Source organism: Nicotiana tabacum, chromosome 13, assembly GCF_000715075.1.
Source record: "Nicotiana tabacum cultivar K326 chromosome 13, ASM71507v2, whole genome shotgun sequence".
In the NCBI taxonomy this organism is placed as follows: Eukaryota; Viridiplantae; Streptophyta; class Magnoliopsida; order Solanales; family Solanaceae; genus Nicotiana; species Nicotiana tabacum.
In genome coordinates, this window is record NC_134092.1 from 115791589 (window position 1) to 115863677 (window position 72089).

At 37.6% G+C, this 72089-nt stretch overlaps 3 protein-coding genes across 3 annotated transcripts; all 3 read right to left on the bottom strand.

Annotated features, from left to right (window-relative positions):
- Window positions 1–8873: 8873 nt before the first annotated feature.
- LOC107786582 (receptor protein kinase TMK1-like) lies at window positions 8874–13191 on the bottom strand. Its single transcript, XM_016608089.2, has 2 exons — window positions 10572–13191; window positions 8874–9802 (listed from the first exon to the last, which is right to left on the bottom strand). Exons 1-2 carry the CDS (start codon window positions 12868–12870, stop codon window positions 9270–9272), a joined length of 2832 nt encoding a protein of 943 aa, XP_016463575.1. The 5' UTR covers window positions 12871–13191; the 3' UTR covers window positions 8874–9269.
- A 25340-nt stretch (window positions 13192–38531) lies between these two features.
- Window positions 38532–38855, bottom strand: LOC142168313 (uncharacterized). The gene has a single exon (XM_075228976.1). The coding sequence runs from the start codon at window positions 38853–38855 to the stop codon at window positions 38532–38534; it is 324 nt and encodes a 107-aa protein (XP_075085077.1).
- A 23156-nt stretch (window positions 38856–62011) lies between these two features.
- LOC107786551 (ethylene-response factor C3-like) lies at window positions 62012–63062 on the bottom strand. The gene has a single exon (XM_016608040.2). The coding sequence runs from the start codon at window positions 62888–62890 to the stop codon at window positions 62315–62317; it is 576 nt and encodes a 191-aa protein (XP_016463526.1). The 5' UTR covers window positions 62891–63062; the 3' UTR covers window positions 62012–62314.
- Window positions 63063–72089: the final 9027 nt, after the last annotated feature.

Sequence of the window (72089 nt, forward strand, 5' to 3'; positions counted from 1 at the left end):
TTTTGGGTCATCACAAGGTTGGCGCCAAGCGCCAAGCGAGACGACTAAGGGCAGATTTCATCCTAATTCGGCTAGGACTTGGTAGTTTCGACCCTTCATGCCCCAACATGTATAAAAGGGGTTCTAAACCTATTTCTTAAGGGGGAGACATTATTGGAGAGGTAAGAAGGCTACGAGGACACTTGGAAGCAACAAATCACAAGAGTTTTCTCTTCCGTTCGTCCTTAATCTATATTTTAATGCTTTCAATTATTATCATAATTGTTAGTATGGTTATGAGTATCTAAAATTTCTAATCTAGGGTTTGATAGAACCTATTGGAGAATGATTTCTACTGCGTTTAATATAGATTTGCCTTTAATTTTTCTCTACTTGTTCATCTATATTTTTGTTGTTGTTGATTGAAGATCTCTCAATTAACTATGCCTTTTTAGTGTGTATGCTGCTCAAGAGAGTACACATTTAGGTAGTTGTTGAACAAAACCACTCCTAACGTATTTGATAAATCAATATAGAGGGTTTAAAGATGGGATTAGAGATAACAAAATCTTGGTGCGATCATAGTGAGCGGTGAATTAGTGTCAGCTGGTGTAGTTCGAGAGAATATGTCTAGTAAATTGTGGTAGTTGCTCGAGAGAGAGCTACGATACCCAAAGTGCTCACTATGGGTAGAGAATACTTAGGCGAATTTATAGGAAACGTAGAGGGGGGAGATTCCGATAATAGGGAAAATCATAACTCTAGACCTCTCCTTAATCTTTTCTCCAAACCTTAGTATCTCTAGGTTATAATTTACTACTTTAATTAGTTAGTTAATTAGTTAGAAATAAAATCTCAATCTTTATAATTTCATAATTTGTTCAAACTTGTCTTCTTAGTGATAGTAAACGGTTGTAGCAAAACCTTAGTTCTCTGTGGGATTCGACTCCGGGCTTTTAAACCAGATTATATTTGCAATGACCACTTAGTCCTTTTTATAAGGCATTATCTTCGTAGTTGGAGAGAATATGTCTAGTAAATTGCGGTAGTTTCTCAAGAGAGGTCTACAACACCTAAAGTACTCACGATCGGTAAAGAATACTTAGGCGAAATTATAAAAGACATAGGGAGAAGGATTCCGACAATTGGGGAAATCATAACTCTATACCTCTCCTTAATCATTTCTCCACCCCCTAGTATCTTTTTTTTTGGTCCACCCCCCTTAGTATCTTTAGTTGTAAACCTACTCCTTTAATTTGTTTGTTAATTAGATATAAAAATCTTAATATTTATAACGTAGGAATTGTTCGAGCTTGTCTTCTCAGTGATAGTGAACAGTCGTAGCTAAACCTTAGTTCTCTGTGGGATTCGACTCCGGACTATTAGATCGGATATTATATTTGCAACAAACTCTTATCCTTTTTAGGAGTAGATTTGGGTGTGATCAAATTTTGGCGCCGTTTCCAGGGAATTAACGATGTAGCTGTAGCTGTAAATATTGCTTGTTGTCAAGTTTGAACTTTTATTTTATTTTATTTTTATGTTTTTATTTGAGAGACATGGCATCTTGGAACTATGAGAGTTTTGATGTTGGTAATTCTACTTTTGATCTTCCTTATGCATATTGTGGAGGAAACCACTTGTGCCAAAATTATCAATATATTCCCGAGAGCGAGTTATGTGCACCAACTCAATCTCATGTGTAGAATGTGTGTGATATGTGTGGTGGTCAATATGGTTACTTTTATAGTTGTGCTTATATTTCTTATCCTCCCCACACCCCTTGTTATGATAGTTTTACTTTTACTTGTGAAGTTACTAGGAACAAAGAACATGGGGATGCTGATTTAAAGGAGATCAAGGATATGTTAATGTGCCCTGTGGAATAAAATAATAAGACACAATTACAGATAAAAAGGCAAGAGAAAACTATTCATAACTTGAAGGCTCAAGTGAGTCAAGTGGTCGAAACTTTGAATGTTCGATAAGTCAATATGGTGGATAGTAGCCAAAAATAATGTGAATTGGAGTCAGTAGTTGACACTATGATGAAAGAGGTCAGAGTAGAACACCAACAACCTAGCCAACTAGAATTTGAGGATACCAATGTTGAAGGCGTGATACTAGAGTCAATTGAGGACATTGAGGATAAATATTCAGTTGACTTTACTGGCACTGGTGCAGAGGATGTTGAACATCTCGAAGTTCATGTATTTGAGCACGTTGGACCTCATTCCAAACACTTTTCTACCTTGTGTTATGATTGTGAAATGTGAATGGATCCTTACGAGCATACAAAGGAGTCAACGGAAGAGGTAGATGATCCTTATATTCTGAAATTTTCGAAGCCATCTAGGAAAGATGACACTCCTCAGATGGAAGCCAAAAAGTGCATAAAGAATCATTTAGTTTTTGGCTTACAAGAATTTGACCACCCCAAGAGCATGATCATAGAGTAGAATCAAAACTTGGGGTACAATTCATACGCTCGAAGTGGAGGCAAAAAGTAATTCGCGTCATGTCGTGACGTTAAATTAGGCGCTTGTTGGGAGGCAACTCAACTTTAATGCTTTTTTATTTTGTTATTTTTTTAATTGTGTTATTTTGTAGTATAATTCTTTTATTTTGTAGGAGCATAGAAAGGAAAGTCAATGGAAGGAATCAAAATCAAATCAGATGGTTGAAACTAAGTATGAGGTATCCACATGAAGGACCAGGCTTGGGAGAAGTCTGAGTATCCTATGAGTTGCTAATACTTCGGCCTTTGGCCTACCGGGAAGTTTTTTTCACCCTCTTGTTATTTATGGTGTGTATTGGGGACAATGCACAATTTTAAGTGTGTGGTGAGGAGATTGTTTGGGTGATTTTCTATGATATTTTAGTTGTGTTAGTTTAACTTTTAAAAAATAAATTGGATATTTCCTGACGATGGATCTCTTGAATAACTTTTTTGAGGGATTAAGGTCCAATACAAAAAATTAAAAATATTTTCTTTAGTTTTAGTTAGTTGTAGTTAGATAATAACCCCCCTTGATTTTTCTTTTGGCATCGGTTCTTTTTCAAGGGATGTAACTTGAACCGGGTATTATTTTTAGGAAATCGAGGGAAGAAAACTTGAGTGTTCTATATGTCTTTTGACCTGTTTGATGCTAACATAGTTAGGCCTTGGCATACAAATTATCTTTCTAACATGTTTTGATGAAAATTGATGTCGTGAAAGATTGAATAGCTTGTCTGTGATTCTTTCTCTTATTTACCTGACTCATTGTTCATGTAGTGCTTTATTGCTTAATACTTCTTGATTTTGTGATTACTTGCCTAAACTTGAGAGTTGGAATGGAACCGTCCCGACTAGGGTCATGTGTATTGTGTGATGTGAGGTTTTGATTACATTATGTGTTATCCTGTGTTTGTCTAGAACATGCATTGTGTGTTAGTCGAAGCGAAATAAGTAAGCTTTGTGAGTTTAGGAGATGATGTATGCGTTTCTTTGATTGTCTATTGAGCTATTATGCCACCATAAATAAAATTATCCGTAGATATCCCATTTGTGCCTATAAGTCTTTTCTTTGGCACCCACATTACAAGCCGATTCCCATTTTATTCTTAATTAAATCTTTTCAAACCTTTACCTCTGAAAGCACGTAAGTCGCTAGAAGAGTAAGGTGAGAGTTGGGGTAGCTTTTGAATGGAACCATAGAAAAGGCCAAAAAGGTGCACGTATGTTTGAAAGATCATTAGCCAAGCAACCTAAATTTAGGGAGAGTGTTGGAGAATAAAAAAAAAGAGAAAAAAGAAAAGCAAAAAAAAAACAAAGAAAATACAAAAAAGAGAAAAAAAGTATATAGTAAATACGCCTCCTATTCATCGTGATACGGGCTAGTGAATACAGAGTTGTGCTTAAAGAAAAAGGGCCAAGTTTTATATGGTTTCGTGGCATTTCTTGAATTGGTCATAAATAGTGTGTAGTGTATTAAAGTGTTTAAGAGGGTTAGTTACTATACCCAAAATATATCCTACTCGTCCCTTAGCCTGCATTACAACCAGTAAAGACCTAATTTATCTTAGACTGTGCGAGCTTAGATTAGTGGAGATATACACTACGGGCAAGCCTATGATACAAGCACGGAGTACACATGAATTTCTTTGTGAGAGTGAGTGATTCTTTGTCCATATATGTGATGTTCTTAAATTATATTCGAATGCATATTCGAATATGTGGACACAATACCCTCTTATTCTTTGGTAGGCACATGATTCCATAACGAATAGGTGACGTTATTAAACATCTCTTGTTGGGTGAGTGCACGAGTTGAGAGTGCCTATTGGCAACGAGTCGGTCTTTGAGGTTGGGTGGTTATGGGCAGGTTGTTTGAGTGTTTTTAAGTGGTCACTAATATTCCGGCATGTGAAAGATGGGAAAGGTATAAATGCGTATGCAAGGGATTAATTGTTGATATCAACCATGGTCATAAGTGTAGTATGTTGAATCGCCAAAGGTTCCTCCATTGTATGATGTCTTGCGTGCATTGTTTGTTTAGCAAGGTTTTAGGTTGCTCGAGGACGAGCAAGAGCTTAAGTGTGGGGGTGGTGATATTAGGCTAAAAATCTATGCTTTCGCATGTAATTTGTCTTGCATTATACTTCATATTTGTGACTCGAGCTTAATAATGGTGTTTATATGTGTAGGAGTCAATTTGAAGTGATTTGGCAAGTGTGCATGCAAAGTGAAGTAAAAAACAAATGAATTTGGAGGGAGTATGATTTTGGCGCCCAGGTTGGCGCCAGGCACCAACCAAAATGCCAATGCCAAAATAGCACAGAAGTGGAAAAATTTCGGTGTCCAGTTTAGCGCCAGGCGCCAAACGAGACGGCTAAGGGCGTATTTCGTCCTAATTCGGCTAAGACTTGGTAGTTTCGACCCTACATGCCCCTAACATGTATAAAAGGGGTTCTAAACTTATTTCTTAAGAGGGAGACATTATTGGAGAGGCAAGAAGGCTACAGGGACACTTGGAAGCAACGAATCACAAGAGTTTTCTCTTCCATTCTTCCTTAATCTGTATTTTAATGCTTTCAATTATTACCATGATTGCTAGTATCGTTATGAGTAGCTAAAATTTCTAATCTAGGTTTTGATGGAACCTATTGGAGGATGATTTTCTACTACATTTAATATAGATTTGCCTTTGATTTTTCTCTACTTGTTCATCTATATTTTCGTTGTTGTTGATTGCAGAGCTCTCAATTAACTGTGCCTATTTAGTGTGTATACTGCTCGAGAGAGTACACATTTAGGTAGTTGTTGAACTACACCACTCCTAACGTATTTGAGAGATCAATACAGAGGGTTTAAAGGCAGGATTAGAGATAACGAAACCTTGGTGCCATCATAATGAGCGGTGAATTAGTGTCAGCTAGCGTAGTTCGAGAGAATATGTCTAGTAAATTGTGGCAGGTGTATTTATAAGAAACGTAGTTGGGGGAGATTCCGACAATATGGGAAATCGTAAATCTAGACCTCTCCTTAATCTTTTCTCCAAACCTTAGTATCTCTAGGTTATAATTTACAACTTTAATTAGTTAGAAATAAAATCTCAATCTTTATAATTTCAGAATTTGTTCAAACTTGTCTTCTTAGTGATAGTAAACTGTTGTAGCAAAACCTTAGTTCTCTGTGGGATTCGACTCCGGACTCTTAAACCGGATTATATTTGCAACGACCACTTAGTCCTTTTTATAAGGCATAGTTGGGCATGATCAAATTAGGAAGAGTAACAATTTATGTTTGACTAAATCATTTATGAAAAACTTCTATTAGTATTGAAAAGGAAATTTTACCTCTTATAGCAAACTATTATACCCTATTTATTATAAACCAAAATAATTTTAAAATATTATTACTTATAGCTACCTTTTCTATATTATAGCAAAATAGGTATTTATTTATACCTACCATTTAGGCATGAAATACGCCAATTATGTTCTTTTTATGAAAAACTTCTATTAGTATTGAAAAGGAAATTTTACCTCTTATAGCAAACTATTACACCCTATTTATTATAAACCAAAATAATTTCAAAATATTATTACTTATAGCTACTTTTTCTATATTATAGCAAAATAGGTATTTATTTATGCCTACCATTTAGGCATGAAATACGCCAATTATGTTCTTTCTCTCTCTCTCTCTCTCAGCAAGATTCTCAATCCTCTCTCTTCTCCATCAAATTAGCAGAATCGTCAGCGCTATCATCGTGGTCGTCGTCAGAATCGTCGTCGGTGTCAGAATCGTCGGCATCATCATCCACTATTGGCTCATCCTCTTATGCGAACAAATCTAGCCATGGCTACGCCGGAAAAGATTTGAGGGCCGAGTTTTTGTTCGTCTCCTTTTTTACTTTTAATATAATATATACAGCATTTTGCTTGGTCGGAAAACGCCATCTCCCACAATCTTTCTTCTCTTCTTTTCTATTTAGTCACACATACAATGATACAAATACATTATATTCTGTACAAATACACTCAAATATATTGTATTTTTCTATAAATATATTATTTTTCGCCTGTATTTATGAATTTCGATGATTTGTATTTTTTGAATACAGTCGAATATCACTGTATTTTGTGATTTTTTGTTGTTTGAATGCAATCGAATTGAATACGGTGAATTGAATATAATGTATAATAGTGAATAATGAATATGTGTGAATTGAATATAATGTATACAGTCGAATTGAATAGAACGGTATACATGGAATACAGTCGCGCGAATACATGGAATACAACACAATACCAACAAAATTTATGTAGAGTTGATTTTGTTGAGTTAAATTAGGAGTGATATACGCTAATTGATCATCTTTCCGTTATTAAACAATCGGATTCCCCTATTTGTTTTAGGCGAATCCCGCAATTGTATTCATGAATACAGTAGCGCGAACACAACGAATACAATCGCACGACTGGATTCCCCTATTTTTAGGCGAATTCCGCTATTGTATTCATGAATACAGTAGCACGAATACAACGAATACAGTCGCGTAACAATTAAATAGTAGCTATAGGAAGTAATTATATATATGATAGTTATAGAAAGTTAATAGCCACTCAACAATAGTGGTTTTTGAAAAAATTTCGATTGAAAAAGCAATTTTTGTTTAGTTCCTGGTTTTGCTTTGAAAGAAAAACTATTTCTTTTCTAGAAAAATAATTTTTGCTACTAAACACTTATTTTTTCCCCCAAAATTCTGCCTAAACACCATATAAATCTTCAAGATAAGTTGTACATATTTTTTTAAGAATCCAAAGGTTTGGCCCTTAGGCTATTAGTTTTAGATAATATCCTCAATGATTGACACAGATAAGGATGATATAAGCTTCATCAATTAATTGGTCATGAAGAAAAGAACAGAGACGGAGAAATTTTAAAATTTTTGAGTTAATGGGTTATAATTAATAATTTTGATATATTCGATGAAGTTTTAAAGATAAATACAAAGTTTGAAACAAAGCTACTGAATTCGGCCGACCCATAGACAACATGTTGGCTCCGCCCCTGCATGTGAAGGCTTAGCTGTTGATCCACCAATTTTTTCAGATTCATTTGAATAAGCTAAGTTGAACTTTATTCATTTTGGATTTTAGGACACGATTTCAAATACATATGCAAGATTTGAACCAAAATTACTAAATTCTCCGAACACATATATTATATACTACCTCCAAGCATTAAATGTGTACATGTGACCAGCTCTTTTTCACAGCTAAAAATATTCTGAGGACATCATTTTTCAAATCATATGATGGATAACAATAGAACGTGCTCTTTGTTTCTTTCTGTCCTCTCTTTCTCTTGGAATTATTTGAGTTTATAATATTCCTCTTTTTCTTTTTTGTGTTCACTCATTTTGGTGAAAATGAGTTTCTTATCTTACCAAAACTGGCTATTTGTGGGTGTGTTATTTTTTTGAGAAATAATCAACTTTTTTTTGGGTAACCAGAAATAATCAATTCTAGATATGAGAAAGATGCTTTTAATGTCTGCTAAAAACTTTCATATTTATATAAATAAAAGCAGTATTTGAGTCAGCTTTTACGCAACTCGATTATTTTATTTGATACTTACGATTTCAACATATGTACTAGACAACTCTATTCACCGGGCTTAGGCGGATAAAAAACAATCACCTAGCGTTATTTGACTTTATTAAAAGTTGAACCTTCAACAAATATATCATGCACTTTATTAAACTCTAGACCATGCCATTAAGTGCAGAATTTTGCACCACATTCTCATTTTTTCAGAAAGAAATTTGAGATTGCTTTCTTCTATCATGACAAGGACCACCTCCTTTAGTGGGAGCTCAGACTTTTGGTTACTTGTGCAAGTTTGCCATTGGACATGATTGAAAAATCACATCCACATGGCCTTAAAAATCTAATTGATTCTCTTTTTTAAATTCTCTTTATTCTCGGATTGATGGTATTATTTACTGTTTGATTGCATTTTTCTGTTTTAGTTTTCTTGATACCTTGTTGTTTTCTTGATACTTTTTTGTTGTTACCACCTATTGCCACTAATTTTTTTCATCTTGTCTTTAGCTGAAGGTATATCGGAAACAACTTCTCTGCCCTCTAGGGTAGGTGTAAGGTTTGCGCACACACAACCCTCCTTAGACCCTACTTGTAGGATCCCACTGGTTTTGTTGTTGTTGTACTTTTTTATTATTATAAGGATTTCACCTAAGGTTACTAAATTCTATGGCTAAAGGCACTATGCTGTTGATCTGTGATGGCAAAAGGCAGTCTGCAGTTCAGCTGTAATCATAACAAAAAATTCACAGTTTGCTTGAAAAAGCATCTTTATAAGGAAAAAGCTAACTTAATGATTTGCACACGTCAAAGCCACTTTACATTTCAATACAGCTTGCAACTTCTGCTTTCCTAAAAAAGCAATTCAAGAATACAAAGTACTATGGTCTAGTGGTGAATGATGCTATCCCTTTCATTCCCAAACCAAACCACAATATATCAACATGGAGAGAGAGAGAGAGATATACATTATACAAAAGAGTCAAAAGACAACAAAAATCTTAAGCCAAAAAAACCCTATCCACCAATTTTCCAAAACTACATTGGATCCACACTAGATCAAAGCATCAGAGTTAAAAAGCAGGAAAATAAAACAGAAAAAAAAAATTAAAAAATGTTGCTTGTGACTCGCGACAAGGAGGAAGAAACAGAGAGAATGAACAACCAAACCTAGATAAAAGAATGCCAACTTCTCACCTTCCATCAGCAGATGTGAATGACTCGGCAAATCCGTAGGGGCGAATAGGTATACTAGTTTGAGTGTTATCCAAGCTAGGAAGATAAGAAGAAGAGGATGAATCCATGTGAGTTGAACCTTCATAAGATTGCCATTTCTTAAGAGCCTGAGGCAGTGATATATCAAGATCAATGCCATATATGTCGTCTGAGCTTTGCTCGGATGGTTTCCAGAGCTCCACAAGAGATGAAAGAACATTGACAGCGTGACCCATGTCGGGCCTTTGATATGGTTCCCTTGCACAGCAGTGACCGGCTAGCTCAGCTACGGTGCTGATACTGGCGAGTGTTTCTTGATCACTCAAGTCAATCGCGGGGTCGATTGCTTTTCTGAATGTATCCTTATTCAGATGCATTCTTCGGAACCATGATACAAGATGCATGCTCTCCTCAGGTTGTCTTTCATCAAGAGCCTTTCTTCCTGTGATGAGCTCCATCAAAATCACACCGAAACTGAACACGTCCACCTTGGTTGTAACTCTCCCAGTTACTGGCAAACAAATCAAGAGAATACAAGTTTAGAAAATGATGTATCTACATAACAAGATCTCCTTCTATGCACATATCACAATCAGGAAAGCGAGATGCAAGTAATGAATTTGGTTGGCTATGTTTTTAAGATTCTTGACTTTCACTAAGGGGAAATAAGGAGAAAAAAACAAGAGGATTTTCTGTTATAAGAATAATGACCTTTCAAAGTGTGAGATTATGCTAAAGCAGAAAATGATGGTGCAAAGCAAGCATCAGGAAATAACGTTTCCTGTAGTATGGGTATCAACCTTCAGAAACTAAGTGATCATAACTCTAAAGGGGTTGATAGGATCAAGGAAATTTGATATAATACAGTAATTGTCGTATGTGAATGACAAGTTCTTACCTATGGACTTAACCTTAATTTGACTTGACTAAGAAAGGGAAACATAACAATATACAACAAATAAATTTGCACACATAGGATAGACCAATTATAAAACAGAAAGCCGATCAATGTAAAAGAAGCTGAGTTCTTGAAGTACACTTAATAATCATCCGACTGTTATCGACCTATCACAAAAAAAGGAAAAGAAATCATCTGACTCTTATTGGCCAAATGACTGCTAATTCTCAACAAGCATTCGTGAGATCCATCTCCTAAGCTTCACACAACTAATACTTTAGAGGTTGGACTTAAAACCAAGTTTATTTAGGCACAAATTGCATACAAATATTAAAGCAACAATTAGCATCAAAAGACACAAATCCGTAAGAAAAACGAATACCTGCATATTCTGGTGCCAGATATCCAAATGTCCCAGCAATCCTTGTCTCTATAGAACCTTTCCCTTCAGGAGCAAGTCGCACAAGTCCAAAATCTGCAACTTTAGCCCTCATATCATCCCCTAGTAGAATATTTGAGGGCTTCAAATCCCTATGAATGAAACTCTGGTGGGCTAAACTATGAAGGTACTCTACACCTCTAGCAACATCTAATGCAATGATCAGTCTTTTTGTCCATTCCAGGGGTTTCAGCGCCTCCTCTCTCCAGTTGAAAAGATGACTGCTTAATGTTCCTTGAGGCATGTATTCATAGACTAGAAGCTTTTCGTTCCCATCAAGACAGTACCCAAGTAGTCCAACAAGATGCCTATGCCTGACCTTGGTCAAAACAGCAATCTCGGATTTGAATTCAGTAAGCCCCTTCCCAGCGATGAATCCACATTCCATTCTCTTGACGGCAATCTTCGTTCCATCATGCAACTCTCCTTTGTAGACGGTACCAAAGCCTCCCTGCCCTAGTATGTTCTCTTCGCTAAAATTGTTGGTCACATTCTTCAGTACTTGAATGGATATCACCATATTCCCTGCTTCAACCATTTGAATGTCACCGGTTTCACTAGTAGAAACGGTATGAACTTCACTAACTGCACCAACACTGACAACACTGGATCCGGCAACTGTGATCTTCACGCTATCATTGTCAGAACCAGAATTGCGTGGCTGCATCACCACGGCGTTTGGACTTTGCACTTGGCTAAAACGCTTTTGTTTGCTCCTGTACAGACAGAAAGCTGCTGCTCCGATCAAACAAAGCACAAAGACACCCCCAATTACAGAAAATAACACAATTCCAATCCAGCGATTGGGCTTTTTACGAGATGCTTGTGCATTACCATCAGCACCAGAGCCTGGCGAACCACCTGGAGAAGTACTGCCTTGGGAAGTTACATCACTCTTATCCTTTCCGATATCAGGGTTACCACCAGTTTTCAGAATCATATTATTCCTAAAAGCTGGTACTTTTCCATAAATTTGGTTGTTTGACACATCTAACTCCGCAAGGCCGGTCAACGTGGTCAGCTCCTCTGGAATTGTACCTGTGAGGTTATTATCTGCAAGAACTAATCTTTGCAGTGACTTCAGTGAAGCAAATTCAGGAGCTATTGTCCCTGAAAGCCCCATTTTCTGGAAATTTACGATTGTAATGTTACCATTGGTACAAGTAAGACCAAACCAATCAGCACAGGGATTATTTCCCTTCCAGTTCTCCGCAAACTTCCTTGGATAATCCATCGCTTTTGCAATCGAAAGCAATGTATTTACTCTAGGATCACAATCACCTGGTTGTGGCAAACAAAAGCTGTTTGTATCTTTCGTCAAATCAACCGAGACTGAATCTTTGAACTTAGGCATTGGTCCTTGAAACAAATTATTCGTCAAATTAACAAACTTCAAAGACTCAAGATTCACTAAAGAAGCTGGCAAAGGACCTGTAAAGGAATTATCTCTAAGATTCAATACCTCCAAATCCTTTAATCCTGAAAAATCCGGCAACGGGCCCGAAAATCCATTGGAATGTAACCAAACCTCTTTCAAGAATGTCATGTTTTGTAGAACATCAATTCCTCCACTAAGTTTCTGCCCATTTAACCACAAAGACTCAAGCAACAAACCAGAAAAGCTAGAGGGCAATTCACCCTCCAAATTATTAAGAGCCAAATGCAAATTTACCAATCCAGGAAACTCATCAGGGCTTAAAAAGCTAGGAATTTTCCCACTAACATTAGCTGAATTTGCTGAAAAATTCTTAAGGGAAGAAGCATTTTTAAGGCTCTCAGGTATTTCCCAACCAAGAAAAGGATTATTATCAACTTCCACAGATTGTAATGAAGACATTCCAGCAAAGAAATCAGCAGGAATGAAACTAAACTGATTGTTACTAAGCATTAACACTTGTAATGAACTTAAACCACTTAAACTAGGCAAAGGGCCAGAAATATTGTTCCATTGAAGCTCTAAACGCTCAAGCTCAGTTAGTTTAGAGAGTTCTTGAGGGAGATTACCTTGAAGATTCTTGTGACCAATTTGGATCCGGGTCACCCGTTTATCATCTGAACAACCCACATGGTCCCACTTACATGGATCCGGGTCAAGCCAACCCAGTTCTTGAGGTGAGTTTAAGCTCTTTTTCAAAGCTAACATAACTGAAGCATCATTTTCTTGAGAATTTGCACCAGAAAATAATGCAGAAATCCCAAGAACCAGAAAAGTTACAAGCTTTAACCCAATAAGGGTCTTCATTTTTCTTGTAAAGATTGAAACTTTATGAGATTATAAGGAGAAAAGAAGAAGTTTTTTTTTTCAAACAAGAAACTGAGAGTTGTTTATAGCAAGTTTAGCAGAAAGTTTTTCAAGAAGATTGTTGGAGTTAGGAAGCAAAGCCTTGAGAGTAGAGCAAGAGCACATGGAGGGAAAGGGCCCCACAAAACTAAGGGACCCACAAAAACTGAAAAGCTAAGAATGGGAAGTTGTAATAGCAGCAAAATGAAGTAACTAAAAGCTGGATGATTCTTGAGAACATGGTCCAAAAAAAGGACAAGTTGGCAGTTGATTTTTGTGTTTGTCAATTGCTTCTTTCTTTTTGTTTAAATTCCTAAGTATAAATACATATATCCCTAACTAGTTGTAATCATTTGTATGTTAAGTATATGATTTTGTAATTTATGATTCTTATTATTGTTAACAGGAAATGAAACTGATGTCCTAAAACAGACTAACAAGTGGTTCAACCAATCTATCATAAATCATTATTTAGTTCAATTGTTGGGGGATAAAATGAGCATATAAAGTTTTTTTTCCGCAGTATCTTATTAATAGCAATGTTTGGTCAAGCATCTAAAATCAGCTTAGTTTGATATGTGCTTTCAAAAAAATATTTTCGATGAGAAGCAATTTGTGTTTGACTAAATTAATTTGAAAAACTTTTTTCAGTAGCAATTAGTGTCTGACCAAGCTTTTAAAAGTGCTTCTAAGTATATTTTTGTCCAAAATGCTTTTAAATATGCTTCCGGAATGAAATTATTTTTTTTCTGCTTTCCAAAAAATGGTTATGCTTCGATTCAAAAATATTTATTTTCTTACAAAAGTTTGACCAAACACCTCAACTTTAAAAAAAAGAAAAGCATTTTAAAAAAAGGTGTTTATAGGATTGGAGAAGGTTGGCCAAACTTGCTATAAGACTAAGTAAGTCTAACATTCATGAATACTCAAGGGAATTTAACAGTTAAGATAATAAGATAATTCGATAAACTTATAATAAATCCGAAACAGAACACCTATATCAAATCTCCCAAAATCGATGAAACTGAGTCATAAGCTGTACACGAATATACTATAAAATCTTTAGTACAACACTATCTAGATAAAAAGTAAACAATAGCAACGTAGTCTTATACTGACAAGAGAAACGATGTTTGTAATATGATTTGCTCTCTACACATGCAATCAGCGTAATACGAATTATCTTTTTTGTTCTCTAGAAAAAGGGAAAATTAGAAGGTTTTCTTTATGGGAAAACTAAAATTTAGCACTATAAAGAATAAAACCTCATTTAAATCTTAAGAAGAGTCTCAAGTGGATGGCATACATTTTGCTTATGATGAGTGCATAAACAATTTTTTTTACTACTTTTATAAACAATGGTGATAATATAACATATCATTATCAACGAGTTACAGTACTTTAGTTTAATTGTCAAACGGATAATTTTTATTAGTTTTAGTAAAAGTATTAGTAAGTTGACAAGAAAATCTTGTACAATAATCTTAAATATACTTTTATTTTCTAGAAAATACAATAGAAAAACAAGCTCCAATTGTGAAAAATACTAGTAACATATCTTTCTTTTTTTTCAAACACTTTATTTTTTATGGGACTAAACTTACTACGATCAATTCTTATGGGACTAAATTCAGTAATATATACAAAATCATCGGTTACAAAAGTGTTGCAAGCCTGTATTGATGTATTCGAGAACAGAAAGGTTCAAAGGAAAAACATTAGCCAAATTAACTTATCCAAAAAAGAAATTGATAATCTACAATATCTTATGCTTTTACGCTCAATAATTTGTAAAGGTCAACTAATACTATTTCATATATTTCAGAAGTTATTATAGTTTAGAGGAAAAAAAATCTTAATTGGTTAAGTCTATTAAGCACAAAAGGAATTCGTTGCCTGTTCTTAAGACACTTCCAAAATTAAAACAAGGAATAATACATAAGTTGCATTCCGAACTTATGCTGAAAAAATGAGTTTCCATCCCTATTGGGATTTTAAGCTTGTGTAGATTAAAGAGGGTGAATGAGAAATGGAGGAAAAATGAAATATTTGAGTTTCCCTCCTTGGCAAAGGGGCATTGTCCCATATTGGAGAAAGAAAACGTTTTTGATGGGTATATATATAATTACTCTTCTCCTAACTCTTAAAGAGTTAAGAAGAAGGCAAGCCTCGTGCCGTCGTCGTCGCTATGCTCCGACTCCGACTCCTTTTAATTATTTACATAATTAAATAATTAACGAAAAATTCAATCCGGAATAACCCGCGACCCGGTCAGGCCCGGATTATTTTAAATTCGTTTTTCCGTAATATTTCAAACAACCTGTTCCAACATTTCTGAAAGGTTGCAAACCTTTTCAGAAATAATGCCAGCTACTCTATAAATATACTTTGAATCCCAGAATCTTTCCTTACGAAATTGCAAACCTTTTCAGAAATAATGCCAGCTACTCTATAAATATACTTTGAATCCCAGAATCTTTCCTTACGAAATTTTTTGATCTTCTTCTTCTTTTTCTCCACAAAAATTCCAGTGTGTTTTACAGCTTTCGAGTGGCTCGCTGTTCACCGGCGTTTTTAGTACCAACACTCCGGTGAGTTAAATCGCTCTATCTTAGGAGGATATATTCCAGCACCTTGGGTACTTGAGGGGAATAATTTTCTTAAGGACACACTGTATATTCAGTAGGCTCGATTTATTCCTATAATATTTTTCCAGAATTTATTTCGTTAAACAAGCATTATTAACTTTCTGTTTTGTTTATATATTTCAGAAAGTTTAATGGTTTAATTATTTATTACAGTAATACAGATTTATAATAATCCCAACCTTTACAGGTGTCGTTTTTCCATCCTATACTTATTCATACTGAATTTAATTCCTCCTTAAATGGTGATGTAGTACAGCGAGTGAAGTTAATGCGTAAAATACAAAAAAAAAAAAGCCTTAAAAGTAGCATAATTGTCCAACCTTTCTTGGCTCCACCCTTTCCTTTTTAGCAACTTTTTAGTACTCTTCTTTTACTTTGCTTCTTCTCCAAATTTCTCCTGTCACTCTCTCCGTCATTTCTTCTTCTATCACCAAGTGACTCTCTTTACTGTCTTTTCCATAAAATCAAAAGCTAATCAACTCTATAAAAAATATTTTCTTAATTTATACTGGTACTGAATATTAACTAGAACATGGAGAAAAAAGGAATAAAAATGATTGTTGTTTTGTTGGGTCCTTTTGCTGGATCTATCTATGATGGAAGCTGTGTTTTGTTGGTGGAAAGGAGTTTTGGGGCCTGCTATGGTGGTCCAACAATTTAAGTAACTATACTTCAATTCAAACTCAAATAATAAGTTTTATAGGTTTTTATTCTTCGATTGCCGGAAAAAATGGAGATGGCAGCAACCGCGACTATATGCGTCGTGGGGGGAGGGGGGAGAGAGAAAAATTTGTGTAAAAAAGTAAATAAAAGGGGGGGAGACATTAAAAAGGAAAAATAACTAAAAAAACAAAAAAGCATTTGACTCCGACATAGTTCTATGTGGCTGCTGACGTGGCCGAGCGTGTAAAACACTACTATTCACAAGAATGGTTGTGTATTTTTAAAGAGGAATTAAATTCAATAGGAACAAGTATAGGATGAAAAAATTACACCCGTAAAAGTTGGGATGGAAACTCAGTTTTTCGGCACAAGTTCACGGAGCAAATTATGTATTTTCTAAGACAACCAGAAACTAAAGACGGGATGGGAAAGCTGCAGTTGTAAAGCGCCAAATGGGTCCATGTTGTAGAGTTGTAAAGGGCGGGCCCAAGGCCCATTATGTTGTGCCACTTTCCAGTTCAAAAGAAAATGTGATTTTTTATTGGAAGAGAATTAACCTATATAGGCGTTAACCCAATCACTTAATATATATGTATAATTCATATATAATTAGTATATAATCTATGTATATCTATTAAAAAAAAGTAAACAGTGAATCTCGTTGGCTATTTATATAAAAATTCCTTTTTATTATTGATTTGTCTATATTTTTATTCTTGAGCCGAGGGTAAAGTTTACAGAAAATAGTCTTTCTACCTCACACAAGGGACAGTATACACCTTACTCTCTGATTCAGTTTCCATATGGGGTACTTTAATGTTGTCAAAATTGACAGCTTTATATTAATATGCCTAATGTTCTCCAATTATTCAACCTGACATGTTTCATCATCTATCGCAATGTCAACCTTGCTATGGATAAACAATGTTGAAGAAGTGATTAATTATTTTTATCTTAATATTTTCAAGGAAAGTTTGTTAGAAAACTAATCACTTTGCTAAGAATATTAAATTGTACAAATATTGATTGGTATGTGCTCTGGAATGAAGGCTAGCTGGTTTTAGCATTGATGTAAAGCTCCTTTGCTTCTCTAGTTCACTTTCCCTTACTATACTAAAAATTCTCCTTATGTAATTCATGAAGATGACAAAATATAGTAGTTTGAGTTTTTCCTATTGCTAAACTTTTGATATGACACTAATTTAATGAGGATTTTCTTATCCACATTGTAGTTCTTTTAGTTTCACCTTAATTAATGTATAAGTTGATAACTCCATAGCTTTTGTCAATTATTTACAGCCTTTTTTTTCTTTTTTATGTTGCATTATAGTGCACATAGCCTGATAAATATTCTGGAACACATTAAACTCCTTGTTCTTAAATGCTAATTTCAAATTGATTAGATTAAGAGAAGGCCTATATAAAACTTTTGTAGCATGGGAAATTCTTTTGGCCATAGTTCTCATTCTGTTTTTTCTTTGCATATAGAGAGTTGGATGAAACCTCTACATTTTGCTAGTTGTTCAGCTATCCAAATCAGAATATCACCCATATTTAAAGATTGAAATTCAATCAAACTGTATAATAAATAAATAAATAAAAAAGAAAGCAAAAATATGGTTTTTAGTTTGAAACTTTGATTCTTGGCTGTAAAGTAATTCAATTTTTTTTGCTTTTACTTTTTTCTCTACCTCTTTTATTTATACCATTTTCCTATTTATACAAGAAGAACGAGGTCCAGGAAAGTATACCGGCCCAGTATAATATGGTGGAAGTTCATACACAGGTGCTCAAATCTCCAGTATATTATGCTGGAACTTTCTACGTGTTGGAGTTCCAACATAATATGCTGGAAGTTCATACACAGGTGCACCGAACCCCAGTATATTATGCTGGACCGGTCTCTGTTGCAGTAAAATAGTGGCTATTTTTCAATGACTTGGCAAATACTGACTATTTTTGAATGACCAGTCCGAAAACTGGCTAGCCCGTGCTATTTTTACACAAAGACATTATGCTATTCCGGACCCGTGGATGTAAATAATGTAATTTTGCAATCATAAAATGTAAGCAGTATAAATGTCGCAGGAAGGTAAAGAATGTGTCATTTTGCAAACACACTACATTCGCGAATATATGTTTTGTTAGCTTCTGTACAAATTGGAAGACTTTGCTTCTAAATGCATGTAAATAGTATGAAGTAATTCATATGCAATATCATATATATATATATATATGTATCTGATCCGGTATTACTTACATGCTTCAATATCTTCTTTGTATAATTTTATGTCAAAATAAAGACAAGTATAGATAACTGTTTTAACTTTACAATATTGGGCACGTGTGTGAACCAAAACTCATCTAGTATTATCTAGAATTTTCTTTATCTTCTACATAAAAGGTTTACTCTTTTACGGAGTTAATCAACAAATAGTCATCAAACTTATATTATTTTCCTAAAAAAATCATTAAACTATTTTTTGTCACAGGCACTCAACTTATAGATAATATCTTAAAAATTAACTATCGTCACATCTCATCGGAAAACTACATAAGCAAAGCCGAAAAATCATGTTAGCTCGAATTACCTCAATCCCATTTCTTTTTGTCACAATTTTCATGCAAATCACGCACAAACTTATAATATATATTAAATTATTATCATTCATGCCATTTCAAACAAATCATGGAGAGTCACAACGAGAGCATTCTGAAGCCCCAAACCAATCACCATGTAACTGTGAGATAAAGAGAGATTGCTTTTTCAATTAAGATGATTTTAGAACAGAAGTAATATTTCATATATAGTCGTTGCCAATAGTTGATCTAAAACCAATCTGTTCAAGAAAGGAATCATGACGAATTGAGTTATTTGTTAATACCTTAAATGTAGTAACAAAGTTCTGATTCAAATGTCACAGTATAACTAGTTCTTTTACTCTACAGATTTGGTTTTCCTCTGAATCACGCCACTGCTCTTGCTATGAACACTCTTTTAAACTTTACACTAACACTGATTTCATTCTTATTGAAGATCAACCATTTTCTTGCATTTTTTTTGGGATAGGATTTGGGTGTTGTTTGTCACTTTAATACTTCCTATTTTTCTAGAAATATTTTACATATTTTTAGTTATGAATGTAATTGTATAAAAAGGAAAGGAACTTCACAAAGAGAGCAACAGAAAAATGGAGTTAAAATCATATATTGGAGGTAAAGCGACAATGGTCCTATTTTTATATAGTCCTTCGTTAAGACCAACTGATGCTAAGAACATTTGAGTCGCTTCTTACTTTCTAAACAAAATCTTTTTAGACATTTATGTTTGAGTTATTCATGTATTTATAAAATATATTTCATAAACTATAACTATAAAATATATCTACATTTTGTATAATTTAAAATATATCTATAATAGTCTTAAAGAAAACTACTTCCTTTATTGGGGAAAAGAGTTACATTTCCACTATGCGTGCCTTTTAAGTGCTAAAATTAATTTATTACAATTTGTTACAAAAACACAAAAGATTGATAATGTACAAAGCTCGAAGCTTCCTTCGGTTACGGAATTTCTTCGTAGTGACTCCCTTACATGTCTCATTTCAGAGGGAATTCGAAATTGCTTTCACTAGTAATTTCACGAATAAGTTTTCGGTTCTACACATACTTCCCAAAGGAAAAAAGGGAAATGCTTGGCAACTAGTGTTTAGTACTTAGCATAGTAAGCTCGTTGGAACGACAACAACCCCCCCACAATCCATCATTTTCCTCCTATTTTCTATGTTTTATCACATATTATTTTGATAGCTTATATGAGAAAAAATAAATGACTTAAAGTTTGGAATTTCATGAATAAAAGCAAGTATTCATTTGGGAATTATTTCCTCCGTCCCACTTTATATGACTTTAAACATACAATTTCAAGTTTTTTGAAATAAAATTTATATATTTAGAAATACATAAAAGTACTATATGTTATAATAACTAAAAATTTAAAATATTTACTAAGCATATGAAAAAAATTACGATCAAAGAAAAATTCTTTTGACTCTCCAAATAGTAAATACTCCATCCGTTTCAAAAATATTGTCATTGATTGACTTGACACAAACTTTAATAAAGAAGAGAAGACTTGTGAGATACATGATTTTAAATAAGCCATAGTATTTGTGTGACTATAAATACTTCCTATTAAGAAAATATTTATGAAACGGACTAATAAAAAAATAGTGTCAATTGTTTTTTGAAATGGAAAAAGTATAACATATAAAATAGGACAAAGGGAATAGGTGAGAGTAGTGGTGGAAAAATGGCTGAAAGAAAATATTTATCACCCATATTATTCATTAAAAATGGGTTGGATAATATATTTTTTTTAAAACGGGTCAAATATGAAAAAGAATCATATTGTCCAATTAAAAAATAGATAACTAATGGGTTTAACTTTTACATTTGTGAAGACTCAAATTGGAGATTCTCCAAGTTTAGTATATTAGGAATTCTCCCAAAATAATTATATTCAAGAAGTCACAGATAATATGGATATCCATATTATCCGCCGGTTAATTTATTTTTTATTCGTATTAAATATGAGTTGGGTCGGATAATTTATCCGTTTTTGCATTACCCATTTTCGACCCGGCCATATCCGACACGACCATATTTGTCACCCCTAGGTGAGAGAAGTGAGATAAGGGAAAGAGCGTTATCGGTGGGAACCTTAATCAAAGATGATCTTTGTTCGAATACTAGGAATGAATTTTTTTTCTCTATAGGATACACTTCCCCTTTAACAGCCATTACGAGTAGTGAATTCGGTGGCGGATCTAGAGCATTGTATATGGTTGTCGGGAACCCAGTAACTTTTGCGTAGACCATATATTTTTATTAAGAAATTATTAGTTTGAGTGCCCTTATGGATTACTAAAGAACCTGATTCTTTACCGTGTTCCTTAAGCGTAAAGTAAATAAGCAATAAAATAAACACAACAATTTTACGTGGAAAATCACCCAACTCAAAATGTGCAAAAACCACGACCTATCACATAGGATTTTCAACTCCAACTCCCCTAGAACAATAAGCCAAAATGTATCAATTACAAGACTGTAATTAAATACTCTCCAGTACTCCTACTACTCCTATTTCATTCACAAATTACTCTAACTTGTAAAGCAAAATACTCACTCCAACTCACTTAATTATTTGTGACACTTGATTACAACTCAATTTCCTAAAACACATTCACTAGACTGACTCAGGAAGAATACAAGGCAAGTACTCAACACAAGTAAATGACTTATGACTCTTTAGTTAATGTGTAAAAGGATAGTTCAGAAGTCCAAAATCAATCCTATTTAAAACACAACTTGAGATCTTCTAGGAGTCCTATTCGTAGTCAGCTTCCTCTTTGATATGACTCCTACTGTTCGAAGGATTTCACAAGCTTTAGGACTTTTGTCTCTGACTGAATTATCCATATCTTCTTGAGCAACGTCACTTATCACTTATAGCAGACTTCTTCCACCGAACTCGGACCTGAGTAACTTTAAGATAAAGTTACTATCTTGTACAAACGTATAAGTATCAATCATGAGGAGCTGATTCTTTCTCTTGAGAAGCTGGTTCTTCACAACAATTAAGCAACTACGTTGAGAACCTGGTTCTTTGAGCATTTAGTCACACTTTGTTAATCTTCAAAACTTCAATACTCAATAAATTCTCCCCTTTTGATGATGACAAACTTTGTACATAGCAGAACCAGGTAATCACATCAAAGAACCAGATAATCACAACAAATGACAAAGAACCAGATAATCACAACCCACAACCTTCCAACCTTATCTTCCCTTTTTGGCATCATCGAAAACACAAAAAATGTTAGACATTAAGCATAGATAATGTAAGATTCAAGGCCAAACATGCTACAACATAAGCTTAAGAAAAGGCAAATAGACTAAGTTGATGATCCAATATAGTATAAAGTTGTAAAACAGAGCAATATGAGACACTAAGTAGTACCAAAATAAGCCTAGAGCCTTGTCTTTATCATTAGAACAGAATAAACTAAGCATACTGCAAACTATTCAGACTAAGACAAAAAAAAAAAGATAAGGCATCACTGGAATAGCAAAAGAACTAAGGACACTGGGAAGGAACAAGGTCACGGGTGAGAAACAGGGGGGTCAAAGATTTCACAAGGGTCACAATCTGTTGGGCATGAGCCTCTCTATTTCTTCTAAGTTCTTCCCTGAGTTGCTTTGTTTCCTTTCTCAGCTCATTATTGTCTTCACGAAACTTGGCATTCTCTTCAACAACCAATTCCAACCTCTTACTGAGCTGCGCAACCCTACTGCTCCCAGGTAGAATAGCAGATCCTATGGCTCCTCTATCCTTGATCTCCTCATAGTCACACTGCTTGAGGGTAACAACATCAAAAACATCATTGTGGTTTCCAAACTTAAGCTCGGGTAAGGAAATGCTGAGCTTGTCAAACAACCCAATCAACATAAAACCATAAGGCATAACATGCTTGGGTTTGGAAGTATCTGCAGCTCTTGCCATGTGCTGCATCATCAGGCTAGGAAGATTGATAGGTCTACCAGTGTCAAGCAGCTCCATCACAGCCATGTCCAGTAGAGTAGCTTCATGCCTTCTCTCAGACCTTTAAAGAATGCATGAGTTGACAAAATGAAATAATAATTTGTGGAAGGGAGTCATATCAGTCTTGGACACTTTCTGGGGAGCATCTAGGTCAAACTTTTGGGAGAACTTCCTGGTGACCACAATTCCAGTGTCAACATCATTGTTTATGGCTGGCCACTTCTTCTTCAAGTAATTGTCAAATCCAAAGGAAGAGATATTCAGAAGCATCCCAACTCTTCAGCATCAAACTCCATTTCAAAGCCACATACCTTACTCTTGACTACCTTCCCATAAAATTTTAAGTTTGCATAGAACTCCACCAAAGCAGGAACACATACTGGGGGGAAAGCTTTGACAAACATGTGCTTCCACCCCTATAGCTCAAGTTTTTCAAGCAGTTGAGGCATCCCCTTCTCATCAGTGTTTGCAAGAATCTTCCCATTCAGCACTTTTCTGTTTCTGAACTCTGTGAGTTGATCAACTGCAGCTAGCACAATCTTTCTTGTCTTACCCCTACTGACCCTTGTAGGAGAGGTAGCAGGCCTGGTGACTTTGACACCCTTTCTATTTGGTGTAGCAGACTTAGCTTGCAAGGCAGAGTCAGACTCATTTTCTCCATCCACCTCAACAACAGGTTCCACAATTGAGACCTTCTTCTTTGGCTTCTTTGCACTTCTAGACTCCTTGATGATTTGTGCATCAACAACCTTTCTTTTACTCCTTGTGAGAGGAGTTCTGGCAGGAGGAGCCACTCATTTCTTTGTTGAGACTGCTGACTTCATAGATTTCATAGGGGTCTTCTTAGATTTCTTCCCTACCTCAGATAATGGCACATCATCTTCATCGCTGCTAACTTCCTCATCTCCGGTGAAATGAGTTATCAGAGACCTAGGTTCTTGAGCCCTTGTTTCTTCAGTAGTTTCTTCTGAAGGGGCTATGATAATACTTTCAATTGTCATGGAACCTTCAGATTTCTCACTCACATTCCCTTCTTCTTCCTCACTTTCTTTATCATCCCCTTCACTCCCACTCACCTTTTCTTGATCCTCACCCTCACTTTCAGATACCTCCTCTTCTTTACTATGATTTTCTTCTTATGCAGAATCATTAGCATGTTCACCTATTTTATCATCTGTATCACTCTCCTTCTCATCTCCAGATGCTCCCTCATTCTCACTTTTCTCTTCTTCATTGACTATGTTTTGAGCATCATGCTCCTCATGAATGTTCACAACTTTTACTTCTTTTTCACCCCTATCATCTTTCTCATCCTCGGTCCAACTAAAAGAAAGGCCATAAGAAGCCTCCTTTTGCACATGTTCTTTACTTCCTCCCCCCTTAACCACAGGCTCCACAGCCGTAGCATCTACCTCCTTCCCCAGATCCCCATCATCTTTTTCTACAGTGAATTTCTCCACTTGTGCCTTCTCACTCATGGGTGGGAGAGTATCTAGGGGTGTAGTATCTATAGCAGACACTAAAACATGTAATTTGGAAGAAGGATATTGTACTTGATCAGTAGTAGCTGGCACTGATTTCCCCTGAACCACAGATTCCCTGGCTACAGTGTTACCATACGTAGCAACATCATGCACTTTCTTGACAGATTTTCTTGGAGTAGCTTTGACCTTTGTTGACTTAGAGGTATTTTTCGCAGGAAGCTCAGGTTCATGGGTGGTTGTTTTTGGAGGAGGGGATACAGTGGAGGTGGTAATGATAGGAACAACATGAACAATAGGAATAGGGGATGATGATGTAGGTATAGTGGAGGATATCAAAAGAGAAGGAGCAGGTGTGGGTGTGGGTTCCCTTGATGACTTGGCATTTTTCTTCGATTTGGGCTTCATGATTTTGGGTTTTGCTTCAGCCTTGGTTGGTGATTTGGCTTTAGAGGGTGTTTGATTGGCTTTAGGCATGGTGATCGGATGAGAGACTCGAAGAAGAGAAAGAGAGAATTAGTTCTTGATAATTGCTTTCGATTCTTGCTTAGGGTTTGGGAGAAGCAATAAGGTCTGAGAAGCCGATCATAATAGCCCTTTAATGGCGTAACTCCCGATTTGACTGGAAGAGAGAAGGTGACCGAATTTGAGTTCTAACGGGACTCTTATAATGATTACTTTAACTGTTAGAATTTCAGGAGTAATTGATCTCTAATTACACTAGGATTCCCCCTTACTCTTTGACTAGAAAATGATTGGAAGTGATGCCACCAGAATTAGAAGTCCGAGTATAGCAATAATTTTAGAATATAAAGTCGTAGTGACTTAAGACAGTATGGCACATACCTGAGTCAAAGAACCAACTCCTTAGCAACTCCTTATTTGTTTCTGCAATAAAGTTTCAGCACTTCATATTAGTATCATGCAACACAGTTATCAGCCAGATTTTCCAAGCAAGTGTGTGATCTTAATACAAGCACAAAGCTGAATCAAACACATTGCACTTAATTATTTTCATCTTATTATGCCTTTTCTAGCCAATCATTGGGTTCAATTTAGTGGGAAGAGTTGATTAGACCTAGTTTTAGTCTATTCCTTTCAAAGTAATCCCTACTCAGAGCTTTAGTAAAAAAATCAGCAATTTGATCTTCAGTTTTCCAAAAGTTAATTGAGATATTCCCATTTTCAACATTGTCTCTAAGAAAGTGATGTCTAATAGTAAAGTGCTTGGTTCTCTTGTGCTGACATGGATTTTAAGCAATGTTTATAGCACTGGTGTTATCACAGAAAATGTGAACACAATCAACAAATATACCATAGTCCCTTAGCTATTGTCTTATCCATAACAACTGAGCACAGCAGGAGGTTGTTGCCACATATTCAACCTCAGCTGTAGATAAGGCCAATGAGTTTTGCTTTTTGATTCCCCAAGATACCAGACAAGAACCTAGAAAATGAGCTATTCTTGAAGTTCTTTTCCTGTCAATATGAAAACTTGCATAGTCAGCATCAGCATAACCAACTAGATTAAAGCTATACCCTTTAGGATACAATATAGACAGGGGTTAGGGGTCCCCTTGAGATATCTTAATATTCTTTTGACAACCTTCAGGTGAGATTCCTTGGGATTTGCCTGAAGTCTTACACATAGTCCCACATTAAACACAATATCAGGCCTGCTTGCTGTGAGGTATTGACCCAATCATTCCTCTATATAGTTTCTGTTCCACACTTTTTTCTTCTTCATCAAGGTCCAGCTTTGTTGCAATTGCAATGTGTAACGATCCGACCAGTCATTTTAAGCTCTAGCGTGTTGATCGGCGATTTGGGGACTTGAGTAGCTACACTTCATGTACTTGTACGTGTTGTCAGAATTGAATTTCGGGAAGTTCGGATGAAAAAATCTCAATTCAGAAGCTTTAAGTTGGAAGAGTTGACCAAGGTTTGACTTTTGAGTAAACGACCTCGGAATCGGGATTTAAAGGTTCCAATAGATTTTTATGATGATTTCGGACTTGGGCGTATGTTCAGGTTGAGTATCGGGTCGCTCGGGAGCATTTCAGCGCTAATTATGAAAGGTTGGCATTTTGAAAGTTTTAGAAATTTCCTAAGTTTGAATTGAAGTGGAATTTGGTGTCGTCGATGTCCGTTTGGAGTTTTGAGCCTTGGAGTAGGTTCGTATTGTGATTTGTGACTTTCACGCAAAATTTGGCATCATTCCAGGATGTTTTAGTAGAATTCGGACGTGCTCGACGAATTTTGATTTTTAAAGAAAGGTTTCGATTGTCGATTCGTAGTTTTGATGTTGTAGGGCATGATTTGAGGCTTTGACTAAGTTCGTATCATATTTTGGGATGTATTGGTACATTTGGATGGGGTCCCGAGGGCCTCAGGTTGAAAACGGATTTAAATTTGGATTGAAGAAATGTTGGTTTTGGCCAAGTGCTGGTGCGACCGCACCTGCGGAAATTTGGGCGCTGGTGCGAAGTCGCTGAAGCAAACTTCTCAATGCAGAAGCGGGATAGGGGTGCGTGGGGAAGGTTCGTAGAAAAAATATTTGGACCGCACCTGCGATGGCGCAAATGCGCCTTCTTGGAGCGTAGAAGCGAGGGAGCTTGTCGCACCCGCGATGACGTAGGAGCGGTATAGATTCCGCAGGTGCGAAGGGGTGGGCTCTAATGCTTCTCTGTAGAAGCAGAGTTTTGGTCGCACAAGCGACGCCGTAGGTGCGAAAATGTCGTTGGGCAGAATTGTTTTAAGAACGAGATTTGGCTCTTCTTCTCTCATTTTTCACTTGGATTGGCCGAATTTGGGGAGCTATTTTGAGGGGAGTTTCATCGAGCATCACGAGGTAAGTGATACCCACCTATTACAAGTTAAATACTTGCATTATATATAGATTTTAACATGCAAATTCATGAAAATTAGGGGAATTCAAGAGAAAACATAGAATTTATAATTTTGGATTTTGACCCCGATTTTAGAAGTGGAATTAGGAATAAACTATATATTTGAGTTCGTAATGTTATGGGTAATATTTTTCTTCGATTGTTTTTGAAATCCGGGCACATGGGCCCGAGGGTTGACATTATCGACTTTTCGAGCGGAGTTGAGAATTTTTATAAATTGTTAAATTGTGGGCATTGGAATATATTTTGATTAAATTGCACCTTGTTTGACTAGTTTTGAATTGAGAGGCATCGACTTGAGGTGTTAGAGAGGCATTGGAGCCGGTTGTGGAATTTCGGAGCAAGGTAAGTCTCCCGTCTAACCTTGTGAGGGGGAACTTACCCCGTAGGTGTTATATTCTTATATGTTACATGTTGTGTGAGCTACGCACATATGAGGTGATGAGTGTCCGTGCATATTCTAGAATTCCTGATTATGTCCGCGTAGATTAGGTTCACGCCATGTTTTAATTGTACTATTTGAGTTATTCTTGTGTAATGATCCGGTCGGTCGTTTCGAGAGCTATAGCCCCGTTTCCCCTATTTCTGCTTATTTATGTGTTGTTTAGCTGTGTTGAGTTGTATCAAGTTGGTAGGTTTGGGTTCGGAGTAGTTTTGGAGTGAAATGAGACACTTAGTCTCTTAATTAGAAAGCTAAGTTAGAAAAACGTCAATCAGAAGTTGCTCTATGAGTAAAAAAATTCGGATTTTTATGATTCGGTTAGCTTCGTTGGGTGATTTTAGACTTGGGAGTGTGTCAGAAATGTAATTTGGAGGTCCGTGGTAGAATTAGGCTTGAATTGGCGAAAGTTAGAAATTTGGCGATTTTCGTCGGTAGTGGAAAATTAGGTATCGGGGTCAGAATGGGATTCTGGATGTTGGAGTAGGTTCTTAGTGTCATTTGTGACGTGTGTGCAAAATTTGAGTTAATTCCGAGTTGAATTGATATGTTTCGGCGCGAGTTTTTGGAAGGCAAAAGTTTGAAAGTTCATTTAGTTTGATTTGAGGCGCGTTTCGTCGTTTAAATATTGTTATGCATGATTTGAGGCCTTGAGTTGGTATGCTTTATGTTATGGGATTTGTTAGTATGTTCGTACAGGGTCCCGAGGAGCTCGGGTGAGTTTCAGATAGGTTTGGGTTGCGTTGCGCTCGTTTTTCTTATGTTTCGATGTCGTTTCTTCAAGCATAAATGGTACCACATTAAGAAAATGAGCTCTGATTTTGTTTTGATTGAAGAATTAGATCCGTATCATAATTACAGAGCCATAGCAAAAAGAATCGTCGAATTTGGGCATCGTATGAGGAATATATGGTCATTTTACTAAAGAATTGGGTTGCTAGATTTGTCAGATTAATTACGAAATTGCCACTGCATTCGTATTTAAAAATCTACACGATTAGCAAATATTAAAACCTACATATCTCTTTCATTATAAGGTCAAATTGAGTGATTCAAAAGCCAAACTTGACTAAAATGTTACACTCAATCCATTGGAGGCATAAAAAGCGAGTTTCTGAATCGTTTGGCATGAGAAACGATGCAAAATAGCTGACAGAAAAATATATAAAACGAGGGTTTGTTCATTCGGTCATATTTTGAGTTGGGGAGCTTGGATTTGGGCGATTTTGGGGGCCATTTTCACCATAAGGATTGGGGTAAGTGTTCTCTACTCAGTTTTGATTATATTTTATGAATCCATCTTCATTTTTGGGATTTGATTAATGATTTCAAAGTGAAAATGAGGGAGTTAGGGTTTGAGTTTTGGAGAGTTTAAGTGAGGATTTGAGGGACCAAACGGAGTCCGATTTTGATGAATTTTATATGGTTATACTCGGAAAAGGACGAGATTTATTATTCTGCTATTTTTCACTGATTTCGAGATGTAGGCCCGGGGGGCGGGTTTTGGCCGATCTCGGATTTTTGGCATATTTATGTAGTTTTTATTGTGAAATTCGATTCTTTAGACTATGTTGATAGTAGTATTCTGATTTTTGGTTAGATTCGGAGCTTTATGAGAACGAGTCCAGAGACGAGGGCATCTCGGAATAGGATTTTATGTTGTTATGGTAAGTAACAGTTTTAACTCTGGCTTTGAGGGTATAAACCGGGAGAATTTGATATCGTGTGACTATTTGGAGGTGATACCCACGCTAGGTGACATGCGTGTGGGTGTATACCTTGAGGGATTGAGACTTGGTCTGTCTCGTGAGGCCTCATGGCCATTATATGTGTTTACGTAGTTAATTATTGTTCAACTTGTCTGTTTCATGTTAGAGATCATGCTTAGGCTTTATTCATTCTCACATTATTTGTACTCAGTCATAGAAATTATTGTACATGTTTACCTCAGTCTCTATTATTTGCTAATATGTTGTGATACTTGATGTGGGTTGTGTTCCCTTATTTGTTGATGATGATAAGGCTAGTGAGGTACATGATTGAGTGAGGCGGAGGGCCTGGTTGTGAGGATATTAATACCATAGCGCGTGAGTTGTCCGCGTAGCATGTGAGTTGATCGTGTGGATCCAGGTATTGATATGATGGCACATGAGTTATCCGTGCTTAGCGCTTGGGCTTTGGGATCCCCTCCGGAGTCTGTACACACCCCCAGTGAGCGCAGAGTGTTGAGCGTTGAGTGCTGAGTGCGAGTGCTGAGTGATGGAGTGACATTGCTGTGAGGTTGCATTTACTTTTGTTGTTGCTGCATTTACCTGTTAATTTATCTTGTAGTCTTACTGATTTATGAAATTACCTATCTACTCCTGTTTGTACTTAATTGTGGAAATAATAATTGAATTATTCTGCTTAGCTCGTCACTACTTCTCAGTTCCTTAGTTATTTCTGTTACTACTGAGTCGATTGTACTCAAACTACACCCTGAACTTTATGTGCAGATCCGGGTGAGTTAGAGGGCGGCGATCGTTGAGTTTAGGCCGACTATATTTGGAGACTGCAAGGTAGCTGTTAGCGTCCGCAGGACCTTGTTACTCCTCTTGTCATTTCTTCTTTTGGACACTTAGACAGTTTATATATCTTAGTTCATAGTTTTAGATGCTCATGACTTAGTGGCACCCCGATGTTTGGGGCCCGTTTCTGTATTTTCTATATTATATTTAGAGTTGATTTAGTTTATGAGAAATTCAAAATTTGGTATTGTTTTATTAAATTCTTATAATCAATTTAGTAGTAATGTTTTGGGAAATAGGCTTGCCTTGTAACACGATAGGCGCCATCACGACCATGGTTAGATTTTGGGTCGTGACAAGTTGGTATCAGAGCCTAGGTTACATAGGTATCACGAGTCATGAATGAGTTTAGTAGAGTCTTGCGGATCAGTATAGAGACGTATGTACTTATCTTCGAGAGGCTGCAGAACCTTCAGGAAAATTTCACATTCTTGAATTCTTATCGTGTGGTATTGATTCAGCTTGAAGTGTAACTCTTTGAATTCCTTCCACACATATGTATGCGCACATAAGCGTTCGGTATCAGTTGTGCATCGACGGCTTGTGATTCCCTGGATAAGGTACGAGATATGATTTCTGTGTGTTGATGTTGGGCCAGTCTGAAGGACTCGAGGCCGGGGTTTGACTATAGCTTGAGAATTGAGGTGTTGATTGTGTGAGCGTGTGCTTATGGTACTTTTGGGGATATTTAAGAGAGTATTCAACGGCTTATGAGCCTTAGGGCGGTGTGGTTTTATGCTTGGGTCTCGCGTGGTGAGTCTGGGTTGAGGATTATGGTGTTATGGCGGGGCGAAGTATCAATTTGAAGGTAATTTAGAAGGGACTCGGATAGATAGAACATCTTGGTAGTAGGTTGGATCGGCATGGTAATGGGTATGATTAGATCTTTGGGTGTGTATGAGGTAATTAGTTCTATAGTGTGTAGGTTGCAGGATTCAGATTTTTTATAAGAAATTTCAGATGAGTAAAAAAATTGATTCCAAGGCTCGTAGGTTTGGTTGAATTGAGAAATTTCACTTATGTTGTGTTATCGGACCTACATTGGATAGGGGTGGTATGAGATCACCCCCGGGTATATGCAAGGTAAGGTTATGCGGTGGTTTGATGGTTTTGAGAACAACTCTTGGCTCATTTGAGGACGAATATTTATTTAAGAGGGGGAGGATGTAACGACCCGGTCGATCGTTTCATGAGTTATAGCCCCGTTTCCCTCATTTTTGCTTATTTATGTGTTGTTCAGCTGTGTTGAGTTGTAACTCTTAGTTAGAAAGCTACGTTAGAAAAAAGTCAACCGGAAGTTAACCTATGAGTAAACGAATTCGGATTGGGATTTTTATGATTCGGTTAACTTCGTTGGGTGATTTTAGACTTAGGAGTGTGTCCGGAATGTAATTTGGAGGTCCGTGGTAGAATTTGGCTTGAATTGGCAAAAGTTAGAAATTTGGCGATTTTGGTCGGCAGTAAAAAATTAGGTATCGGGGTCGGAATGGAATTCCAGAAGTTGGAGTAGGTTCGTAGTGTCATTTGTGACGTGTGTGCAAAATTTGAGTTAATTCCGAGTTGATTTGATATGTTTCGGCGCAAGTTTTTGGAAGTCGAAAGTTCGAAAGTTCATTTAGTTTGATTTGAGGCGCGTTTCATCGTTTAAATGTTGTTATGCATGATTTGAGGCCTTGAGTTGGTATGTGCTATATTATGGGACTTGTTAGTATGTTCGTACGGGGTCCCGAGGAGCTCGGGTGAGTTTCGGATAGGTTTGGGCTGCGTTGCGCTCGTTTTTCTTATGTTTCGACGTCGTTTCTTCAAGCATAAATGGTACCACATTAAGCAAATAAGCTCCGATTTCTATTTTGGTTGAAGAATTAGATCCGTATCATAATTACGGAGCCATAGCAAAAAGAATCGTCGAATTTAGGCATCGTATGAGGAATTTATGGTCATTTTACTAAAATGTTGGGTTGCTAGATTTGTCAGATTAATTACGAAATTGCCACTGCATTCGTATTTAAAAATTCGCACGATTTGCAAATATTAAAACCTATATATCTCCTTCATTATAAGGTCAAATTGAGTGATTCAAAAGCCTAACTTGACTATAATTTCACAAGAAATCTATTGGAGGCATAAAAATCGAGTTTCTGGATCGTTTGGCATGAAAAACGAGGTAGAATAGCTAGAAACAAAATATATAAAATGAGGGTTTGTTCATTCGGTCATATTTTGAGTTGGGGAGCTCGGATTTGGGCGATTTTGGGGGCGATTTTCACAATAAAGATTGGGGTAAGTGTTCTCTACTCAGTTTTGCTTATATTTCATGAATCCATCTTCGTTTTTGGGATTTGATTGATGATTTCAAAGTGAAAATGAGGGAGTTAGGGTTTGAGTTTTGGAGAGATTAAGTGAGGATTTAAGGGACCAAACTGAGTCCGATTTTGATGAATTTTATATGGTTAGACTCGGGAAAGGACGAGGTTTATTATTATTTTTGATTGATTTCCATACGTGGGCCCAGAGATCGAGTCCAGAGATGAGGGCATCTCGGAATAGGATTTTACGTTGCTATGGTAAGTAATAGTTTTAACTCTGGCTTTGAGGGTATAAACCCGAAGAATTTGATATCGTATGACTATTTGGAGGTGATACCCACGCTAGGTGACAGGTGTGTGGGTGTAGACCTCGATGGATTGAGACTTGGTCTGTCTGGTGAGGCCTCGTGGCCATTATATGTGTTTGCGTAGTTAATTATTGTTGAACTTGTCTGCCTTCATGTTAGAGATCATGCTTAGGCTTTATTCATTCTTACATTATTTGTACTCAGTCATAGAAATTATTGTACATGTTTACCTCAGTCTCTATTATTTGCTAATATGTTGTGATACTTGATGTGGGTTGTGTTCCCTTATTTGTTGATGATGATGAGGCTAGTGAGGTACATGATTGAGTGAGGCGGAGGGCCTGGTTGTGAGGATATTAATACCATAGCGCGTGAGTTATTCGCGTAGCACGTGAGTTGACCGTGCGAGTCCAGGTATTGATACCATAGCGCGTGTGTTGTCCGCGTAGCATATGAGTTGATCGTGCGGATCCAGGTATTGATATGATGGCACATGAGTTATCCGTGCTTAGTGCTTGGGCTTTGGGATCCCCTCCGGAGTCTGTACACACCCCCAGTGAGCGCAGAGTGTTGAGCGTTGAGTGCTGAGTGCGAGTGTTGAGTGATGGAGTGACATTGCTGTGAGGTTGCATTTACTTTTGTTGTTGCGGCATTTACCTGCTAATTTTCCTTGTAGTCTTACTGATTTATGAAATTACTTGTCTACTCCTGTTTGTACTTAATTGTGGAAATAATAATTGAATTATTCTGCTTATCTCGTCACTACTTCTCAGTTCCTTAGTTATTTATGTTACTACTGAATCGGTTGTACTCAAACTGTACCCTGCACTTTATGTGCAGATCCGGGTGAGTTAGAGGGCGGCAATCGTTGAGTTCAGGCCGACTATCTTTGGAGACTGCAAGGTAGCTGTTGGCGTCCGCATGACCTTGTTACTCCTCTTGTCATTTCTTCTTTTGGACAGTTAGACAGTTTATATATCTTAGTTCATAGTTTTAGATGCTCATGACTTAGTGACACCCCAATGTTTGGGGCCCGTTTCTGTATTTTCTATATTATATTTAGAGTTGATTTAGTTTATGAGAAATTCAAATTTTGGTATTGTTTTATTAAATTCTTATAATCGATTTAGTAGTAATATTTTGGGAAATAGTCTTGCCTTGTAACACGATAGGCGCCATCACGACTATGGTTAGATTTTGGATCGTGACACATTGCCTATTTAATTCCTTTATTTTGTGTTACGACTTGAGACTAGGCTTCCGTAAAGTGATAGACTCACTACTGTAGAGATTTGACGAGCTACTTGATTAGCCGCAGAATAATTGTGCTTCCCTTATGAATTTCTCCCGTGTTATGCGTTTTCATCGAAAAACTTTCCTCAAAGTTCATAACTCACACGTTTATTCATGAGTGGGGTCATGGACCCGTTAAAGCATCTTATTCTTATGGGATCGAGCCGTTCGCCTCGGTAGTATCATTATTCTTATGGGATCGGGTCGTTCATCTCGGCAGTATCATTATTCTTATGGGATCAAGCCGTTCGCCTTGGCAGTATCATTATTCTTATGGGATCGGGCCGTTCGCCTCGGCAGTATCATTATTCTTATGGGATCGGGTCGTTCGCCTGTAGAATTATTATTCTTATGGGATCGGGCTGTTCGCCTCGGCATTTCTATAAAACACTCTAATGGGATCGGGTCGTTCGCCTCAACAACGTTATAAAAACACTCTAATGGGAGCGGGCCATTCGCCTCGTTAGAATCGTGCATTATATCTGATAAAAAGCCACTGTATCTATGAGATTTATTGGTTTGAGTCATGACGACCCATTTGGTGGGGACCATATTATATATAAACTCTGGTTGAGGAGGTAACTGATATTTGAGAACTTATGTTCATTGTTCAGAGGAGAATCGTACCACGTACCTGTACTTGTTTACACTGTTTAATTAACATGTCTCATACTTGTTTACTTTTTGTTGTACTTGATTTATTTGACCACTAGTAAGTGTCGATGTCGACCCCTCGTCACTACCTTTCCGGGGTTAGGCTAGATACTTACTGGGTACGCATTGATTTATGTACTCATGCTACACTTCTGCACTTATTGTGCAGGAATATATATTTTTTCGATGGGCTTTTGGACGTAGAGGCACGACTATTGCGGGGACTTTACGGTGAGATGCACCCATGTTACGATCCACAACGTATAGAGTCTCTATCAGAATTATTTACATTTTTCCTGTCTAACTTGTATTCCAGACAGATGTTGTATTGTTATTGTACCTTCTAGTAGATGCTCATGCACTTGTGACACTGGGTTTTGGGATATGCTAGTCGACGTTAACAATTTTGCTTTAATATTGTCACCTTTTATTTTGCACCTTACTAATATTGTATGTATCCATGATTTTAATTATATTAAATCCCTTATTTAACAAAGTTTATAATTTCAAAAGTAATAAAATGAGTAATTATTTGGATGATTCACCGTTGGCTTGCTTGAAGACGACGTTGGGCGCCATCACGACCTGTAGTGGATTTTAATCTTTATCCTGCAGACCTTTCTCATTCAAATCATTAGATTTATCAAAATTAATATGAATATTTTCTTCCACACACATAGTTCTTTTATTAAAAACTTTATAGGCCCTACTATGTGGAGAGTAACCCAAGAAAATTCCCTCATCACTTCTGTCATAAAACTTACCTAGATCTTCTTTCCCATTATCATGCACAAAACATTTGCACCTAACGGCTCTCAAGTGAGTGATGTTGGGTTTTCTTGCTCGAAGTAACTCATAGGGATTTTTCTTAAGAATGGGTCTGATCACGCATCTATTTAGCAGGTAACAAGTAGTATTGATTGCCTCAGCTCAGAAACTCTTAGGCAGTCCACTTGCAATCAACATGGTCCTCCCCATATCTTCTAAGGATCTATTCTTTCTTTCTACAACCCCATTTTATTGTAGGGTTCTAGGAGTAGAGAAATTATGGTCAATACCATGTGAGCCACAGAACTCAAGGAATTTTGAATTTTCAAATTCAGCTCCATGGTCAGTTCTTGTACTTAAAACATTGCACCCTAGCTTTTGTTGAATCATTCTGACAAATACACAGAAAACATCAAATGTTTCATCTTTGGATCCCACAAACAAAGTCCAGGTATACCTGGAGAAGTCATCAATAATTATAAACACATACTTGTACCTCCTCTGCTCCTCATTCTCATTGGTCCACATAGGTCCATGTGAAGGAGTTCCAGAGGTTTAGAAGTACTTACAAACCTTTTAGACTTAAAGGATGACCTAACATGTTTCCCTCTAACACATGCATCACGTACCTTGTCAGAGGTGAACTCAACTTTAGGTAGCCCAAGGACCAAGTCTTTTGCTGCCAACTTGTTGAGTTGAGAGAGACTGGCATGCCACAATCTTCTATGCCATAACAGTGGATCATCTTCCACTACACTCAAGCATGTGTGATCACTCTGGGGAAGTGACATAATCGATATCTTGTATACATTATTATGCATCTTACCCTTTAACACAATTTCATCAGTATCAATCTTGGTGACAATGCCAATTTTGGAATTGAATTTTACCTCATTTCCTTTGTCGCACATTTGAGAGATGCTAAGAAGATTATGTTTAAGACCTACCACATAATACACATCTTCTATATAATAAGAGAGTGATTTGCAAACCTTTCTAATACCTGTTATTTGGCCCTTTTTCCCATTTCCAAATGACACACTCCCTCATTGGAAGGTTGTCAGTAAGAGAAAGTTTTTCTTTTCTCCAGTCATATGTCTTGAGCATCCACTGTCTAGATACTAGTCTTGATTGTTTCCTTTCACCTTAGCCTGCACCAAAATCCATAAGTTAGTTTTGGGAACCAAGACAAGCTTAGGCCCTTTTTTGCTGAAAAATGATGAATCAGATCCCTTCTTGCCCAGAAGGGGAGAGGATTAGAAGATATTTTCTTGTTAACCTTAATTCACTTAGTATGGATAGGAGAATTAACCTTTGGCTCCCTTTTCTTTTTCACATTTTTAGCAATACCAAAGGTGTTTCTAAACTAAGCATGAATTAAGACAAGACAAGTATTTCTAAAGTGTCCTACTCTTCCACAATGAGTGCACATGTTATTATCAGAAATTCCTACATACTTTGGGTCAAACTTAGGGACTAGTTTTCTATAGACAATTCTAGATTTGTTAGACCTACAGTTTTCATTCAGCCAATTCAAGGCATCAGAAGATCTATGACATTTGCTTAGTCTAGAGAGTTCATAATTAGCCTTTTCTAGATTTTCATGCATGAATTTATTTCTATATTCAGCATCATAAAGATTATCATTAGCAATTTTTAATTCCTTTTCAAGCTTATCCTGCAATCACTCATTTTTCCTTTGTCATGTATATCGGGATACTTCTCATACTCAGAAGTAAGCTCAAGAACATGGTTCTTAAGATCTTTGACATGATTTTCTAAACTAGCTTTGTCAGATTCAAGATCTTTGATATCAAGTTTGACACAAGAAATGTTGCTTATTAGCTGATCATTTCCAGTACTCATTTTATCCATTTCACTCATTAAGGTCACAATTATGGCCATTAGTTATTTTTTAGACATAACATGAATATTTTCTTTCAAGTCAGATATACTTACCTAGTTTGCTTCATCTTCAGTTTCAGAATCAATCATGGCCATCATTCCTATCACTTCTTCCTCTGTTTTGTATTCTTCAATCGCCATCAAAGCCACTTTGATGCTTTCATTTCCAAAGTCACTTTCTAAGGTTCTCCATATATCATGAGCAGAGATGCAAGAGGATACTCTGAGGAGTATGTTTCTAGAGAAGCTTCTGTAGAGTAGGTCCTTTGCTTTAGCATTTTTCTGAACTAGCCGACAATCTTGCTCATTGTATTCCTCTTCTCTTTTGTTGCACTTGTTACCTTTGCTATCTAATTTGGTTGGGAGGATTGGCCCATGACTGACAATTACCCATAGGTCAAAGTAAGTAGCCTGAAGAAATATTTTCATACGCAGCTTCCATTCATCATAGTGGTGTTCATCAAACAAAGGAGGTCCTCCAATGTGCATTCCAAGCTGTACTAGGGGTTCTATCTTCATAGCTTGGTGTTCATCAATCACATCATAGAGACTTATAGCCTTATCCTCTTTTTCTTCCTCTTGATCACTTCCACTGTACTCATATGCTGCTAAGAATGCCCGTTTCATTGCTTCAGTAAATCCTTTGTCTAGGATTTTTCCTTTGTTGGAACCCTTTTCTCTCATCTTCTCATGTTTCTCTTTTTCAGCTCGTTCTTTCCCCCGCTCAATTTCCCACATTGGGTATTTCTTTACCATGTGGTCTAGCTTGCCACACTTGTAGCACCCATCATAGTTAGCTTTGTTGATCTGCTTGGGCTTACTACTGGTCTCTCTCTTGGATGCATTTTTGGTATTCTTCATGAACCTCTTGAACTTGGCAAACATTTCTAGATTAGGATAATCATAGTCTGATTTATTATCCTCATACGCTTGAAGAACCAAGGCCTTATCCTTCTTTGTCTCTTCCTTATGTAGTTCTATCTTTCTCATTTCATAAGTGTTTAAGTTTTCAACCAAGTCATCAAGTGAGATTTTGTCTAATTCTTTGGCTTCCTGGATTGCAGTGACTTTTGATTCTCATGAAACTGGAAGGATTCTTAGAACTTTGCTAACAAACTCTTCTGAGGTAAACACAATTCCAAGTGATTTTTGTTCATTGGTTATTATAGTGAACCTAGTCATCATATCCTGGATAGGCTCAGACTCCTTCGTGGAGAAAAGGTCATAGTTTCTCATGAGTAGCTCAATTCTTGATCTCTTTACTTGGTTTGTTCCTTCATGAGCAGTTTGGAGTGCATCCCATATCTGTTTCGAATTAGAGCACACAAATTTTTTATTGTACTCATCAGGACCAAGTCCACAGATAAGGATTTTCTTCGCCTTTGCATTCTTCTCTATCATTTTGAAATATGCTGCCACAATTTGGAGGGGTCCTTAGGAACTGTTTCATTTTGTGCATTTTGTTTAGCAGGAATCAAAGGACCTTGGTTCACTATGGTGTATAGTTCATAGTCTTCAACTATCAGGAAGTGTTCCATTCTTGCTTTCCACCAACTGTAATATTTTCCATTGAACAGGGGTGGCCTGGTAGTTGATTGTCCTTCATTAATTCCGGGTGGAGCACTCATCTTGCTTCCAAGATCTCTCTAGGTGTTAGCCGTGTAAATGAGAGAACTTTCTCTGATATCAATTGTTAGTTTGAGTGCCCGTATGAATTACTAAAGAACCTGGTTCTTTACCGTATTTTTTAAGCGTAAAGTAAACAAGCAATAAAATGAACACAATAATTTTACACGGAAAATCACCTGGCTCAAAAGGTGCAAAAACCATGACCTACCATGTAGGATTTTCAACTCCAACTCTACTAGAACAATGAGCCAAAATGTATCAATTACAAGACTGTAATTAAATACTCTCTATGACTCCTACTACTCCTATTTTATTCATAAATTACTCTAACTTGTAAAGCAAAATACTCACTCCAACTCACTTAATTGCTTATGAAACTTGATTACAACTCAATTTTCTAAAACACATTCACTAGACTGACTCAGAAAGAATACAAAGCAAGTAAACAACTTATGACTCTTTAGTTGATGTGTAAAAGGATAGTTCAGAAGTCCAAAGTCGATCCTATTTAAAACACAACTTGAGATTTTCTAGGAGTCCTATTCATAGTCAGCTTCCTTTTTGATAGAACTCCTACTGTTCCAAGGATTTCACAAGATTTAGGACTTTTGTCTCCGACTGAATTATCCATTTCTTCTTGAGCAACGACCCTTATCACTTATAGCAGCCTTCTTCCACCAAACTCGGACCTGGATAACTTTGAGATAAAGTTACTGTCTTGTACATACGTACAAGTATCAATCATGAGGAGCTGATTATTTCTCCTGAGTAGCTGGTTCTTCACAACAGTTAAGCAACTACGTTGATGACCTGGTTCTTTGAGCATTTAGTCACTGTTAATCATCAAAACTTCAATACTCAACAGAAATTTACTAAATATAAATAAAAACTATCTAATTGTAAACTCAGTTATTATTATATATTAATTTGATATTACGATAAGAAATCATAAAGTTCAAATTTTGGATCCGCTCCAAACGAGGCCAAACTAGTCGGATCCAAAGTGGATAGCTAATATATAGGTTAGGAAACAAAGAAAAAGACAAGGACAATATAGTGCTTCCGGATTTTCTTTTTGTTGCAAAAACTATTTCTAGATCTGTTATTGGATGGGAATTTTTACGTTCAATCTTTTTATTACCTCGATGCAATATCACTGGAGAATGTAGAGGAAGATAGAAAAAAGATTACTTTGTCGAATAACTGTTTTAATTTTTTCCACCAATAGAAAACATTAAAACTCGTAAAACTGAAAACAATTTTCACTGAAGAATTCATTATTTTACTATCGGGAACAAGTAAATGAAGAAAACGCCCACGCCCTTCGTCCGAGTTCTACTGGAACCAAATAACAAAAAACAAGAAATAAAAATATATTTTTCATCTGGAATTAATGCAGATGAATCTTTCATGGTCAAAGAAACTACTCCCTCCGTTCATTTTTAACAGTTTTTACTTTGCACTCCTTTTAAAAATAAAAATAAATGAAGTATGCATTTTATAATTTTTTTTTATAATAATGGTAGCATTTCAAAAATATTAAAAATAATTTGGGGAATAAGTAGTTAATGATAAGGGTAAAATAAGAAGAAGAAAATATGTCATATGTTCTTTTCAAAAAAAAGAAAAATTACTACTCCACTAAGTGAAGTAAGGGTGGATTTGAAAATATATATTAATAAATGATTTCTTCTTTCCAAAATGTCATGTTTTCTGAAACAAATTTATTTTATCAAGACAATTAATATTTGGAAGAAAAAGTGTGATCGTCGATCATATTTCCTACGATATACTATATATAGAATATCTTAAAGGAACTTATTTCACAAAAATATTATAACCTTTGTCAACTATTTTTTGTGATATTATTTGGAAATAACATCTGATGTCAAAATAAGCAACTTAACCTTATATAGCATTTAATGAATAAAGTGTAAATATATATTATTCACCTATGATTAAATGCTAATGAAAAATCTATATATTATATTTATTAGTGTTTATCCGTAAAACGGTACAATTAAATTTGTTCGTGGTTTCTAGACAAGTGAATTAATTTGATTTAAAGGATAATGAAATAACTTATGAAATATAAAATACTTAGCCTTAGAATGTAGATGGAATGACAGAGCTGATGAGTCCGAGAACAGGATTTTCAGGCACAACAATGATGAGATCAAAAGCGAGAGAATAAAATTATATTAAAATGCTGTATAAAATGTAGGGTAAGTTAGCCAGAAAATTCCTCCCCCTACAGTTATAACAGAGCTCTCTATTTATAGCTATGTCTAGGGAATGAAATCCTAGGATCATACCCTTCTTTAATGTCAATTATGAGGGCCATTGATGCAGATGTAACGTTAGACATAAATGCCAAATTCCTTGTAACGGGCCATCATCCTTAATGCTGCAAAAAATTCTGTATTAAATGTTACCGGGCGCAAAAAGCATTTAATACTCCTTTTATGATCGTTATTTCTTCCGGTGATAAGGGGAATAGCTATTCGGTGGCCATCTTCATCTTGTGTTCCACGTGTCCTTCCTTTAAGCGGCCACGTATTTTTCCTATACAGATAGTCCCCCTGCTTTCTGGTGACATAACTTTGTGTTACCGCAAAGTTGGTAGAAATACTCTTTTGGCGGAAATTACTATAATTCCTTTTGAAGGCCATTGACGCTTAATTAGACGTCTGTCTCTCCGCATTTAATACCCCAAACACGCGTTATTCCACGATTCAGCACAATATTTTGCCGATTATCGAGGCAATCATGGCCATGAATTTAGCCGCCAAAACCTTAGTTGTACGCATCCTCCTCCTCTTATGTACTTCATAATTTCTCTAACTTGTAATTTGCATCTTTATTTCCCAACTATTCTCTGATCTTCTCCGAACCAGTAATTTTCCTTCATTCTATTCCAATGGCTTCCTCTTCAAAACGTGCTAGTTCTTCAAAGGGAAAGAACAAAACTGAAGATTCCGTTCCTCCAACAGTGGAATCCATCATCCCAAGAAGGTTTAGTACTTCGAAGAATTTAGAAGAGAAATTTTCTACTGCTAACCCTCGTACATGGGCTGTTAGTAGATATCCTTCTTCAATTTGCCCTTCCAGTATTCCTGATGTAAAGGAGGAGTGCCGCTGCCCTAAGTTAGATATTATTGCTCCTGATTTATCGGAGAGAGTGACCCTTCCCAAGGAAGGTTTTACATATTTTTTTACGTATCCCTTTACTTTGGGTGCATTTTCTTTAAGAGGAGAGCTTGATTCTGTAATTGCGGAGTTTTGTCTTCGCTACCATGTGTGCTTGGCATAGGTAAGTCCTTCAGTGTGGAGGACGATCGTCTGCCTTCGGCGTTTGTACCAAGAAACTGGAGAAGATCTAACCCTAGCTTATATGATGAATCTTTATTCCCCCAAAATCTTCTGCGTGAGAATAATAAACCTTTGCAAGCGTGGCCACCATGCTTTAGTGTCTAGCATGGATGACGACAACGACCGTGAGTGGATGGAATGGTTCATTGCAGTTGCCACCAGTGACATTATTCCAATAACGACTTCATCCTTTTCAGTTGCTTGGAACCGCTCTCGTAAGTTCCCTTTTATCAATTTTTTCCTACTAAGTATTCTTTCATTGCTCGTTTGATCCTTCAATCTTCATTTGTTAAAGCAACCTGATGGATCCCAAAAGATCTTGGACATCACAACGTCCGAAACTCATTTGTGGAAAGAGTTATCCCTTAAATACGGGTGGAAGGCCAACAATCATGGTAACTTTAAATTAACTTTTTTTCATTTTTTCTACTTGAAGAACTTGGTTGAACCCTTCTGATTTGTTCATGAAATTTGGTCTACCTGCGGGCTCAGTTGATGTCCCCGAGGAGGATGTTTTGGCTGACCCTGCTGATGCGGCGAGGCTACTTCAGGAGGCACTTACTTGAACAGGCATCTCCGGGCCTGATTCGGGCGCAAATGTTTCTTTTCGGAGTCCTCGGCCAGAGAACAAGCAACCAAAGAGAAGACGCTCCTCTGCGGTCGGGGAAAAGAATAAGAGGGCAAAGGTAGATGCCCCCGAGTCATCTCCGGTGGCGATGGTGACTGGTCCTCCTTCGGGGTCGGTCATACACACTGTGATGATCGATGATGATGAAGAAACTAGTGATGAGGGAGCTTCTTTACATAAAAGGATACGATCCTCATCATTTCAACTGCATGCTCGACCTGTTGAGACAATTGCACCAACTAATGATGACGTCTCAGCACTTTGGGGAGAATCTGATTTAGTTGAATATGCTAACTCCCACTTTCAGGCCCCAATTACTGTAACCAGTACTGCGGGGCTGAGTACTGGGTCTGTACCGTCTTTGGTTGGCGAGCATCAAACAACCAGCACTGCATTTGATGCAGTTGCTTCTCTCTCTTCAACTCCATCAGCTTCATCTCCACCTTCACCACCACCAACAACTTCTACTTCATTTTCATTTTCATCCACTCTTCCAACAACGGTTGCTACATCATATCCATCATCCGCACCTGACCGTGAAGAAGGTGTCCCTCCTCCACAGTCCCCAGTTCATGGGAACTTAGGGCAAAATTATGTTGCCCCATCTTAAGATCCACAAAGGGGGATGAGTGTTACCCTTTCGGTCTCCACCGGGTGCAACTTGCTTTCGAGGCCGGTGGAGCTCGCTAACTATCTGAAGCCTTTGGTTTCAGAAAAAGACTGGGAGAAGATTCAGACACTCTCGGGGGAGTGTTTGTTGAACAATGTTATGCATAACGCCACATCGGTACGTTCCTTTCTTCTTATGTTATTTCTTTTACTTTCGAACAAATATACTCTAAGTTTTACCTCTTCTTGTTTTGTAGGCCAACTTTCTTGCTTTTGAGGGCCTTCAAAGGCTGATTCGTGAGAAGGAAGAACTTACTTCTGAACGGGATGCAGAACATGACCAAACTGTTCTCTGCCTCTTAGAACTGGAAACCAAGGCTACCAAGGCCGTTGTTTTAGAGGCTCGTTTGCAGCAAAGTAAGCAAGAAGTGGTAGCCCTTAGCCAAGAAATCAGGCCGCTGAGGGTTAGATTTGATGAAGCCAAGGCTAAATGAGCAGAAGTCTAGAACGCCATTCTTGCTGCAACATCGTGAGGCTGCCTCCGCTGAAAGAGTGATTAAATTGGAGGCAACCTTAAACTCCAAAAGTGAAGAGAAGTACAGGAAAACTATCGAGAATAATAGGCTCTTTAGTTCAACTGTCCGTGAGCTTGACGTCAGTCTCAAATCTACTAGGTCCGCCCGGGAAAGCCTTTCCGCCAAAGTTACTCAACTCAAATAAGATCTCAAGCCGAGTGGCTTCCCTCATTGTTGAAAAACTTATTCCATGTATAGAATGAGGAGAAAAACCTTGGAAGAGGCCAAGACTGGTATCATTGACATTGATGCCAAAATTGCTAAGGCCCGAGAGCTTGAGTTAGCTGCGAAAAATGGACTCCCGGCGCAGTCTGATGCTCCAGGTTCTTCTGATTCCGATTTCGAGTTTTCAGAAACTGAAGAAGGATCGGAAGGCGATGATGTCGAAGACCAAGCTGGGGAAAATATTGAGCCATCGGTGGAACCATCTACTGCTCCCGGGGATGCGGATGTTTCTCATCTTCCTGATTCCGGAGACGCTGCAATTTAGCTTTTTCTTTCTTTTTCTATTTTGTACCTTTATCATTTTGACGCATCCTTGTAAATAAAAGCATATTTTTTCCTCAAGTATCGTTTGAGTCTTACTTTCGTTCGAATATTCATGCAAGTCTTTAACTTTTGTACTTGCTCAAGTATTCCGCGCATGTTGTTTGCGTTTTATTATGTGTAATCTCGGATGCTTTTTCTTCGAAGCATTATGGTTCTGAGTATTATCCCTTTTACGTGAGGGTTTCAATAAGTATTTTGCGCAAGTTTTCTTTTTGCGTCTTTTTCGTATGCGACTTCGGATGTATATTCCCTCGATGACATTCTAGATTCCAGGCATTGATTTTTCTGGAACCAACCTTTTAACGAGAGGGTTTTTATAAGAGAGGGCCCTCTTATGTTTACGGTGCTCTTGAAGAGGACATCTCCTGTTCATTACGGCACTAACATTTGAAGTACTTGTTTAACTTTCAAATGACAAAATTAACTCATCGTTCAGACAAGAAATAAGATAAAAACAAAAGGATTTCATTTCATTTTATTCCTTCTATTTTCAAAAGTACATAAGCATTTTACTATGCAGAAAAGAAATTGCCATGACTTGTGGCTATCTTGTACAACTTATTTTTATGGGGCTGGCTGCGTAGTCCCCGGTCCCGATGATGTATTATGTTCCCGGATTTTCGTTCCCCGGTTGACGTGGCATTTAGTGTTGCTATATTCTCATATCAATCCCCCTAGTGTTCGAATGCGAAGAATGCGAATTGAAACACTGGAAGTCTTGTATCTTTGAAGATACCACTGGTGAATTGCTAGGTAATCCTTCACTCAGCAACATATCTTGTTTCCCCTTAGGAACCCATGCTATCGAGCGAAAGAATATCTAACAGTTCTCTAGTGGTTTGTGCTCGTGAACGGTCGGGTAACCTTTGTTCGGTAGCAAACCTACCTTCCCGGTGGGAATTTGCTATCGAAGCAAAGATTATATAATCGTCCCCGAGTGGAAACTTGTTCGTTTGCCTTGTTATGAAAGGTATTATTACCGCTGTCTTCATAGTGTGCTTTCCGTACCTGCCTCATTAAAAACCTTGCCAGAACAACCCAATTGGGACAAAAACTGAACAAAGGGAAAAAGAGTGCAGCACATACTTTTCGTTTGACTTTTTTTGTCAGTAGTAATATCTTTTGAGGTGAGCCACGTTCCAGTTGTTGGGAAACTTATCTCCGTTCTGGTTCTCCAACTCGTATGATCCTTTCCCAGTGATAGCTGAAACCCGGTAATGGCCTTCCCATATTGGGCCTAACTTGCCCACGTTGAGTTCCCGGGTGCTTTGAGTTACCTTCCTCAAGACCAAGTCCCCTACTTTGAAATAACGAAGGTCGGCTCTTTGATTATAATATCGCTCAATTCTTTGCTTTTGAGCCGCCATTCTGACATGCGCCAAGTCCATGCGTTCCTAGAGTATCTCCAAGTTGATTAGCATTGCTTCGTTGTTCGATTCTTCATTCGCCTAGAAATATCTTAAGGTTGGTTCCCCTACTTCCACCGGTATCAAAGCTTCCACTCCATACACAAGTTTCTCCCGTGCTTGACTTGGCCGTTGTTCGGTAGGCCCATAGAACCCCAGGTAATTCTTCGGGCCAGTTGCCTTTTGCTGCTTCCAACCTTTTCTTTAGATTTTGTATAATTACTTTGTTCGTTGACTCTTCTTGACCATTGGCGCTTGGATGATAAGGTGAAGAGGTAATCCTCTTTATCTTCAAATCTTCAAGGAACTTTGTAACTTTTGCGCCGATAAACTGCGGCCCATTGTTGTATGCAATCTCTTTTGATATTTCGAACTTGCAAATTATGTTTTCCTACAGGAAGTCGACCACTTTGCGTTCTCCGATCTTCTGATAAGGACCTGCTTCCACCCATTTAGAAAAATAGTCAGTCAAATTTAAAAGAAACCTTACCTTTTTGGGAGCCGGTGGTAGTGGTCTGACGATGTCCATCCCTTATTTCATGAACGGCCACAGGGACAGAACCGAATGTAGGAGTTTTTCCGGTTGATGTACTAGTGGTGCGTAGTGTTGGCACTTATCACATTGTTGTACGAAGTCTTTGGCATCTTGTTCCATACGGGGCCAGTAATATCCTGCCCGAACTAATTTTAGCACCAATGAATCTGCACCTGAGTGGTTGCCACATATCCCTTCGTGGACTTCTCTCATGACATAGTTAGCTTCTTATGATCCTAAGCACCAGGACAACGGGCCTCGAAAGTATTTTCTATACAATTGGCCTTTCTTGAAGCTATAACTTGCGGCTTTGGCGCATAATGCTTTTGATGCTTTGGGGTCTTCGGGCAACTTTCCATGCTCGAGATAACCGATTATTTCGTTTCTCCAATCCCAGACCAAACTAGTCGAATTCACCTCATAATAACCATCTGTGTCCAAGACTGAGTTCATCAGTTGTACTACCGTTCCTGATTCTGATCCCTGGACTTCTGTCGATGAGCCTAAATTTGCCAACACATCTGCTTCCGTGTTATCTTCCCTCGAGATATGAGTAATTGACCACTCTCAGAATCGTGACAATAAAGCCTGAACTTTTATTACATATTGCTGCATACGTTCTTCTTTGGTGTCAAAAATTCCGTAGACCTGATTCACCACCAACTGTGAATCACATTTGATTTCGATAACTTCGGAGTCAAGTTCCCGGGCCAATTCGAGCCCTGCAATCAAGGCTTCGTACTCTACTTCATTGTTAGTTAAAGGAATTGTTCTGATGGCTTGCCTTAAAGTTTCCCCCGAAGGTGTGATAAGACTATTCCGAGCCTGTACCCTTTTACGTTTGAAGCTCCGTCCGTAAATAAGGTCCAAACTCCCGATGTCGATTCTGATACTATTATTGCCTCTTTGGCTGCCAGAGGTAATAGTCCCGGACTGAAATCGGCCATGAAGTCAACCAAGACTTGCGACTTAATTGTAGTCCTCGGTTTATATTCTATATCAAATTTGCTCATTTAGATGGCCCATTTGGCCAATCTACCCGAGAGCTCAGGTTTGTGGAGGATATTCCTCAGAGGAAAGGTAGTCACCACAGCTATCGGGTGGCATTAGAAGTAGGGCCTCAGCTTCCGGGCGGCGACTACGAGAGCTAAGGCCAACTTTTCCAGATGTGGGTAGCGAGTTTCTGCTCCCGTTAAAATTTTGCTAACGTAATAAACGGGAGACTGCGTACCTTCGACTTCTCGGACTAAAACTGCACTTACTGCAACTTCTGAAACTGCAAGGTAGACTAGCAACGTTTTACCTTCTTTTGGTTTTGAGAGCAACGGAGGCCTTGATAACTATTTCTTCAACTCCTTCAAGGCTTGCTGACACTCCGGTGTCCACTCGAAATTGTTTTTCTTTTTGAGTAGTGCGAAGAAGCGATGATATTTTTCTGATGAACGGGAAATGAACCTGCTCAAAGCTTCCAATCTCCCTGTGAACCTTTGGACTTTTTTATGTTAGATAATTAATCCCGGATGTCCTCTATGGCGTTGATTTTATCGGGATTTACCTCAATTCCCCTTTGTGAGACTAGAAATCCTAGGAACTTACCTGAACTGACCCCGAACACACTTCTTGGGGTTAAGCTTCATATTGTGCTCCCTCAGGATGTCAAATGTTTCTTGCAAATGCTTCAGGTGGTCACCTGCATTCAAAGACTTAACGAGCATATCGTCTATATATACTTCCATAGTCTTTCTTATTTGTTTTTCGAACATCTTATTCATGAGCAGCTGATAATTGGCTCCGGTATTTTTTAACCCGGTGGGCATTACGTTGTAACAATATGTACCAAAATTCGTTATAAACGAAGTCTTTTCCTGGTCTTCTGGGTTCATCTTGATTTGATTGTACCCAGAATAAGCATCAAGGAAACTCATTAACTCGTGCCCGGCTGTGGCATCAATCATTTGATCGATACTTGGCAATGGGAATGAGTTTTTTGGGCACGCTTTATTAAGATCCTTATAATCGACGCACATGCAAAATTTATTATTCTTCTTAGAAACTACTACTACATTGTCTAGCCAGTCCGGATATCTTAGCTCTCGGATTGAACCAATCTTAAGCAAACAGGTTACCTCTTCTTTGACGAATTTATTCCTTGATTCAGCAATATGGTGCTTCTTTTGCCTTACCGGAAGCATGTTGGGATCCAAGTTTAACTTGTATTCGACTATCTCTGTCGGGATTCCTGTCATAGCCTCGTGCGACCATGCAAAATAATCGGCGTTAATTTTAAGGAATTCAATAAAAACAGTCATGTGCTCTGGGTCCAGTCCTGTTACCAAATGGAATTTCCTCTCTAGGAATTCTTCGAACAACACAACCTACTCCGGTTCCTCTATCGTGGACTTCGTCATGTCCGTCTCTTCTGGTACTTCAAAATACCTCGGTACCTGATATTGTTCTGACTCTTCTGTCCCCGGGTTATCTTCCTCTGGTTCGGGGGCAGGTGCCGGTTCCAGTAATTTCTATGTCGCACGTTCCGTTCCTTTGCTACTGGAGACCGAAATTGCACTCATGTCCCTTGCTGCCGGTTGATCACCCCTTATCTATTTAATCCCCTCGGGTGTCGAAAACTTTAACAATTGGTGATATGTTGAAGGCACATCTTTCATCTCGTGCAACCATGGTCTTCCCAAGATGATGTTATACCCTATATCTCCATCTACCACTTCGAAGAGAGTTGTCTTCATTACTCCCTCAGCGTTCGTGAGCAGCAAAATTTCTCCCCGGGTTGTCACGCTTGCAAGTTTGAATCCACCGAGGAATTTCGTTGTCGGGATAATGCTTCCGGTGAGTTTAGCTTGCTCCTGTACTCTCCATTATATGATATTAGCTGAACTTCCTGGATCCACTAAAATATGTTTAATTTTAAAATCTAACACATTTAAAGAAATTACCAGTGCGTCATTATGCGGTAGCAGTAATCCGTCTGTATCTTCATCCGTAAATGTGATATCGTCTTCTCGGAGCCTTTTATTATGAGTTATCGATACTTTTTTATTCTTTGCTGCCGAAAAGGAGACCCCGTTAATTTCATTTCCTCTGAAGATTATGTTAATTGTTTGGCGTGGGGGTTCTTCTCATGCTTTCGAGGTTTTCGAATCGCCCCTGTTCTGACCATAATTATTTTTAGCTCGGTCACTCAAGAATTCTCTGAGGTGACCATTCTTCAACACTGTTGCCACTTCTTCCCGGAAGTGTCGGCAGTCCCCAGTCCGGTGGCCGATAGTGTAATGACCCGACCGGTTGTTTTGAGCTTTAGAGCATCGTCCGTTGGGTTAAGGCCTTGAGTAGATTCACTTAAGGTATTATGACTTGTACGCGTGGTCGGAATCTAATTTCGGAAGCCTTAAGTTGGAAGAATTGACTAAAGTGTGAATTTTGAGTAAGCGACCTTAGAATCGGGATTTGAAGGTTCCAAAGTATTCGTATGATGATTTTGGACTTGGTCGTATGTCCGAATCAGATTTTGGATGACCCGGAAGTGTTTCGGCATCTATTGTGGAAGTTGGCATTTTGGGAAAATTTTATAAAATTTAGGTTGAGGCGTATTTCAATGTTATCGATGTCCGTTTGGGATTCCGAGTCTGGGAATAGCTCTGTATGGTAATTCTGGTATTTGGAGAGCGTCCGAAAGTGGATTTGGAGGTCCGTAGGTCATTTCGGGGTCATTCGGCGAAAGTTAGAAATTTGAAGATTTTTGGAAAGTTTGACCGGGAGTGGACTATGCGATATCGGAGTTCGATTCCGAAAGTTGGAGTAGGTCTGTAATGTCGAATGTGACTTGTGTGCGAAATTTGAGGTCAATCGGATGTGATTTGAAAGGTTTCAACATCGAATGTAGAAGTTTAAAGTTCTAAAGTTCATTAAGCTTCAATTGAGGTGCGATTCATGATTTCGATATTGTTTGGCATAATTTGAAGGCTCGACTAAGTCCGTATTATTTTTTAGGACTTGTTGGTATAATTGGTTGGGGTCTCAAGTGCCTCTGGTGGATTTCGTAAGGTTAACAGATCGATTTTTAGACTTAAGAATTTTTGAAACTTAATGTTTCAGGTGTAATCGCACCTGCGTAACTTTGGCTGCAGGTACAAGATCGCAGGTATGGCAAATTGCTCGCAGAAGCGAGAATGGGCTGGAGTTGGTGGAGCCGCAAAAGCGGACTGGAGAAGCGCAACTGCGAGTGCGCAAGAGCGAGGCATCTGCCGCTGGTGCATAAATATGCGCAGATGCGCGAGAGCAGGTTGCACCTGCGATGCCCGCAAAAGCAAAAGGACTTCCGCAGGTGCGAGTTCTTAGCTGGGCAGTGAGGACCGTATGAGCGGAATTTAGACCGCACCTGCGGAGCCGCAGAAGCAGTAAGGTCACCGCAAGTGCGATGAACGTTGGGCAGTGTGCTCTATTTAAATCAGGGGTTTGGCTCATTTTCACTTCATTTCGTCCATGTGAGCCGATTGTGGAGGAATTTTGGAGTGCCATCTTCATCAACTATAATGGAGTAAGTGATTTCTTCACAATGTGATTTAAAGACATGGTTTTTACATTGATTCAAGCATGAAATTTGATAAAAATTGTGGGATTTTGAAAGAAACCTAGAACATTATATTTTTGGATTTTGACCACGAATTTTGGGCATGAAATTGGAAATAAATCATATATTTGAGTTCGTGAGGTTATGGGTACTGGTTATCTTCGAAAATTTTCAGAATCTGGGCACATGGGCCCGATGGTTGCTTCATCGATTTTTCGAGCGGAGTTGAAAATTGTTATAAATTTATTAATTATGAGTATTAGAGTATATTTTGATTGGGTTGCATCTTATTGGACTAGTTTTGGAGCGACAGGCATCGGTTTGAGGTGTTAGAGAGGCTTTGGAGCCGGTTATGGAATTTCAGAGCGAGGTAAGTCTCCTATCTAACTCTGTGAGGGGGAAAATACCCCTAGGTGTTGTATGTTGATATGTGCTACTTATTGTGGGTGCTACATACGCGCGAGGTGACGAGCGCCCGTACGTAGCTACATTCATGTTATTGTCCGGGTAGGCTTAGGTTTACATCATGATGTAGCTGCACTATTTGAGCATTCTCTCACCTATTAAATTCCTCTATTTTACATTTCTACTTGAGACTAGACTTGCTATTGTAGAGACTTCATGAGTTCATGATTAGTCATCGAATAACTTTACTTCTCTTATGGCATGTTTCCGTGATATATATACTTCATTGAAAGGTTTTTGTTAAAGAAATTACAACTCACATGTTTATTCGTGAGTGGGGTCAAGGACCCGTCAAAGCTTCTTATTCTAATAGGATCGAGTCGTTCGTCTCGGCAGGATTATGTATTTCACTCTTATGGGATCGGGCTGATAGCCTCGGCAGGATTTAGGTACCACACTCTCATGGGAGCGCGTCGTTCGCCTCGGCAGTTTAATAGATGCATCTATGGTTCGTGTCATTCGACCCTCGGCAGTGCACAACTTAAATATTTATGTTGGATCGGGCCGTACGCCTCGGCATTTCCTATATCATATCCTCATGGATTCGTGCGTAATATTTGGCAAGAAGCCAGTATTTCTGTGAGTTTTCCCGATTTGTGTTATGACGATCTATCCGATGAGATCCACTATATCTATATATATGCTCCGGTTAAGGAGGGAATTTCTAATGGAGGGCTTGAGTTCCTTGTAAAGAGGGGGGATTTGTACCACGTGATTTATTACTTGTTTACCTCATTTATTTACTCTGCCTCATATTTACTTACCTCTTTACTGTACCTGATGTTATTGGACCACTAGTGAGTGTCGATGTCGACCCTTCGTCACTACTCCTCCGGGGTTAGGCTAGATACTACACTTGCTGCACATTTTTGTGCAGGTACCTATGTGACTAGTGGCCTTGTGAGAGCAGAGGCGTGTATGCATGCGGGGACTTACGCGAGTTGCATTCCGTATTACGACCCGCAACCGACAGAATCTCCTTCAGAGTATTTATATTTCTCTTGTCCAAATTTTTATTCTGGACAGATACTGTATTTTATTTTACATTCCTAGTTGATGCTCATGCACTTGTGACACAGAATTTTGGGGTGATTATGGGTTGTTCAGTATTGAAATTGTTAAGAATATTATTATTTACACTATGAATTCCATCTTTTACTTTTTAAGCGAAGGAAAATATGATTTCAAAAAATTAAAATGAGAACCAAATCAAGTATTTATTTTTGGCTTGCTTGATGGCGATGTCCGACGCCATTACGACCTTTAATGGATTTTGGATCTTGACAACATGGTATCAGAGCGCTAGGTTCACTTAGGTCTCACGAGTCATGAGCGAGTCTAGCAGAGTCATGCGGATCGGTACAGAGACGTTTGTCTTGTGGTGGTTAAATTTCTGGAAGGCCAAGTGTGAGAAGCGGAAGTCGAGTAGCTGCTTAAAGGAGAGGGTTTGACCAAAGTGGGAGAGTGGCAGAGTATCATATGGGTTCTGTGGTAGGATAGCTACACGCCTTGGGGAAAGTTTTGAGTGATTTGGTATTTATGGTGGACAATGACTGGGTCTACTGACTAATTCAGAATATTGGCTGCTATACTGAGGAAATTGGATACGACAGAAAGTATTTGCTTGATATGAAGAGGGATGCAATATGACTTCGGATTTGAAATGTATTATCGCACCTTTAGTTGATGTCAATGGGGAGTGAACAGACTTGTACAGCTGGTGAATGAGCACGAGATCAGGATGGTTTACTGATTTCGTGGTGTTGACGGAGCTTCTACAAAGAATTCTACTGGCTATCCAGTAAGAGGTCGAATATGTGAATGTGGCTAGTGATTCAGAATGTTCACGAAATGTTTAACAGGAGGATTTCGAGAAATTTGGCAGTTCAATTGTGCAGGCTCATATCTATGAGGAAGGAGGAATATTGTTGGGTTCCGGGGTTATGTAATTGTAGCTTCAAGTAAGTGGGAGAGCACCACTGTCTATGATTGGATTGCATGGTTGCCTACTTGTGAGGTTTCTGGTTATCGGCATATTGGTGGGTTATTATAACTAAGGAAAGAAAACATCAGTGGTAATTTGAGAAAATGATTGGAGGAATATGTACTATACTTGGGCCTTATCGGTTCATGTTCAGTTTAGAGAAGACTCCGAGTTTCTGCTTCTGGTGGAAGTAATGTACAAGGGAAAAGAATTCAGTTGGGTGCTTCTTTGATAGGATGTTCATGTGCTGGCAGAGCGCTAGAGTTTGGCTTATACTCGGGACCAAGACAGAGTGGGTGAATCTCAACAGTGGTCCTGGTGGGTTCAAGAATTTGAGTACAATGCCTAAGGACTTGCAATGTTCTATGTTATCATTGGGTATGCGGTGCAGTACTAAAGGAAGGGAATAAGTAGCTCCGGATTCAAGGAAGGTCTTGCAGAACGGGTGTACCAGTTGGCGATGCTATTGAGTGCTTAAGGAGAACATGAGATAGTTCATGGGTATTGATATGATGTGGTCTCGTGGATTGGGTCACTCTGGATGAGTGTTGTTGGGTTTCGTTATGTTAATGAATGGAACTATTATTGTTTCTAAGGCAAGTTGAGGATCAAGGCTGCAGTTGATGTCGACAAGAATGTCAAGAGCTCGGATGAGCAGGGAAGAATTCAAATGTTTAGAGTAAGCTGGTATTGTCTTTAGCGTCACCTGAGATCGGTGTCATGTGGAAGAGGCTTTGTGTATTGACTTGCAGATTTTTGACTCACTCTACATAATTAGAACGACTGGTGGTATGGATGTGCGGACCTTGCTACCTGAGCGGAATGGTCGTGGGAGCATGCCCCACGGGGAGATTTGTATAAGTGTGACATGTCAGTCACTTGATTGTTAAAAATTGAGACCGAATGTGGAGATCATGGTAATATCACAAGTGCGAGAGTTTATGCCGAGAGGCATTCTATTCCTTGGGTTATGGACCATATGAGTTTGTTTCGGATTTGATGGCTATTCTTATGTGTCGTGAATAGGTCATTGTGGGTCCTTGAAAGGTTATTAGCCAGTGCAGTATGATCAGAATCGGCTTGAGGTTCGTGGATGGATCTAGATGTGAATGTGGGCTCTATATCAGGCCAGATGTGTTCATTTCAGCATAGAGTTGTTTTTGGAGGGGTCTTCAGGCCTTGGATGTTATTTCTGTCGTCAGCTATTTCATGTAATACTCTATTGTGCCATGTGGGTTGTGAGACGGTTTGATTATTCGCACTCGTATTGAGATCCCATATAGTTTGTGGTATTATGTGAGCAGGATGGCTCTTGAGATGCAGATCATATATCGCACCTTAGTTGTGCTTAATTTTTATAGCGTATCACTCTACCCATCTCCCCAGGATTTGTATTATTCACTTGGTGTGCTTATGGTTGATATTCGGGCATTTCGTGAGTATAAGTGTTACGGCTCGATGTGTGTTTTCTTTAGATTATTATGTGTGGATCGGGTGGAACGCCGCCACGGGTATATGGTTGGATCGGGTGGCATGCCGCCACGGATATGTTGTTTGGATCGGGTGGCACGCCGCCACGGGTATCATGGTTGGATCAGGTTGCACGCCACAACAGTATTATGTGTGGATCGGGTTGCACGCCGCAACAGTGTGATGTTGAGTACATTTTCCCATATCTATTCTTGTGTGTTTTGTTTCTCATTTCTGAGGAAGGTTCATAACATCCTTTTGGTTGTTTAATTAGTCACGTGGGTTGAGTAGTTCTTTCCAGAGTTCGTTTTCCTTATGTATCGCATTTACGTCTGTAGCTTGTTAGCACATTGTGGGATCATATGAGGCTTTTGCAGTGTCTGAGGTGGCTTATTGTCTGAGCAGCTTGTACTGGGGTGAGACGCGATTATTGGACCTGGGATCAGTGCAATCAGATTTATATGAAGCATATTAAAGAGTAAATATTGTTATTCAGTCCAGAATGAGGTAATGGTTCTTGTCGGGAAGAGAGACTCCATAAATTGTGATTCGGCAGGTGGTTATGAGTTCTACACGTCTTCTCTATCGTGGCAGTATTGCGAGAGTTAAAGCAAGGCTTAATTGGTCGTGAGGTACACTACGGGCTTCAGTCAGTGAAAATTTTAGCCGTTGTGCTTTGGAAAGATTGCCTTGGGCAAATGAGTTATGCGGTGCATGGTAAGAATTAAGTAAGGGTATGAAATCATGTTGGGTGCAGTGTGTAGTGATTGATGCGGTGTTCGTATGTTGGAAACATGCCTGGTAGAGAATTCCGGATGTTGGAATTTGGCACTAAGGCTTATTTGACTAAGTAAAAGGGAGAATCTTCAGATTGACTCGAGCTAACATGCCCAACTGGGTTGTGGTGGCACGGATAGGTGCACGAGTTGTTGAACAGTGATTTCGGACAACTCCAGAGCAGTTCTTAGCACGTTCGAGGACGAACGTATGTTTAAGTGGGAGAGAATGTAACGACCCGACCGGTCATTTTGAGCTTTAGCGCGTTGTCCGGTGGCTTGAGGCCTTGAGTAGCTTCACTTCAGGTATTATGACTTGTACGCGTGGTTGGAATTTAATTTCAGTAAATTCGGAGTTGATTTGGAAAGAAAATTCTAATTTCGGAAGCCTTAAGTTGGAGGATTGACTAAAGTGTGATTTTTGAGTAAACGACCTCGGAATCGGGATTTAAAGGTTCCAACATGTTCGTATGATGATTTTGGACTTGGACATATGTCCGGATCGGGTTTTGGATGACCCGGGAGCATTTCGGCGCCTATTGTGGAAGTTGGCATTTTGGAAGAATTTCATAAAATTTGGGTTGAGGCATATTTCAATGTTATCGATGTTCGTTTGGGATTTCGAGTCTGGGAATATCTCCGTATGGTGATTTTGGTATTGGGAGCGCGTTCGCAAGTGGATTTGGAGGTCCGTAGGTCATTTCGGGGTCATTCGGCGAAAGTTAGAAATTTGAAGGTTTTTGGAAAGTTTGACCGGGAGTGGACTTTATGATATCGGGGTCGGATTCCGATTCTGATTCCAATTCCGGAAGTTGGAGTAAGTCCGTAATGTCGAATGTGACTTGTGTGCGAAATTTGAGGTCAATCAGACGTGATTTGAAAGGTTTTGGCATCGAATGTAGAACTTTGAAGTTATAAAGTTCATTAAGCTTGAATTGGGGTACGATTCATGATTTCGATGTTGTTTGGCGTGATTTGAAGGCTCGACTAAGTCCGTATTGTATTTTAGGACTTTTTGGTATAATTGGTTGGGTCCCGAGGGCCTCGGGTTGATTTCGGAAGGTTAACGGATCGATTTTTAGACTTAAGAATTTTTGAAGCTTAATGCTTCTGGTGTAATCGCATCTGCGTAACTTTGACTACAGGTACGAGATCGCGGGTACGGAGAATTGCTTGCAGAAGCGAGAATGGACTGGAGCTAGGGGAGCCGCAGAACAGGAATGGAGAAGCGCACCTGCGAGTGCGCAGGAGCGAGGCATCTGCCGCTGGTGCGTAAATATGCGCAGATGCGCAAGAGCATGTCACACCTGTGATGCTGCAGAAGCGAAAGGACTTCCGCAGGTGCGAGTTCTTGGCTGGGCAGTGAGGACCGCAGGAGCGGAATTTGGACCGCACCTGCGGAGCCGCATAAGCGGTCAGATCACCGCAGGTACGATGAACGCTAGGCAGTGTGCTCTCTTTAAATCGGGGGTTTGGCTCATTTTCACTTCATTTCGTCCATGGGAGTCGATTTTGGAGCACTCTTGGAGTGACATCTTCATCAACTATAATGGGGTAAGTGATTTCTTCACAATGTGAGTTAAAGACATGGTTTTTACATGAATTCAAGCATGAAAATTGATAGAAATTATGGGATTTTGAAAGAAACCTAGAAATTTATATTTTTGGATTTTGACCAGGAATTTTGGGCATGGAATTGGAAATAAATCATATATTTGTGTTCGTGAGGTTATGGGTACTGGTTATCTTCAAAAAATTTCGAAATCTAGGCACGTGGGCTTGAGGGTTGCTTTATCGATTTTTTGAGCAGAGTTGAAAATTGTTATAAATTGATTAATTATGAGTATTAGAGTATATTTTGATTTGGTTGCATCTTATTGGACTAGTTTTGGAGCGACGGGCATCGGTTTGAGGTGTTAGAGAGGCTTTGGAGCCGGTTATGGAATTTCGGAGTGAGGTAAGTCTCCTATCTAACTCTGTGAGGGGAAAAATACCCCTAGGTGTTGTATGTTGATGTGTGCTAATTGTTGTAGGGGTTACGTACGCGCGAGGTGACGAGAGCCCGTACGTAGCTACATTTATGTTACTGTCCGGGTAGGCTCAGGTTCACATCATGATGTAGTTGCACTATTTGAGCATTCTCTCGACTATTAAATTCCTCTGTTTTACATTTCTACTTGAGACTAGACTTGCTATTGTAGAGACTTCACGAGTTCATGATTAGTCATTGAATAACTTTACTCCTCTTACGGCATATTTCCGTGATATATATACTTCATTGAAAGGTTTTTGTTAAAGAAATTACAACTCACACGTTTATTCGTGAGTGGGGTTAAGGACCCGTCAAAACTTCTTATTCTAATGGGATCGGGCCGTTCGCCTCGGCAGGATTATGTATTTTACTCTTATGGGATCGGGCTGATCGCCTCGGTAGGATTTAGGTACCACTCTCATGGGAGCGGGCCGTTCGCCTCGCCAATTTAATAGATGCATCTATGGTTCGTGCCGTTCGACCCTCGGCAGTGCACAGTTTAAATATTTGTGTTGGATCGGGTCGTACGCCTCGACATTTCCTATATCATATCCTCATGGATTCGTGCGTAATATTTGGCAAGAAGCGAGTATATCTGTGAGTTTTCCCGATTTGAGTTATGACGATCTATCCGATGAGATCCACTATATCTATATATATGCTCCGGTTAAGGAGGGAATTTTTAATAGAGGGCTTGAGTTCCTCGTAAAAAGGGGGGATTTGTACCACTTGATTTGTTACTTGTTTACCTCATTTATTTACCCTGCCTCATATTTACTTACCTCTTTACTGTACCTGATGTTATTAGACCACTAGTGAGTGTCGATGTCAACCCCTCGTCACTACTCCTCCGGGGTTAGGCTAGATACTTACTGGGTACACGTTGATTACGTACTCATACTACACTTGCTGCACATTTTTGTGCAGGTACCTATGTGACTAGTAGCCTTGTGAGAGCAGAGGCGTGTATGCATGCGGGGACTTACGTGAATTGCATTCCATATTATGACCCGTAGCCGGTAGAGTCTCCTTCAGAGTATTGATATTTCTCCTGTCCAAATTTGTATTCCGGACAGATGCTGTATTTTATTTTACATTCGTAGTTGATGCTCATGCACTTGTGACACCGGGTTTTTGGGTGATTATGGGTTGTTCTGTATTGAAATTGTTAATGGTTTTTGGGTGATTATGGGTTGTTCTGTATTGAAATTGTTAATAATATTATTATTTACACTGTGAATTACATCTTTTACTATTTAATCGAAGGAAAATATGATTTCAAATATATTAAAATGAGAACCAAGTGACCATTCTTTAACAACGTTGCCACTTCTTCCCGGAGGTGTCGGCAGTCCCCAGTCCGGTGGCCGTTAGTGCCATGGTATTCACACCATAAATTAGGATCCCTCTGGCTGGGATCAGATTTTATTGGTCTTGGGAATCGTGCCTCTTTGATATTCCTCATGGCCGACACCAACTCTAAGACACACTGACGTTGAAGTTATAGTCCGACAACTTTGGAAAAGAAGAATCTCGCGACCCCAAAAATTTCTCTATCCTGTAACGATCTGTTGTTCCGGCCACGATCGGTCCTTCTATTAATGGTGAGCTTGTCTTTTGTTCGGAAGCTCCTACCACGACCTTCTTTCCGCTCGTTTGGCAAAAATCGGTCCCTCGAAGTCCGTCTATCCATGTCAACATCATCTTTCATTTTTTCTCTATTCTTCTTCCGTCCTTTGGTCGACAATGGAAAGCCAGCCTGATCATCTTCGATCCTTATTTTTGACTAGTTCCGGTTATGGACATCTGCCAAAGTCGTCGCTTGAAACTAGAGCAGAATTTCCTTCAACTTCCGGGAAGCTTTCGAACTTCTCAGATTTAAACCTTTGGTGAATGCTTCAGCTACCCATTCATCCTGGACTGCCGGTAGTAACATCCTTTACTTCAGGAACCGGGTAACGAAATCTCGTAATAATTCAGATTCTCTCTGTGTGATCCTGAATATATCGGCCTTTCAGGCTTGTACCTTTCTGGCACCGGCATGAGCTGTGATGAAAGAGTTTGCGAGCATCTCAAAGGGATCTATGGAATGCTTGGGCAATAATGAATACCACGTTAAAGCTCCCCTCGTGAGAGTCTCACCAAATATTTTCAGAAACACGTACTCAATTTCGTGAGGAGCCAAATCATTTCCTTTCACCACTATTGTGTAGGTGGTAATGTGCTCCTGTGGATCTGAAGTTCTGTCATACTTTGGTACTTCGGGAATTTTGTATCGCTTCAGGATTAATTCCGAGGTTGCGCTCGATTTATACGGTAATTGAATATACTTCTTCGAGTTTGGGTCTTTTAGTACTGGCGGTGCACTTGGGATTTGATCCATGCAGCCGTTTACTTCCTTCATGAACCACAAAAGTTCATTCTTGAATGGATCGTTCTCCTTGTTGAGGCCGGATCTACTCCCCCCGAGCCCTGTCGGAGCCAACTTCGCCCCTAGGAGTGTTATTATCAACTCTTTGCATCGTTTGGTTTGCGGGAACATCAGGAGGAACTGGATCTCGCCTGTTTGCATTATTCGAGGCACCCGATAGCGCCTGCTTCAGTTCTATCATAACCTGATCTTGCCACGTGAGATGGCCTAGAATGATTGTCTGTTGCTCTTGTAGGACTCTTACTGCATCAGCTACATGCTCCTCATCAGCATCGTCAGGAGTTACCTCCCGAACCTGTCGAGGGTACCGCTTGTCATGTACCGGTGTGGCGTCATTCCCCTCATTGCGGGTGTCATTGATTGAATCCTCGAAATGTGGTTGTTCCCCTTGAATTTCAGGGTTGCGCGTGCCGTTAACAGTGTTATCCGCCATTTTGGGTGATTTTTTGCTAGGACAAAGTAATCAAAATGCGTTAGTAAAAAAGACAAGGATCAATTTAATCGCACGACTGTCTAGGACCCACGGTAGGCGCTAAATTATTTACCCGTAAAATGGTACAGTTAAATTTGTTCGTGATTTCTAGACAAATGAATTAATTTGATCCAAAGGATAATGAAAGAACTGATGAAATACAAAATACTTAGCCTTAGAATGTAGAAGAAATGACAGAGCTGATGAGTCCCGGAACAGGGTTTTCGAGCACAACAATGATGAGATCGAAAGCGAGAGAATAACATTATATTAAAATGTTGTATAGAATGTAGTGTAAGTTAGCTAGAAAATTCCTTTCCCCTATAATGATAACAAAGCTATGTATTTATAGTTATGTCTAGAGAAGTAAGTCCTAGGATCATGCCCTTCTTTAATGTCAATTATGAGGGTCATTGATGAAGATGTAACGTTAGACATAAATGCCAAATTCCTTGTAACGAGCCATCATCCTTAATGCTGTAAAATATTCTGTATTAAATGTTACCGGGCGCAAAACATTAATACTTCTTTTATGATCGTTATCCCTTCCGGTGACAAGCGGAATAGCTATGTTCGGTGTCCATCTCCATCTTGTGTTCCACGTGTCCTTCCTTTAAGTGGTCACGTGTCATGTCGTATTTTTTCCTATACAATTGATTTGATGTAAATACATATGTGGATAAAATTTTACCATTAAGACGCAAACTATATTGGCAAAAAACTAAATAAGAAATTTAAACCATTTAACTCTAGTACAACTAACCGACCCTAAACATTGGTTGACTAAAAATGAGGAGGACCAAAAAGAGCAAAGTCTCAATACTTCACACAACAAATTAAAGTCCTCTCTTACCTTCCGAGAACATAAAAACACTAACATAAACTCAAGAATAAAATTAAAATCCAGTAAACAGGTCTTTCATTGCCTTAGATCTCTACAGTACAAGAAGAGATTAATGGATTTGATACCAATATTATCAAAAAGAATACATATATGTAAATGAATATGAACGAGAAGAAATGAGGAAAAAGGAATAAGAAGAGATCATTAATTTGTAAGTAAAGAAAACATCTTAAGCGGGACAGGGCACGATAGGTTAAAACGTTACAGGAGAACGTCTCGGTATAGTTCTGCCTATTGTTCGGTAAAACTCAGTAACTTTGGCTCATATGCTATATTTTTGTTAAAAATTCACTCTATATATAATTAATATATTCAGAATTGAGTAAGCTGTCTTTTCTAGAATTAAGAATTCATAAACTCAAAATCCTAATTGCGCATCTGCCTCCTCTTTGTTATCCCTAACTTGGATACCTTTACATGCACATGTTAATAATTTTGCTAGCAAGACATTGAAGGATCACAACAGCCTTCAGACAACCTCAAAATTTCCTCCAAATAATCAGCTCCTAAATCCTCCAAAACCAACACATTTTCAAAGCTCATCTCTTTTTCCTTCTTCTTTCTATGAATATTATTACTCTTACCTTTTTTCATAGAATGCATTTTCTTCAGTACCAAAACAGGTGAACATCCTTCTTCAAATCCACACTCCATCTCCATTAACGATTGATAAACAATATCCACTGGAAAATTTAACACTGCCATTGTCCCATGCAACGCGAACGCGGCTTGATCATAAGCCAAAGCTGCTTCTTCTGCAGTATCAAATGTTCCAAGCCAAACCCTAACGCTATTTCTAGTTGAATCTCTTATTTCCGCCGCGTATTTCCCCCATGGCCTCCTTCTTACACCTCTATAATTGGCTCCTTCGTTGTGTTTGAAGTGTGTTTCTTGTTTGTTGAAATGAAGATTATTAGATGAATTTTCACCAGCTTCTGATAGGACATTGAGAAGAAGCATGTCTTCAGTGTCATTCTCATTGAAACCAAGATGATTATACCGTGAATAATCCATTTTTTAAACTGTCCCTACTAAAAAAATAGAAATTAGCAACAGACAAAATTCTGTAGCTAAACAGAAAAGTTCGTCGCTAATCTTGCTTAGCTACGGATTAGCGATAGCTATTTCAAATTTTTTTTTTATAGTGTGTGTTTTGAATTTTTGAAGTGATATTTGATCAATGTGTGTTTTTGGTTTTTTGAACTTAGGAAAGGATACGTTCTATATATAAAGACTGAGAAGTGCACACGAGGGGTTTATTAGAATATATGTTAAAATAAAAGTTGATGGGGTTGAAATTTGATAGAGACTATGGAGTGTGGTCTTCTTATTAGAGTAGTAAGTAATAGGGGCTGCAGAAATTAACCAAAGAAATAATTAGTGCAGGTGTGGTCAACTGGTCATATGTTGGTCAAACGAATTTAAGGGAATGGCGGCCAGCTCATGAAACCATATATTAAAAAATATTAATAATAGACTCATGACCTCAGAATTTGGTCTTCATTTGGTCCACTTTTTTCATTTTCCATTGTTTTTCTTCTTTTGCCCATTTCTGTAATTTTCTGAAACATGATTAAATAATCATTTCAGAAAATGTATTAATCGAATGAAGAGATGTTTTGATTTGACACAGTCATGCACATAGTTTTTGTGAAGAGTTTTATAGCCCGTTTGGACATAAGAATTTTTTTGCCTTTTTACCAAAAAATTTTTACTTTTTTTTCGAAATCAGCGTTTGTTTATAAAATTTTGAATTTTTACTTGAATCACTCACAAAACTTTAAAAACAACCCAAAATTATATTCATGTCCAAACACAACTCTAAATTTCAAATATCATTTTTACTTGAAAAAGTTTTCCTTCTATTTTGGAATTTTACAATTCTTATGTCCAAACGCTCACTTAGTCTATGTATAATTGAAAATAACCTGAATATTCATCCTAAAACGTTAAGATAATGCATGGAGTAGTCTAAAACAATTGCATTCATACTTAAATTTTGAGGGTTTTTTGGTTGGAAAACAAATTATTTTTTGAATTATAATGATGGGATTATGATACGTGAATTAAATAATAACAAAAATTATTTAGTGAATGTCTATTGATAGATATTTGGTTCATATATATATATATATATATATATATAGTATTTGGTTAAACTAAAAAATTGGGATAAACTTTTATTTTCAATTTTAAGCTTTAGAGAGGGGCAAATGTATTATTTTGTTGTTTTTATTCTATGTAGTTTCGTGAGGAAGGTTTTTTTTTTTTTTTATCAATCTCTTTTTACTTTTTTTTTTAGATTTAATGTATTTACGCTCACAATGTAAAAGAAATTATACTATTGATGCATCTTAATTTATTGTAGTAGATAACCTGGCCGACTTGTTTATTAGGCTACTAAGTCGACCTTTTTATGGCCAGTTACTAGTAGTTACGAGATATCATAGATGACCTTGTAAAGTTCTTTTGCACTGTATAGAAGCTAATTAAACTTTTTTTTCCCTACTTGATGGCACTAAGTTCCATCAGGGGCGGAGCTAGAGCTTCGATAATGGGTTCGGCCGAAATCAATAACTTTAGCAAATCATATATTTGTCTTAAGAAATCCATTGAATAAGTATAAATTATTACTGCACTTTAGACCGCAGTAACATAAAAATACTAGAAATCCGAACCCAATAACTTTAAATCATGGCTCCGCAATCTCTCGTAAGAAGGTAACTTCAATTGTGCGAGCATGGACAATAGTTTGATGAAGAAACCACAGTGGCTAAGAGATCATGATCATTGTAAAATTGATAGTTAATTTTGCTAGTCAAATATCATTATGAAGCATATCTAATAGTAAGAATGATTCTTGAGTGAGTTCTTCCATTAACTATGTCCTAATTAATGATGGTAAAACCATGATTGTGCTGTCGTCAAAATATGTTTAATTAAATGCTTTGATGGATGATAATTAAAGTGTATGAGGGTCAACATTACTATTCATAAGATATCTTAAAATATACTAAACATCTACCAAACCGCTCTTTTGTGAGCAATCAATTGGATTAAAAAAAAAAAACCATTCTTCGTATTCACATTACTCTTTGCTAGAGTCAGTCAATTCTCATACCAAATGTATATCACATAGTAAAAAGAAGAATTGATCATTAATGTCAAAAGTTAAAGCTGAATTCATTTATATAGAGAATAGCCAAAACAAGTAATAAAAGTAAGAATAAATTGATAAATTATACTGGGGAAAAAAACTTACTCCTACTCGATCTGTGTTTGCATTGGATCAATTTATTTAACCTTAGTGTATAATTAATATGCTAATTAATCATAATGTAGTGATATACACGTGCATTTTAAGCACTACTAAAGTAGCATAAATTAGCGACGGATAATTTTGTAGCTAAACAGAAAAATCTGTCACTAATCCTATTTAACGACCGATTAGCGAAATATTATCAAAAAAATATATTAGCTACAAGCGATCTAGCAATAAATTAGTGACGAAGTTTAAAGTTAATTTCAGTTTTTTTTAGTAACAGATACATCACATATTAATCTATTGTTCTTCTTAAAATAGGAAAAAAGAAAAGAAGAAAAAATCATTTTTTTAATTGACCAATCCATTCATATATAGATTAGTTGGTCTAAAAAACTCAAAACCCTTTGTGATTTCCACGAGCATTAGTTGCATGGCATTTGATGCAATTTTTCACGTGGTGAATTTTGCAATAGAAAAGACAGTACGAATGACACTAAGAATTCATTGAAGATGGACATGTATATAACTCGTAGTCACTTTCCTATTATATTGTCTGGTCAAAAACCAAAACAAAATTGAGTTCTCTAATTTGTAATTTAGCTGAAACTATAATATAAATTAAGAAAATAATCCACTATTCATTTTCGAATTAAGGTTTTTTAATTACTAATTAAAACCTGTAAAGTTTGGACGTTATTTCTCCCACACACTAGAAATTTTTTATTTATATATGTATCTTACTTACCTTTTTAATCTGTTTAAACAAGAATATTATATTTTTATATTTAATACATTAACTTTTTAATTTCAACATGACACTCCTTTATAGGAATGATATGACATGCTCTTAAAAATCGCTAGATCTAAAAGATATTTTTGATTTATTATATACACTTTAAATTTAAGATTACAAGATTCGAGAATATTTTTTTTTATATTCTTAAATTTCGCGCTCACTCAAACTAAAATATATAAAATGAAACGGATAAATACAAATTTTATCCATGACTATGAATAACGTTCATGTTATTTTAATGAGTGTTGTTCCAATAGATGCATTCACTTCTTTTTTTCTCTTCCAGAAGTTTTTGAATGTTAGAATATAAGTTCCAAAGAAGTCTTTGATTGATAGTCAAAAAGTTTCTTTGTGAATTAAATAATGTATGAAAGACAAGTGGGAAAATTAAGTATGACACTTTTTGGGTTTTATAGGGGAGTGGAGGATGAATTTAGCATCATGATTGGAAGTTTGAATATTTCTTGTTTGACTTGGATAGGAAGGAATGGATGTTAACATCATCCAACCTAATTTTCAAGAAAGATTCTGGTCTTGGATTTAAATTCCAACTTATAACAAGGTGATCGATATTGTTCATGTAATCATGTCTAATCTTTTTTTTTTCTAAAAGCAAGTAATTTTGGACTAGTTTTTTTAAAAATATTTTGTTTAATCATCTGGTATTCAATACTCACCATATATCAAACCCAAAACCTTCCGTTGAGAATGAAGAGATATTTTTTCTTAATTGTCTTTTATATAATCAAAGACATGTAAATTAATTTTAAGTGCATAAATGTATACTTCTAAAAAGAAGTATGTACGTTGACTTACTACATGGAGGTCGAAAATATAATCAATGGCAGAAATAGCAGCTTTTAGATATGCTAGTTAAGCTATAGGCAGTTTCTAGTACTCCATCTGATTGAAATAAATAAAGTATATATAGGGTGTACAAATCGAACCGAAAAGTCAAATTAAAAAGTCAAATCAAACCGATTAAAAAATTCGATGAGGTTTGGTTTGATTTGATTTGGTATTGAATAAAAAAATCTGAACCAAACCGACATATAAATATATAATTTATATATATATTTTTAAGACTTTATATAGATGTTGCGGCCAAACGCACACGCAAGTATACGTGGTCGTCAAGTAATAAAGTGACTAAAAGTCGGATGTCGAACCCACAAGAACTTGTGATTAACTATTAACTAAATTAGACTATCCTAATTATCTAAACAAGAATTAAACCTAAAAATATTTGATTCTAAACTAATTAAATAAAAAAATATAAATAATAAACTTTGAACAGAGAAAGAGCAGATTTTTATGATATCAATGTAATGAAAACGATCTAGGGTTATGGGCTATCTAACAATCCTATCGTATTCTTCAATTGAATTGACCGACTAATTTATCTGGCTTATTGGTTGACAGGGTTAATATTGCTTATAAGAATCTGTCGAGTTCTTACTCGCTTATTCAAGCTAACCTAACGCCTATATGTCTATGGAGTTAGAATCAACAAGAACGCATTTATAATTCCTGTAAATCAACCAAGCAAGGCAATTAGGTATATGTCTATCCTAACCACGAATCTGTTCCCTGATGCCCGAGTTCAAGAACTTGCTCTACTCAATCCTATATGCAATCTAGAATTCCCACTTTAGAGTTCAATTCTAGATTCGCAGATAGTATTCAATTGGTGATCAAGCAATTAAATAATTAAGCGTAAAATTGAATAAATAAACTAATATGATAAATCAAGAAGGCAAAATCAATATCCGAATAATAATAGTCATGAAAGAACCACAACCCTAGAACGTGAAGTTTAGCTCCACATAGACATGGTAGCCAAACAACAAATCATACAAAGAAATATAAAAATTACTAAGTTTGGTGGGAGAAAGATGGAACTTGATGAATTCCGGCCTCCACGACGGCTCTGTGCTTGTGTTTTCCTCTCAAAAACATCCTCCTCTTTTTAAAATAGGTTTAGGTTGGCTTTTATATGAGTTGGGGGCGTCTTGGGGTCGAAATAACCGAGTCCCGATCGAAATAGGACATGTTCACATTTTTGAGCGTCCAGGGCAGCGTGGGGCGCTGGCCCTGGCGCTCAAATATTTTAGCTGCTGTAAATTGCGCCACAGCCAGCGCGCCCTTTCGTCCTAAATTGTATCCGAATGATCCCTACACATAGAAATACCAAAATTTAGCACAAATAATCATATTAAACATCTCAAAGCGTCGAGACATGAGCAAAATGTGAGGCGGTATATATCAAAATATGCATACATTAAGCCGATTATCAACACCCCACACTTAGACTCTTGCTCGTCCTCGAGCAATGTAACTATATTAGCACCCCCAAAACGTACTTAGCACTATGAAAGAGGACCTCACAATTAGCTCAATCAAAGACCCTACCTTTTGACTATGATCGATGTCGGCAATTAAGCATGAACACACAAATTTCACATTCTTCCCGTTTTTAAATAGCCCAAGTATACTTAATATTTTTCAACCAACTCAATCAACTCAAGCAACCTCTCCACAACCACCTTACCTCAAGAGACGACTCGTTACCACTAAGCATCCTCAACTCACGCACTCACCCAACACAAGAAAGTGTACAATATCACCAATCCGTCATGAGATCAAGTGCCCTCACCACAAGCAAAAGAGTGAATATCAAAGTAGTCCACAAATTTAAATATGTCATTGAACATAAATTAAGGACATCACACAATTGAACAACATTCACTCACTCTCACAAAGAATTCATGTGCATCCCGTGGTCGTACCATAAGCTTGCCCGTAGTGTACATCTCTACTAATCTAAGCTAGCTAAATCTAGGATCAATTAGGACTTTAAGGTTGTAATGTAGGCTAAGGGACGGGTAGGATACATTTAGGAATAGTGACTAACCCTCCTAAGAACTTTAATACACTACACTCACAATTCAAGCGCAATTGCTTCGCAACCCATTCACTTGTCATACACCATAACTAACATAGCCCTCTTTTCCACCAAGCACCTCTATGGTTTCACTAGCACGAGTGAGAAGGATTAGGAGGTGTGTCTTTCTACATTTTTACACACTCCATACATTGAAGTTCATAAGCTAGTGACCTTTATTCATAATTTTAGTGCACCTTAAGGGCCCTTCCATGGTTTCACTCGAAAGCCACTTCCCAATCTCTCACCTTACTTCTTCTAGCGACTAAGTACCTTAGGAGGTAAAGGTTCAACAATTTCACATTAAGAACAAAGTAGGAGTACGGCTTGTAATGTGGGTGCCAAGGAAACGGTCTATAGGCTCAAAGGGGAAAGCAATGGGAAAATTCTATTTGTCAGTGACAAACACCTTTATGGTCAAGCAAGAAACGCCTATGTCATCTCCTAGACTAGCATAACTTAATGATTTCGCGTTGATTAACACACAGGGCAAGTTCTAGACTACACAAGATAGCACAGAATATCAACAATCCTTACACACACATGGCACTTGACTCACTCAAGACGGTTCTGTGTGACTCTCAGGTCAAGCAAGCATATCAAGTTGAGAATTGTTTAAGCAACACTGTACTAGGTGGCATACAAGTCAATCAACTGAGAAAAAGGCATCAACGAGTAGGCTACTTAATTTACTTGGGCATTACAATTAAAATCATATATGCAGGAAGACAGAGCGCATGCCCTAACTTAACTTGCCAACACCAAACATGTCAACAGGTACCTCAGAGCAATCTTGATTTTCTCCCTTATCCTACTCCTAAAAAAAAAACTAAACTAAATTTTTCAGTTCGAGCTACACCCTTGGAAAAGAACCGATGTCGAAAGAAAAACCAAGGGATACTACCTAACTACCTAAAAAAAACAAAAGGAAATCTTTTTTGTATTTTTAATCGGACTTTAATCCCTCAAGAAAATTGTCCAACAGATCCATCGTCGGGAAAAGTCCAAAAACAAAATTTCAATTTTTTCTCAATTTTTTTCTGTTTTTTTTATTTTTTATTTTTAATTACTACTACTACTACTATACTACACCATTAATTCTACTAACTATGCTATTAAAAATAAGAAGCTAGCTAACAATAAAAAGATAAGAAACTAACAATATACTAATATAATACTATAGAAAGAATAGAGAATCTTCCACCCCACACTTAAAAGAGTGCAGTGTCCTCAATGCACAAATAAAGTAAAAATAACAAGGGTGGACAAGAAATTTCCTGAAAGACCAAAGGTCGAAGCAATAGCAGCTCACGGGGTACTCAGACTTCTCCCATGGATGGTCCTTTGTGCGGGTACCTCATACTAGTTTCAACCATCTGGTTCGCTTTTGCACGCTTCCAGTGACTTTTCTTCCTATGCTCATAATCCTACAAAATAAAATAACACTACAAAAATAATAAAATAAACAAAAATAAATAAAGCAGTAAAGCTGGGTTGCCTCCCAACAAGTGCCTAATTTAATGTAGCGGCACGACGTGAACCGCTTTTTGCCTCCATCTCGAACTTATGAATTGAGTCCCTAACATGGCATCCAGTCCACGGCTATGCTCCAGTGGTGGGGCTACAACGATAACCAGGCCAAGTAATAAATTTTTCACTCTACACTTCTCGGCCTTTAGATGAGTTATGTAATTTTTGCTTTTTGGCACAACAAATTCAAGAATATAGGCACTCTCATCCTCACCCTTTGACCCCTTCATTGGCTCAGATGGCTCGATTACTATCTTACTATCTAAATACAATGTGGAAAAATGATTGGAATGAGGTCTAATGCGCCTTAACTCATGAATTGTACTACTATTTACATCCCCATATATACACACACTCAAGTCTCCCAAAGTAATGTTATCTATTCCCTCATATGATTCTAGAGCATTCTTCTCAACATTGGTATCCTCAAGAAAAATATGGTCTATTGATTGGTATTCTCGTTTTAGCTCCTCAATTTGGTCTAGAAGATTTTTTTCAGCTTCACACAACTCATCATTAAATTGTTGGCCATTACACGCATCAACCTTTTCATTCAAATTTGCATCCAAGTTATGCACAGCCAAGCCAAAATTATCAATTTTATGTGCAAGATCATCTCTCTCCTTAGACCAATCATTCACCAATATTGTCAGAAGACAACGTCGTTTCGCATATTCCCTTAATCGAGAATATTCGTCCAAATACCAACCCTTACTCCCATATTCAAATTCAGATTTTCAAGAGTTCAGGTCATGACAAGCCCAAAATGACGGGCCATATAAGTCTTCTGTCAACCAAGAGTCTTCATCAATAACCTTACCTCCATATATTTCATCCGCAGATGTCATGGTGAAAGAACTAGAAACACACTAAGAGAAAAATCAAATAGTTATAAAAATAAAATATATACAAAAAAAGAAGGAAAAAAAACTTGGAAAAGAACCGAGGCACAAAGAAAAACCATAGGGGATTATTACTACCTAAACAAAAATTTGTTACGACCAAACACACTCACGCAAGTATACGCGGTCGTCAAGTAATAAAGTGACTAAAAGTCAGATGTCGAACCCACGAGGACTTATGATTAACTATTAACTAAATTAGACTATCCTAATTATCTAAACAAGAATTAAACCTAAAAATATTTGATTCTAAACTAATTAAATAAAAAAATATAAATAATAAACTTTGAACAGAGAAAGAGCAGATTTTTATGATATCAATGTAATGAAAACGATCTAGGGTTATGGGCTATCTAACAATCCTATTGTATTCTTTAATTGAATTGACCGACTAATTTATCTGGCTTATTGGTTGACAGGGTTAATATTGCTCATAAGAATCTGTCGAGTTCTTACTCGCCTATTCAAGCTAACCTAACGCATATATGTCTATGGAGTTAGAATCAACAAGAACGCATTTATAATTCCTGTAAATCAACCAAGCAAGGCAATTAGGTATATGTCTATCCTAACCACGAATCTGTTCCCCGATGCCCGAGTTCAAGAACTTTCTCTACTCAATCCTATATGCAATCTAGAATTCCCACTTTAGAGTTCAATTCTAGATTCGCAGATAGTATTCAATTGGTGATCAAGTAATTAAATAATTAAGCATAAAATTGAATAAATAAACTAATATGACAAATCAAGAAGGCAAAATCAATATCCGAATAATA

Bases quoted from the DNA above. Each gene is read 5' to 3' on its own strand.
- LOC107786582 (XM_016608089.2), bottom strand. From the start codon at position 12,870: ATGAAGACCCTTATTGGGTTAAAGCTTGTAACTTTTCTGGTTCTTGGG. The intron at 9,803-10,571 runs GTATTCGTTTTT...TTTGTTTGCCAG, and splicing joins TCTGGCACCAGAATATGCAG to TAACTGGGAGAGTTACAACC.
- LOC142168313 (XM_075228976.1), bottom strand. From the start codon at position 38,855: ATGATAGAGAAGAATGCAAAGGCGAAGAAAATCCTTATCTGTGGACTT.
- LOC107786551 (XM_016608040.2), bottom strand. From the start codon at position 62,890: ATGGATTATTCACGGTATAATCATCTTGGTTTCAATGAGAATGACACT.